Genomic DNA, 72,089 nt, shown 5'->3' with positions numbered 1-72,089 from the left:
TCCTTAGTCTTGCCTCTTCAGTAGACCTAATATGTCATTTTAACATATTGCATTCAAATAAAGAATATTGTTTTACCCTTTTCTACTTAAAAATCATTCAGAAAAACTATTGGAGGTAGATGTCTATGGAGATTCTCAGTCATCCAGGTGACTGGACTTTCTGGTTTTTCTTTGAAGACATTTCGCTTCTCATCCAAGAAGCTTTTTCAGTTCTACTGGAGATAGCAACTTTTCTTGGGTACTTCCAGGTCAATTTGGGAATCTGGATGACTCAGTTATCTTGGGACTGATGCCATGATATTCATTATAATCAAAGATAACACCTTCAGCCCCATACCAATCAAGCAATGTTTTTAGAATAAAAAAACAGCTGAGATTTCACAAAAATTCTGATGAGATTTTGTCATTCTCATGCAGAAACAAAATGCAATTTGGGTTGTGCTTACACACACACACACACACACACACACACACACACACACCCCTCAAGTTCCAGCACTCAGTTATTAATTTTTAAATGATTGAAATTTCATGAAGTTGTCCTATGTTTAAGATACTGTATGGCTTGAAGTGACCAAATTCCACATTCTGATTCCTCCTGTGAGTGAGTATGCTCTCAACAATACCATCAGGCTTCTTTCTTCATTCCTGGGAATCCCTACTGACATCTTATCTGGTAGGTAGAAGAATTTTTGAAAAGCTTTAGTGTGAAAAATCCGAGCTGGATGCAGCTCCCTATTCTCTGAGGAAACCAAACTGCAGTGGGGTGATGATGGCAGTGCCAGGGACCCCGCTGTCGTTTCCTTCCATTGCCATCTCAAAGTACCCCCTGTTCTCCTCTTTCCTCCCTCAGGCTAGGCATATCCTCCTTTAAGTATACAAGGCTGGAGGTTTGCATGTATGCTGTCTCAAGTTGTACAGCTGATGCTATCAAAAATACAAATGGGAAAAAAAAGACCTCAAGACATCTCTGATGTTGAAGAAATCTGTGGCCACCTGTTTTTAAAGAAGCCTAATTGATAGATGTTAAATTTTGTTTTTATTTGATTTTACAGCCACCATTTTTAACAACAGTTAGGTTTACCTGGTTCCTCCTATCCTTGCCTTATATTGACTAATTAAAATAATGTTGGCATTATTGTGATGCACTTGCTCTCTGCTCCAGGCAGCCGCTCACTGATGCACAGTATAATATGCCTCTCCTACTGAAAAACTCTCTTGGCGGGTGTTATTGGGTTTGGCCCAAGACAATTGTGTTGGCTTTGAAAGCTCCTAATAGAGCCAGTCTAATGGAGGTACCAATAGTCCTCTCACTGTGACCTTGTGGTTATGAAGACTTATAAGGGAGGCCCTGTCAGAAGCATTTCTCTCCCTCCAGCCTCAGAGGACTGTTTTCCCCCCACCCAGGAAAGGGGCTTTCTCCTAACTCATCCTTCACTGTGGAAAATTGTTCCCTTAAGGTTACAATTGATAGCAATAGCAAAAGCACTTAGACTTATTTACCACTTCACAGTGCTTTTACAGCCTTTCTAAGCAGTTTACAGAGTCAGCCTATTGCCCCCAACAATCTGGGTCCTCATTTTACCCACCTTGGAAGGATGGAAGAATGAGTTAACTTTGAGACTGGTGAGATTCGATCTGCCAAATTGCAGGCAGTCAGCAATCAGCAGAATTAGTCAGGAGTACTGCATTCTAACCACTGCACCATCATGGCTCTTGATCCCATTGCTTTCCCTTTTCAGAAAAGGGATTAAGACATTTTCAAAGTGCTTTCAGTTATGTCGGGTTTTTTACACATTGGAGATACTTCTTGGCTACCTGTGTTTTGTATGGTTCTTGTTCTTGGTGTGCATCTCACTAATTCTGTTTTCAAGAAAGATGTTCTGCATTATAATTGTTGGGGCTGGGAGACATGACAGTCCCCTAGGTTTGATAGAACATGGCACCTCAGCTTCTTGCATAACAGCACCATTTTATCACAACTGCTGGTATTTTCATGTTGTATAAGAAAATCTCTTGCTGTGCCAAGTAGGAGTCTTCCTGAACTGCTTTAAGTATTAATCTTCTGCCAAGCCCTTGTTTTGGCCAGAATATTATTCAGGCAGCATTCAAACTCCCTTACTGTCCTTTCTGGAATGTTTACAATTGAAGTATAAAATTACCTGTGTAGCACAGCCTAGCCATTGTCATTATTAGCTTACTCAATTATTCAACTTATCCTTCTGGAACATAGCCATTTCTAAATTCTGGTTTTAAACCCTTCCTTAAATAATAATGACAATAATAAGATAATTGATCACAACAACAGGAACAATTTCAATTGATGGCAACCCTCCTTTATAATGTCCACTGAATGAGAAATACAAGAGACTGGCTACCAATTCTCTATTTTAGCGGATGTTTTTCTCCCCGTTTATGGTGATATTCTGGACAGCCTATCTGCTCTATAGATGAAATGAATATGTTCCTAAAAAAAAAAACTTTTCAACATTAATTTTGAATCTTCTTTCAAGCTACGCATCTGTGATCATTAGCAGATTCCTTCTGCTCATAGAAAACATGGGCAACTGGAGAGCACATTGTCCTTCTATTTTTCAGCCCCCAAAGTTGAATGAGGTGTAGCAGGCCAGATCTTCAAGTCTTTTCAAAATGCCAGAAGGTGGGAACTGCTCATGTTTTGAGAGAAACCTCATTTTAGAGGCAAGCGCTGCCTCAGAGAAGGTGTGTCCAGCATCCATACCAGGGTTAGTTCCAGGTTTCAGCAACCTAAGGAGTAACTTAGGTCACCAAATTTTGGGAGGTGTCAAAATTGAAAAGACTTCCAAAATGTACAACACTAGTATAAAATCTGATAATCTTTCCTTGTTGCTTTAGTTTAGAACTTTTTCTTTCTATGCTTTTCAAAAATACCCACAAAGACAGTTGACAGTTGGTAGTAAAAAGAACACTATCCAGATGTTTCAAGTCAAGTTACTATGGACTTCAGGAAACTGATAATATTATCTTGGTAAAACAAAAGTTTGATAGGAAGTGGCTGAGCAAGTCATGTGGATCTTGAGCCTATCTTCTTGGGTGTTAGCTATTCCTGCCAGCTTAGTATCATCTGCAAATTTGGTAAGTTTCCCTTCTATTCCCTCATCTAAGTCATTGATGAAGATATTGAAGAGTACTGGGCCTAAGACCGGAACCTTGTGGCATCCCACTGCTTACTTCCATGTGGACTTAGATCCATTTAGGACTACCTGTTCAGTACGGTTTGCCAGCCAGTTGCAAGTCCATCTAGTGGTGGTGCTATCTATTCCACCTTTTTCTAGCTTACTAAGAAGTAGGTTTTGGTCTACTTTGTCGAATGCCTTGCTGAAATCTAAATATATTATGTCCACAGTATTTTGTTGGTCTACTAATTTAGTCACTATGTTGAAGAATGAAATAAGATTGGTTTGGCATGATCTGTTCTTAACTTAATTGAAGGAACTCAGAGACTATCAATCCTCCCAGACTGAATTGGCCATGAAGATATCATGGAAAATAACACCAATTCCTTCCTTCCTTTCTCCCTTCCTCCCTGCCCACCTCCCTCCCTTCCATATGGCTGCCCATCTAGCAGCAGTAAGTCTATAGGTACACGGTTAAAACACAATTTAACAGTCCTATCCACACATTCAAGGTTAAAACTTCTTGCTGGGAGGTTAAAAAAAAAAGGGTGTAGGATGTATGTACAAATTATTGCATGTGAATAAAGGTGCATGTGTCTGAACCACTAAATGGGTGCATGCACTATCTGTGTTGTTCTCGGGATCAAATGCTGCCCACCCACAAGGTAGAAAGGCCCTATACAATGCCCTCTCAGTGCATTGATTGTCCTTGGGGAGAAATTATTTCTTGCCATTCGTCCTTTTGAGGAACCTAGCCTTCCCAGAAACCCATTGCTCTGTCATATCTGGTACCATTGGGCAGACGGCAACATTTGATGCAAGATATGCAATGGTGAGCAAAGATTTAATCATAAGTGACAGCTGACAGCTTATGGGACTTTGCCTCTTAAGCCTGCCAAAATCAGAACTATCAGGAGATGCCAGTAAGCCTTTAAACATTCTGATTTCTACATACATATTGAATTTCAGCCCTGAATCCTTAACTGCGTACATAAATCCCGTTTACTTTAATGGGGCTTAAACAGACCTAATTATCTCATCATGGTGCCAAATGTGATTCGTTAGAATATTTTCAGTCTATTTTCCATTGGGTTTTGTTGTTGCAAAAAAGGAGAGACTCTTTCAGCTTTAAGAGTTAATGTTTGAACATCTTATTCATTTTTAAAAAATCAATCTATCTATCTTTCTTTCTTTTCTTTCCTTCCTTCCTTCCTTCCTTCCTTCCTTCCTTCCTTCCTTCCTTCCTTCCTTCCTTCCTTCCTTCCTTTCTTTCTTTCTTTCTTTCTTTCTTTCTTTCTTTTCTCTCTCCATTCATATTCTTCCTTCACCCTTGGTGGCCATCTGACTTCTCAGACAAAGAAAGGGCTCCAATGTGCTGACCGGCCTCCTCCTCCTCCTCCTCTCTAATGCAAACCAGCAGCCCAAATTACCTGTGTGACCTTTCCCATGCGCGCAAGGAGAAATCTCTCCTGGAGTGAGATAAAGAAATTAGGGCTTCATTCTTCCGTGGTTTTACTCCTAGGAATGCTTCTTGGCTGGATGCTCAGAATAAACCAGTTATTGAAAAGGGGAGCTGGGAAGCTGACAAGCATGGCTAAGCTCAGTAAGGAAATTTGATGAGGAAATAAGATGCTTTGTAGATCAGTGTATAGTGATTAGTCTTTTGAATGCTGGGATTATTATATAAGCAAAAAAGAGAGGGGGTACTTATTGTAACTGACAGCTTCCACTTATGCAGGTATTCTTCCAACTAATGAGAAGCATAATGGACTATTTGTTTATAAATCTTTCCCTTCACCCCCTCGCCTGCCCTTTCCTCAGGCCAATTAAGTGGGCTGGAAAGCGAGAGACAATAATATTTCTCCCTTCCCACCGCCCTCTGGCTGCCTCTCCCTGCCTGTCACAATTGTGGTAGTTGAAATCTGGACGAGTGAAGCAGCCAAGAAGGACGAGGAAAGAGCTTCTTTATGGTGCGCCTGTGGCTGAAATCACACAACCTGAACAAGACGGATAGGGCTGCCTTTATAGTTCAGAAAGAAGGGGTGCAGACATCTTTGACAAACATCTTCTCTTTTCTTGGGGCTGTTAAGAAAAGCATAAACTCAATCACTTTGGATCTTTCTAAGCAAGGGGTAGTTTAAGGCCAGGTGGTTGGCCTTGACGACTATGCAAAATTAGTTCAGGGTTCTGTGTAATTTTTTATTTTGTCTCTGTATGCATGTGTGTTACTTATCTGGAAAATCTTTCACTCTCTGCCAATTTACCACTTAACGGCTTCTTTGAGAAGCAAATTTATTCCTCTTTTTTTTTTAAAAAAAATCAGCTTAGAGAGGGAATGCTAATGGAAGCAAAAAAAATTTTTTTTCCATATCTCTTTTCTTGGACAATTTAATATTAAGGTTTTTGCCAGTTCTTATTGCACCTGCTATTGCCACCTTCTTCATTTCTTGCTGAAGCACATCAGTCACCCCAATTAATCAAGGCTCATTCCACAAACAGGAATTCAGCAGAGAGAATCTATAGAGAGAAATCACACAAGCATCAGTCTTGGCAATAGACATTTGGTCAGGAATAAAACAGCCTGTAAAGATTTCTTTCCTTCTATTTTTTTTAATTCCACTTTTTAATTTTTATAAATAACTCAAGGTGGCAAACATATCTAATACATCTTCCTCCTCTTATTTTCCTTCCATCATATGAGCTGCATTGAACTGAGAGAGAGACTAACTGGCCCAAAGTCATTCAGCTAGCTTTCATGCCTAAAGCAGGACTAGAACTCACAGTTTCTTGATTTCTAGCCTGGCGTCTTAACCACTAGACCAAACTGTTTCTTTATTTACAGCTAGTATACCTCAGATAAATTAGTTCAAGAGTTTTCATTATAAGATCTATATAACCCTGTTGTTCTTTATAATTAGCTTGGCCTCATTATTTTTGGCAGCTGGAGGATCAGATCTATAGCATGTCTATCATTGGATATAAAAAGAACCCATCTCATCCGCTCATAAAATGAAAATGAACTGAGAGGACATCTTCTGAATGGCTGTCTTTTCCTTTTGAAAAATGTCACTGTGCCATAGTTCTTCCATGAATGAAAAATCAACCCGCACATTTTCAAGATTTTAAAATCTTACGGCAATGGCATGGAATCAGTAACCATTTGGTTTTCTACCCTTGATGGAGAGTTCATACTTTATCCAATATTGTGATTATGGAAGAGAAACAAACTGTCTGTATTTATATAGACAACAAAGATTACTGATAACCTCTTCTAAAAGTCTGACAAACATGAAAAATCCATCTTTTATTCTTTTATAACTAACTGTTCAAAGGCAAGTGGAATCCATCGTAGAAAACTCAAGAAGTTATTCAAGATGTGCTTCCAGAATGGCTTAAAAAGGATAGGATGAAAAGGAGACATATTCAACAACTATTCCCAAATCAATGTATTCACATTTACCTTGTGTGAGGATGTGTACAGCCTCTAGTCCCAACATTGTCTTCTCAAGCCCCTCCCAAAACTTGTTGCTTAATAGTGATTTTTAATGGGGTGAAAGGGAATGATCATTTCAATTGCAATTTAATTTTCTATTAAATAATCTTCAGTTTTGTCCAAGACCAGTTAATTTCTTTCTTTGTCTCTACTCACCTGGAATATAATTCAAAGACCAACAATAGTGTTCCTGGTCTAACATGATACTTGGCCACTGGCCTTTGGTACAGTACAACATTGTTATTGATGCTGTACTCCTTCAAAGAGTCTCTACTTCATTAATTCCCACCAGAGTACTGCAAATACAAAGTACTTCCCACATCATAGTTACTACCAGTCTTACTTACTAGAGCTGGTCATTAAGACTTGTACTAAACAAAGGCTGGATAGAAGCTTTCACTGCTGAGTGGATTTTTCCTGAAATCTAAGATGGAAGTCAGCACACCAACAAACCATTTGCCTTCTTTCAAACTAATATGAAACACAATTTCTTGGAAATATGTCTTACTGAATCAAAATGGAGCTTCTTTTGGTAACTATACCAGCAAAGCCAGGGCAGGTTAAAGTAAATGATTTGTTTTATGGGTTATGAATGCTCAGTGAAATAACATTTCAATAGAATGACCCAAAGCTTAAATCATGCTGTATTGATATTGCTTGCCAAATCATTCAGGAGTGCTTAGGTTAGCTTTAATTAGAATAAACTACTGTATTATAGTTTTTTTTCATCCTAAAGTTTTCATTCTGCTTAATATATTAACATGCAGTTAAATATGATTTCAGTATTACTTTCACTTGGCTTCTGCAATTTTTGTTTTCTTTCAGTCTTACTACATTATCAATAAAATTTAAGCAAGCCACAGGGAGCCTTGTATGGTCAGTAGGATACCTATTTTCTTTTTTTCTTTTTCTTTTTCTCATAAGATATTGTTTCAAAAACTTGAATGCAAGCTTGGGTGTTTCCATAGATAGATTTAAAAATTTGTTTGCACTTAAATCTATATATGATGTAAAATAAGATCTGCATTTGTAGAAATGTACCAATCTTCAATTTCTTTGCTGCATTTAATCCCACAAGAAAACGTTTTGCAAATGACATACACACTGCAAGTGGAAAGTAGTTTCTAATATCACATGTGAAAATGGCCAGGGGTTTTCTTCAGATGCAGTCTTGGAGGAAACAGCATGCAACCCATAGCAATGATATTCAATCCTCTCAACAACTAATTAAAAAAGCATTACCTTTGTCCAGCCCTGACCTCCAGCAGTGAAAAAGATAGAGATGGTTATCTGCCAATCATGTTTCCCAAACAAGCTCTGGCACAATATTGTGATGAACAGACAGATCTAAAAAAGGATGCATAACATTGCTGAGAACTCCAAGGCAGTCTTAATACCACATTTAAAGAAGAAGACCTCAACAGTAACATGAGAACTCAGCTTGTGTGTTAGGGATTCACCAGAGCTAAATTTTGCTCAGTCCTGCAGAGAGTAAACCAACCAAATGCAGCAGAATCCTTGGAAGCGACGAGGTTGCATGTGGCACTGACTGAGAATATAAACCCATAATCATTTGTGGGGTTGTATTTATGCCACCGCTATACAGAGTTTAAAGGAAAGTAAGGGATACATAAATCATTTTACAGTAACTGGAGATGGCACTTAATTGTAATTAATTCTGGTGGTTTTCCACCCTGCATAATGTTTATTGCCTAAGTTCCTACCCTGATTTAATATAGAAACCAAGCAGTAGACTTTTTCAGGTCGTACTCTCTTGAATTAGCAATTACCCATTCTCTAGCATGGCTGCAGTAGCAGCATGGCTTTAAAAAGAAGCTCTCAACCCATGTCCAGTGATCTTCTGGAACACCAGGAAACACAATAGAGCTCTATCTTCCCACTCCTCCAAACCCAGTTTAGGCCCTGAGTACCTATGCTGCAATGGATGAGCAGTTACATTACAAAAGTTTGATTTGCAAAGCCATGTCCATTCCACTTCCTTTTATCTATGGGAAGAAAAATAAAGCTATCCACCTTATGTGAGAAAGTGTGCCTTTTTGATACCTGGACAATTGGCACCAGAAGAGTCATAGTTACCTTCTCTACACTTTGTTTAGTGCCAATTCTCTGTTTCCATGGAGTGATTTATTGCACAAACCCACTTTTTTTGTTATTTCCCCCTGCTTTTTTGTCATGGGTAGCAGGAGAAACAGAGGGACAGAAAGGTGAAAATATGGCAGAGAAGACTCCTTTGCAATATTTCTCCAGTCCCACGGAATGATCATTCCATAGGATCAGAGAAATGATAGCAGAAGACCTGTGAATCTTTGCAACCAGTGTCAGGCACCACAATACGTATTTCCCCACCCTGCATCTCTTCTGTCCTCACTTCTTATGTAAACTGAACTCATGTTCTGTTTCACTGCCAAGGTTGAAAAGGGATTGGAACTGTGGCAAGCACTTCCTTAAACTCCCATACTTTTGTGCTGTACTACAAAGGAGAGAGGCATTGAAGGCCTCATGGAATGGCCGATGGGGAGGGGTGGGAATTTGTTTAGTTGGCAGCCCAAGGAGGAAGAGGATGAAGGATCAAAGGGATTAGCTGGGTGTGGATGGTTTTATGAGATTATTAGCTGTATTCACACCAGATTTAAGATTACTGTGAATTTTCATTGCTCCTCAGATAGAATTCTTGTAGCTATTAAACCTGATAATTGTCAGCAAGAGTTTTAGTGGATTTAAGCATCAACCCCCAAAGTTTGTGCATGCAATAAAAAGAATTTTTTTTGCACAAGTTTTAAACCATGTGCATTTATAGAATGTGGCGGCCAGCATCTGTGTGCGAGCGTGGATTAGATAAAATAAATTTTAGTGTTTTGAAAACCCAATCCTCATTTTTAAAAAAAAAAAATCTTTTATGAGTTCCTAATTTTTTTTATTCCAAAGTAATGTTTTGCCAAGACTATATGTGTAGGTAGCTTATCATTACTTTCTACATATTGAAAAGTATAAAGTCCCTCATTCACATGCATTGTTTTGCTTGCCTACAACTTTATTGTCATTTTATCAGGATCCCAAAGCTCTCCAGATGAAGTTTGAATAGATTGAGTCAATGCGTCACTATCCAAATGGATCACCATGGACAGCTTGGGAAACCTTCCAGTTGAAACTAAAATCTATATGGGAAAATGTCAGTAAGATCAGAAAATGTTCTCCTTCTCCTCCTTTTCCTTCTCCATTTCATTATTCTTCTTTTACTGAAATGTCCAGCAGGCCACTACCACCCTAGTCTGGAAGGCTTTGAAGAACTGATTCTTCCCCCAAGCATTCTGTTAGGGTGAAACCAGAACCCAGTAAATATTGATGTATATAGGAGTTTGAACCCTGGTGGTGCAGTAGTTGGAATGCAATATTGCAGGCTAACTCACAACTTACTCCCAGGAGTTCAATCCCCACTGGGTCCTAGGTTGACTCAGCCTTCCATCCTTCCGAGGTTGCTAAAATGAGGACCCAGGTTGTTGGGAGCAATATGCTGACTCTGTAAACTGCTTAGAGAGGGCTGTAAAGCATTGTGGAGCAGTATATAAGTCTAAGTGCTATTGCTATTGCTAAGAAGAATGTTCCTTGGTTGATTATATCTCATAGTATAGTAGTAGAATAGTAGTAGTAATTAGTAAACATTAGTAATAATTTAATAATTTCTTGTTAAATGTTACTATAGAGTAGTAATTCTTTCAAAAACAGATTGCTGCCCCCCCCGCCCCCCCAAAAAAAACAACAACAAAAACTCCAGACCTTTGGGTCAATATGCATTTGATTTGGAAAAAGTCCCAATGATTCTGATCTTTGCTTAGGTGGAATACTAATAAGAAATGTTCAAATATAGTACAATTTGCTATCACATGTTCTACACAGATGCATTTGGAGTGAGCACAGAAGTGGAAGGCTAATTTCCTTAGCCTGCATTGTTTAAAAGATATGCCATTCTCATGGAGGATAAAGCTAACAAATTGTGGAACAACTGTTAATTTCAAAATAGATTCAAGAGCAGATGCCACCTTTATCTCAGAGGACACCCATAAAATAAGTTGGAATTCTCTTATTCTGAATAAATCAGATGCCATCCAACATAGTTCACAACATAAATAACGCATTGGACAATTTGTCACACATATAAGATTTTAAAAGATATTAAATAATAAAGGCCCTTTTAAAGATTTTAAAAGATACCAAATAATAAAGGTTGAAAACAGCACCCTCAGTCCCTTGGGTGTTGCTAAATTAATACAAATGCAAACAATGGGAAGTAAAAAAAAAGATTAATTGAAGGCAATCGATCTAAAGTGATCTTACACATGGGGAAGATTAGCCAACATTTGCAAAATTACAGTAGAGCTTCGTATTATGGAATAGGGATGGGTGAATAAGGGTGAACCACTCTCTTTAACTGTTTGCTTTTGACATGTATTCTGATCCCACAGAATGTATCTATTCACTATTGGGATACTATTGGGTTATACAAATAGAACAGTAATTTGTCTATACAACAGCATGTCAGAAAATCAGAAAGAAGGTGTATGAGAAACTATTGCTATTTGAAGGGGACAGAATTATGGACCAATATTATTAGCGTTATGGATGAGGGTCCTTGGCGTGCTCTGAGCTTGGTTATTTTCTTGCAGATGTTTAATACCCAAACTAGGTAACATCATCATTGGTAATGATGATTAGCACTGATGATGTTACCTACTTCGAGTAACGAAATGTCTGCCAGAAAACAGCCAGGTTCAAAGAGTACCAGCTATCAATATTCTCCTTTATTGGGATTGTGGCTGAGTTTTGACCTTAAATAGCCTCCACTTTATCGTTTGAACTTTTCTGTTAAGGCAGACAAGCTCTGTGGCTTCCATTCAGTCAAATGATCTTATTCTATGTTCACTCACACAAAGAAAAACATTGAAACAATTTCTTGGGTCCTGGTCATTTTGTTCTTTGACACTTAAATCTAGTTTTATTTCCACATGTATCTCCAAAACCACTGTAGGATTTCTGAAGAACTCCAATGAATTTCAGAGATAAAGGGAAGGGAAGGTATCAATCATCATCTAACTGCTACAATATAAACAAATTAGACCAGGGAGCAGAATTTCCCAGGGGTCCCTTGGGTGATTTAATTCTGCCAGCTGTTCAATTTCATCACTAATGCCTGAGCTAAAGCTAAGAAGGAGCTTTTCAGGAATGTCCCTCTGCCTAAATAACAAGGCATTGTTTTATTTAAAGGAGAATTTATTTAAAGGAGAATTTAGGAAAAGGAGCTAGGAAACCTGTTGAGATAAATCATATGAATGCCCAACTGGATATACACAGACATTAAGACCAAGCTTAGTCAAAAGATTCTTTTGACGTTAACAAACTTCTAGCTAGAACCATCTTTTTAAAAGTCACAGTATCTTATTGACCAGAGTTGACTTATTTGATATCTACTTATATTTGAGTTTTTTCCTTCATCTGTATGTCTAAATCACTGGTCAAATGCATTTGATGTATGCCATTTTCTTTAATTTTGTCTAAATCTTTATTTTCTCCAAGTATTACAGAAAATATAAAAGACCCAGTGGTGGCTAATTATTAGTGACAGGACAGAAAAGATAAATTTGAATAATGAAGGATAAGTTAAGCCTATACCAATATACCATGGCCTGAAAAACAGTCATATAGATATATTGGTAAGGTGTAAATGCTGAAAATAATTTCATGCATTCAGTAGCATCTTAATTATTCAGTTGGGACCATGAATATATTCATTTAGAACATGAAGATACTACAGATTTATTTTAGCCTCCAGACATAGCAAATAAATCGTCTGTCTCCTATTTCTATTGTAAACATTGATAATCCCTGTTAAAAGAGACCAATTCCAACATTCTCTCTCTCTCTGTTTACCATAAAATAATTAAGTGATAAATCTTAACTGCAATTCAAAATATCATTTAACTGAAGATTATCTCTAAAGTTAAGTATCTCATTTCACTTAGTTAATGGTGTTCACAGTAATAGTGAAGTAATTATTAATTAGTAGGTGTTCCCTATTTCAAAAAGTAATTCCATCCTTCACTCAAGATCTATTGAACATAATGGGCACAATCCAGACACATTTGAAAAGCCTTTAAATTGTATTTATCTTAAAGCGTTACATATTAGTGGGAAATGTACAAAAGAGAAAATTGTATGGGGGCAACACTGGAATTTATTTAATGGTTGGTAACCTAGAAAGGATGAATGCACAGGTATAAATTGATTAATGGCTCAACTTTATGGTGGGTCACAGTGATGGAGGGCTGGATAGTGGCTTGAAGGTTGCATTTCTGTGTATGTGTACACATTTGTATCACAAACTCAACCCATCCTCATAGGGGTGCACATGCTATTTGCACCAAATGTACATAATTCTGTCGGTCTTCTATAATTCTTCTCTCTTCCAATAATCAAGGTTCCTTTTTTCCTTGCTATATCCTTTCTGCCTTCTTCCCAATTTTTACAATATTGTCCTCTGTTTTATTTAATTTCTTACTCTTCAATTAAAATTTGGCAGCTATCAGGCCCTGAATATGATAGCAGTCCATGTGGAAACCAGTCAAGTCACTTTCCAAGAAGCCCTTACTATTCAGTTTCCACCACATTCCCCATTTTTCCATAACAGTCTATCTATATTTGCATCTACCAAGTCCATTCAATCTTTACAGGGCCATTGAAGTTTCTCATATTCATTTCCCCTACAGATTCCTTCAGGACTACTGAGGGCCTCCTTCTTATGCACAGATGGTTTGGGCTCCATTAAGTATCCACTTTCGGAGAATATGTTCCCTGTTAGCCTAGAGCATATAATTCTTTTATTCTGTTGAGGGATGCATTCTAATGGCTACAACAACAAAGTGAATGAAGCAATAGCAGATAGATAAATAATCTCCCAAAATAAAGAGCTTCCTGCTGGGTTTTTTTTCCCTTTTAAAAGAAAACCCTAACAACTTTTAATTACTACCCACCCTGAAATAGTAATAAAATACAGTACAAGCAAATTACAATTCTGAAATTCAGTACTGGGTGGAGAAATGAGTATTGTGGGGTGATTGGTTCCCTGCCCATATGAAATATAATATATTTGTTAATACTACTTAGAATAATTGAGAAATTCTATGCAGATTCAGAGCTCTTTCAAATTATATTGAAAAAGGAGAAATATATTTCCCCCTAGATACCATTTTTCCTGGGCTTATTGGATACCCTCAGACAGTGGTGCAATTCAATCAGTGTAACAACCGGTTTGGTGAGCGTGAGCATGCACAGCATTTAGAAAAGACCATTTTTAGCTATAATACTTACCTTCTGCTGAATCCCCAGTGAGGAAAACAGCTGATGCGTGGCAAACCGCTCTGCCACGTGAATCAGTGGGGGTCAAAAACAATGAAATAAAGCACAGGAAAAGGGCAGGGGACGGTGGGTGGGGCCAAATGATCACCGGAGCAGCCAGTTTGCCTGAACCAGTCCGAATTGGTAGAATCCCACTCCTGCCTTCAGAATAATGGGTAGAATCGCAGGTGTCATCTCCTTTGAGTGCTGTACTTTATTCTACAACTGCTACTATTCGTGTGGATGTCTGGGAGCAAAGCTCCATCAGTGAAGCTAAGGAGATTGGCATCCTAGATTGGCAATAGCTTGATCTCATCTAGGCAAAGCAAGCTGGGTGTGAAATTCATCCATTGCACCTATTAAAGCTAGCCTTGAAGGCAAAGTCATGATGCTGGAACAGCCCTACCCAATACTGGAGCCCTAGAAAAATGATTGGGTATTCCAATCCAGACTGACTCAAATTTCTCTGATTCCTCAAAATCTTAGCAAAACACAATAGTATGAAGGAGGTAAAGTGGAGCAAGAGGAGCATAGTATCTAAACTGCACCAGCTAGAGTTCAGGGGTGGTGAAGTTTGTCACGTCCGTGTACCAATTTATTCTGCATCTTGCTTTTGCAAGGCATTTCCTAAATACCTTAACATGACAAGTCAGAGATTTATGGTCAAGCCACCCACCTTTACTGCAGGAAATTGGGAGGTCTTACCTTAAATCTGGGAAATGGCCATCACAAGGTCAATAGTGGAATCTAGCATATGTTAAAATGAGAATACAACTTACATGTTTACTCCAGTCATTTGAATTTGCTGAAAGAAGAGGAAGGCAAATGACAGACTGTGAAGTATTCATTTTATTATGAGAACACACATCTTTATATGAAGAAATATAATGTTTTCATTATGATATTTCTTGGACAGTCGTCCAAACTCATGCCATACACTGTTAATTCCCATAACCATGACATTAAGATAAGGACATGGGGAGATGATTGAAAGAAGACCGCTTCGAGATTTAGGTAATCTTGGTGTTGCTTTTGACGAGAGGGGTTCAAAGATGAGCAGTTACACGATCTTTTGCTCTGTTAGCTTTGGCTCTGAAATGATCAAGATAAATAAACAATGGCACAGAATCAGCCACGGAGACCGAAATGGAGAGGCTAAAGGGAAAAAGCAAAGAAATGGAGAAATCATCTGACGTCCGCTCAGCTCAGTATCTCTAGTCCCAGCAGAATCAGGCTTGATGCAGGAGAGAAGAATGTTTAGCTGCAAAATTTCAAAGAAGTCTTTCCTGAATTCATTCAGAAAGTTCATATGTTCATACATACAGGGGTGGGCTGCTGGGGGTTTGCAGGGGTTCGGGAGACCCCCTAGCTAAGATCCTGCGCAGTTCAGAGAACCCTCAAATCCCACTCATGGCTGGCCCTGCCCACCCCGCTCCTCCCCTCCCAGAAGTCCCCATGCAGCCTGTTTTGGATGCAGATAAGTGCAGAGCACACATGGAGGCTTGGGGAGGGTGAAAAATGGGCCTCCTGAAAGTTTGGGAAGGCCAGAAATGGGTCTGTTTCCTGCTTCCATAGAGCCTCCGGAGCCTGGGGAGGCCATTTTCGCCCTCCCAGAGGCTCAAGGAAAACCTCCGGAGCCTGGGGAGGTCAAAAATGCCCCCTGTGGTGCAGAAGGCCAACTAGGCCACGCCTACCATGGCCACACCCACCCAGCAACAGGGCAGAGAACCCTTTGCTAAAATTTTTGAAGCCCACAAATACATACATACATACATACATACATACATACATACATACATACATATGCCTGAAAAGTACTAATTTGAGCTTTTGACAAAATATGCCTTTAAAAATGGAAATTTATGTTTTATGAACCTGGGAGTCAGCTATACATTCATTTCAATGGGGATAGCAAATATTTGCAATATTGCAGCACAGATGACCATGAAGAAAGTTAAATATGTTAGATATATGTTGGCAATGTAGTTCATTGTTGATGTCATCATTATATTTATGCTTAAGAATGCAACTTTAAATGTTGAATAAATGAACAAAGTAAATTTCTTAGTTGGAAAAGTAAGCATAAAATTATGGCTTGAATACAACAATCTTTCTCTGAAATATATTCCTTTAAATGAACTCACTGTCAGGTATCTCACTTACCTGCATCTCTGTCGGAGCATTAAAAAACAATGTACATTTCCTGCTGTATTAATTAGATATTTAACAAGAAGGCTAGGGGGAAGAAAGGAATAAATTGGCTACGGGGAAGAAAGGAATAAATAAGCTGCCCTTCCCTGCAGCTTTCCATTTCAATTCTCTTAGTACTTATGAAAATGAGCTCATCCTTTGAAGAATATTAAGTCTTGTTTGACACCTTATCTCTTCTACAGTGCTTCAGCTGTATGTGTGTTATCTGATAACTAGTCAGTGGTAGGAAGTTAACATTTCATGATTTCAACAGACTCTCCTGGAAGTGAAATTTGAATTGAACTGTCCACTTGCACAACAGCTGTGAAAAGATCCCAGTTGTAAATGACAGTCTCCAAGGAAAGATGTGCCAAAGGATCTGACACCAATCATGCAACTTCTAGCTGGATTCAGTTGATTTATTCAGCTGTTTATTGATAATAATGTCATGATTTGGCTTAATGAACCAATTTCAAACAATAAACATTGAAGGAATTATTTGGGTGTGTTCCTGGAGATGGAATAAGGAACCTAACAAAGGACTAGTGAAGCAACTCTTTATCTTTAAGATAAATAAATGGTGATTAGAATAATAATAACAGATAATCAGAGTTGGAAGGGACTTTATAGGTTATCTGGTCCAACCCCCCACCCAAGTGGGAGACCCTACACCATTTCTGACAAATGGCAGTCCAATCTCTTCTTGAAGGTCTCAAGTGATGGTGCTCCCACAACTTCTGAGGGCAACCTGTTCCATTGGTTGATTGTTTTCACTGTTAGAAAGTCTCTCCTTATTTCCAGGTTAAATCTCTTCTTGTTCAGGTTCCATCCATTATTCTTTGTCTGGCCTACAGGCGCTTTAGAAAATAGATTGACCCCTTCCTGTCTGTGGCAGCTCTGCAAATAGATCCAACAGAAAACATGGCCAGATGTGCTAATCCTACTTTAATGTACAGTTACATTAACAGGATCTTGCAAATCTGAAAGTACATTTCTGTGATGACCCAGGGCATGGCACAAAGGCAACACAGTCAAATAAGCAATAAGATCCTTTTATTATCTCCAACTTTGCCCCTAATGTCCAGGTTACCTCCAGCTGGAGAAAAACTCCCCCAGGAACAGCCTTTAACTGTGAAAAATTCAGCCCAAAACAAGGTACACACAAACCATAACTTAAAATCCAAACACCAAGCTGAAGTAAGTAACTTGACAGGGCAGGAGACGGAATTTCAAACTTCAAAGCACATCAAAATTCACACAGTTGGGAAGACATCAGGAACAGTTATAAGCCCCAATGATACCAGATAAATTCACATTTGCTCCCAACAACTTGCTGTGCAAGTTCCTCTTTTATACACTGTGTTCCCAGCTGCAGCTAATGAAGGGAATCAGGGCCCTTTCCTCTCCTGTGAGCCACGCAACTCATGTTGCTCCCTTCTCTGTTCTTCTCTGCTTGCTCCAGGATGAAGAGGGGATGGGCCTGGGTCTTCCTCTGAATTCCCTCTGCCTTGCTCCACCTCTCCCCTGCTCTGCCCAGCCAGACTTTGCCCTTCCCCAGTTTCTTCCACGGCCAATGGAGCCACACTCCCACTCCCTGTCATCTGTTCGGCCTCCCCCTCCAAGACAGATTCCGACAGGGGCATGTCAGGCTCCCACCTCAAATGCACAATTCCTGAGAGGTTGCTACCCAAAGCACTTCTGTCTAGCACTCAGCACATTAGCATCTGTTGTTTCATTACAAATGAGTACTGTTTTAATATTTATTTAGAGACTTTTTTTACTTTGGCAAATGGATTGAGCTGTGCAGGAAGAAACAAGGTATAAACAGAATTGTAAAATATGCTAGCTGGTATTCAATTCAAAAAGTGTTTGGGAGATATTCAATCACATGTAACTGTCAAATACTATATCTTCAAATACTGTATAGAATAATATCATTCTTAAAGTGCCAGCAAATATTTGCTAGGAAAAAATTAAAAGTCTTTTGGCTTAGATTTCTCACAAGCATGCAACCTTACTCTCTTTATGAAGGTTATGAAGGAGATTCCCCTTTCTTTTTTATTTTGTAACTGCATGCTTATAATCTAATTCTCATGGTTATGGTAGATTTGCCAAGATATTCAGGGAGAGGAAAAACCAGGAATGCAAGTCAGACATTAAAGTGAATGAGTAAATATTGCATCTTAGACATAAACAGAGTGTATTTTACCTTTCCTGTGTGGTTCTTGTCAGAATTAAGCTGTTGGGAAAATGTTGAAGAAATAGCAACAGCTAGAAGTGCTGAAGGAATCAAAACTGCACCTTTAAACTCAAGATGATCTGGATATTACGTTATCACAAGGTGGAACACCCACTCATAAAAAGAGGAAGGGGGTTTGCTTCCTTGGCAATTTCACACTCAAAATGGAAAACTAATTCCATGGTGCATTCTCTCTTTCAATTGCCTCTAACATATTCTGAAATATCCTATCAAATTTAAGGTATTTCTGAGAGATGTGGGGCTACTGCCAATATGTTTCCAGCTTCCTCTTTCTGATCATATTTGGTAATAACCATATTTGCTAATAACGATAAGGTATCATCAGGTTCCATCTCTTTCCATATCTCCAAAGCTGCAAATAGCAGCCAAGAGCTATGGAAGTGATGTGAAAAATGGACGCAGGACATCTCCTATAACATGTTGTTAGGTTCCAAAAGACTGCTGAAACTTTATTGCAACCATTCAGGGAGAGATTGTATTTCTATCAGGTCAGGGAAATTGGTGGCACAAAATTAGCTTGTCTTAAAATATTTATAACCCTTTAGAATATTAGATATGACCTTGTCCTCCAATTTCCTAACTATGTAATAAATTTGATGGACAAAATAGAGTTTTTGCAGATGTTTTAAAATATTCCTTTTTTAAAATAGCATGGCTCATAAGACTTTGGTGGTTTTGGCTCCTGAGCAGAATGTTGAAGCAGCTTTCAAAGTAACTTGCTGCAATCTTGACTGAAAAACCACAAACACATATGGCAGTGAATTTAGTGTTTATTAAAAAATGTGGAGGGCCTTGAGTTTTAATGGGAAAATTACCTCGCTACTCATTAAACTGTTCAGAAATGTTTATCTTCATAAATATAAAATACTGAATTACATATGCCAACAACAAAAAAATATTACAGTTATTGCACTTGCTGAAAATTAAATCTTCCATGCTGCATAATATTTAGTAATACTGACCACCCAATGACTAAACTGATCCTTATGATGACTAAACCACATTTTGGTGTTTCCTAAAACAAAAGACAGAGAGACTGCTCAGTGACGATGCTTAAATAAATATACAATTCCTGAATTATGCTTCCCAAATCTAAATAGCTTTTAACCCTGACAAGACAAGGCAGTTATATCTATATATACTTCCATTTAAATCAAATGAATAAATTAATTCTAATTAATGTATCACCTACTGTATTTCTTCCAATTTCCATTTCAGTTAGATTCCAGTTTTTATTGCAGTATCAGTGGTGCATTAGTCAAAAAAAAAAACACCTCCAAAAGTGAACCCAGTCTAGAGCACTGTCTTCTTCATGGAATCTCCCATGGCGATTACTAAGAAACTTGGTTAGTCCAGAATGCAATGTCCTAATTAGTGACTGGCATTGCTCTACACAAACACATAAATCCTCTGCTCTAGGCTTCCTATTAGATTCCAGGTACAATTAAAAAAATATGTAAAGGGCACAAAATACTTATTATTACACATATTAACTGCTGCCAGGATTGCTTTGCCCAATGTTGGAAACAGCCATGCATACCCTCAGAGAAACTTTTGTTATACAAAAAGTTATGAACTGTGCAGAAATGGACAATTAACACTGAGTTTTAATGGACAATTAACACTGAGTAAATGGACAATTAACATTGAGTTTAAAAGATAAAGAGGCTTGATATTTTACAAGGGGTGGAAAAAATGGTATAACTGGATAGGACGGAGATAGATTAAAGGTAGGTAGTTATCAAATATAAGTAATAGATAAAATAAGAATGCAATTACGCATAAATTAATACCTGTAAATAACACACAAATTATTGTTATAAGCACTACAAATTGCTGTTATTGAGTGATATATTTTTATGTTTTTAATGTAATAAAAGTTCAATAAAGTTTATTAAAAAAATAGATTCCAGGTACAATAAATGAGCTAGTCAATACATATTGTATCCAATGTACTCTATGGCTTGACATTGAAATATTCTTTCTGCCCAACTCATTCATTCTTAGAGAAGCTGTTGCGAGGCCTGTAGCCAGAACTGCTTGGTGGAAGTCTCAAGATAACCTTCCAGTAAATATCAGGCTGACTTCCACCCGAAACTTCTGAAAACTAGGTGAGTCTGGAGGGGCAATATTAAATGATAGGATAATAAAGATAGTCTGGTTTATTTGATTAGTATGGTTTTAGTCTGTATTTTTATTTTACTATGAATATTTTAATTCTGAATACCTTGTCTTTTGTTCTTAACTGTAGTCAATCAGCCCTATGTATTGTAGTGTAAGCATTATTTTTGTTGGTAACCCAATTAGGCAGATGTTTAGATTGGATTTGGGATTTTTATCCCCATACCCAGATAGTTATAGTGACCTTCTTCATCCAGACTCATTACAGTTTTTTCATTGAGCATCTTGATTCCTTCAGTTTTTACTATTTTTCCCTGTTTGATGGTGAGCGTGGCACATTTGTCTCTGCACACTCCTTTAAGATATCTTGGCTGTATATACCAACAGTATTGAGCAGCAATTCTGTTTTAGAGGGTGTTTTCCCACAGAACTTCAAGTCATCCATGTAAAGCTATGCTGTATATGTTCAATGTTGATATGTTCAAATGGTGCTACAGATGTTTTGGGCTTGTACCCAAGGTGCCTTTTACTATTACTACTTTGTTTTATTTTGCGACAGTCATTCTATTTCTATTTACAGGTATTTGTAGTTTGTGATTTTCTTCTATTTTTTCTCTTTTATTCTGTTGTCTCCTGTCCAAACTTTTTTGAATTAGTTTTTTTTTTAAATCAGCAATTGAGCCTGAGGTGTTCAGGCTCAAACATCAGCCTGGGATGTTGTGTGGCAAATGTTTGTTTGAATTCTAAAATCCCAGAGCACTTTAGCTTCTTTATTTTCTATTTTTTATTTTATGTTTTATGTTCTTACTTGCTGGCAAATTGTACCTCATGCAGATTCTCAAATGTACTATTGTTGCTCTTTTGTCATGCTGTGGTGTGTGCAATCTTGTAGCAGCTAAAAGTGGCCCACTGTTTCTTCAGCTTCTTTTCAAAGGTGGCATTTATGGTGCTCTTAATTCTGGCTTTGTATGTATTTGTTCTTAAGGATTGGTCTTGTGGAGCCAGAATTAGCCCCTCTGTGTTTTTCTTCAATGTTTCTGCTGTTAGCCATTGCCAGATTTTGTTATCTTTGTTGCCTGTTACTTTTTTTTTCTTTTAAAAAGAAGAGCCATGGCAGCACAGTGGTTAGAACATAGTATTGCGGGATAATTCTGTCCACTGCCAGGAATTTGATCCTAACTGGCTCAAGGTGGGCTCAGTCTTCCATCTTTCCAAGGTCAGTAAAACAAGGACACAGATGGGCAATATGCTGACATTGTAAACTGCTTAGAGAAGGCTGTAAAGCACTACAGAGTGGTATATAAGTCTAAGTGCTGTTGCTATTGTTAATGTAGTGGCCATGTAATATGTCCTGCCATGTCTCTTTTCTATTCTTTCCTGTAAGCCAGTTTGGTCTCTTCAGCACTCAGCAAGCCTTCATTGTATACTACCTTCAATGCATCTTCTTCACTGTTCTTCAGATATTATTCCAAAGCTTGCTTTATTGGGCATTTTTATTATATTAATGTACATAACTCTCTGGTGCACTTGTAATACCCACTTATTTTTCTTAGTAAGTAAAGTCCATCAACATCGCTGCATGGATGAAGTCATTATTGTCAAATATATGTCATTATTTTTCTGGTCTTTCTATCCAGGGCTTTTAGTTCTGCTTGAGTCCAATCCATCTGTGCATAGTGGACTGGACTCAAACAGAATTATTACTGTTATTACTTACACTACAACCCTAAACTCTCAATCAATAGTCCAGAAACTCCACAGATTATCAAACTCCAGGAACAAAATCACTGTGAACTTCCAGAAAATGTACATCTGAATTAAGGAAGCATTAATGAGGTGGCAACAGGATGCGATCATAGCTTCTTTAAGAAACAACTGAGAGACCCACCCATATCATAGCACGTTTCCTGCTTTAGATCTGAAGAGTAGCACATTTCCCATAATGTTATATGTAATAGACCCACATTATAAAAAGCATGAACAGAAAATATGATTATGGTATTTTGATATGCCATATGTAATGTTAAGTAGTTTTGTCTCTATCCAAAAATAGTTTAAAAAAAAGCATTCTACCTGATGCTAATCAGATGTGTGAACATGCCCAATATTCTTCTTCAGAGCCGACTCGATGATCCTGCTTTGTGTTGAGAATATAATCAAATAATGTCTGTCTCTATCTAATCTCTATCTCAGGTCTATTTTAAAGGTAAAATAATCTCAAATAACTTTCACTGTTTTCATGAGGACTTGAATACACCTAAGATCTAAGGCATAGAATCACTGTATTAAAAAAAACAAACCCCAAGAAGATCCAGAATAGATATTAACTTCAATATTTAAAAGCTAAGCCATTATTAGAGGGACAGTTTGATCTAGTGGTTAAAGAAACAAACTGGGAGACCATGAGTAATTGTTCCACCTTAGGCACAAACACAGCTGGGTCTGTCAGCCCTGGGAAGAAGGCAAGGAAAACTACTTCTGACATATTGCAAGAGAACTGCATAGACTTGTCTAGGAAGTCATCAGGAGTTAAGACTGACTGGAAGGCACACACACACACACACACAGGGGGAAGGAAGAGGGGAGACAGAGGTCTTTATTTCTGATTTTTTTTTTCCTCCATTTTTGAGACTTATCATCCCTTTTCTAACACGCTTCCTTGGAAATCAATTCAACAAATATGGAATGGAAAGCAGATAAACATGTTTTGAAACAGTTGATTTAGACTACATTACACACAAACATCATTTTTTCTTAGATGAAAACAAAACAAGAGTTGTGGAAAGACGATGTGCCCCAAATATATATAATTTGGCTTTGTCTGGGCATTCTCTACTGCTGGTTTGATGAAATGGGGCGGAGAAACCAACAAAACTCTTGCGCCACAGCAACTGAAGCTGAACTTTCCCAACGCTAAACCACTTCTGTGGATAGAGGCCTGCCAGATTATTGAGGTGTGCTGTCATTTGCCAAGACATCACCACACACACTGTAATAAATCATTCTGTTATACAGCAACTTCTATTAAATTAAAAATCTCATTTGGAAAAGAATATATAGTAAATCTGTCACTGCTCTAAGGGATAATGTGATATGAGGGACTTTGTATGAACTGAAATAAATTACAGGCACAAGTATATGGATAACAGGAGCAGGGCATCCTGATTTACAGAGGGTAGCATGGCTACAGCAGACCCAATCCCAGTCTGCATAACAAAGGAAGCTTTTCAGTGAAGAAGGCTTGGGAGAAATATACTAAGATTCCTTATCTGTCAAGCATGAACACTGCGCTTAGCAGAAGGACATAAATCAAGTATTTTGAACATGAGGTGAGCAAATTATACAGTATGAAAATGGTTACATGTTAGTCAGCAGAGATACCAATAAATGATAATAAGTTTATCACCTTAAGGGAAAAGCCAGAAGGGATCCAGGACAGAAAGGTTGCTCCATCTCTTCCTCGAAAGACGACCAACAGCTGGAAAGAATTCATATGGGACACCCCATCATTCCCCAAATTTCTCAGCGAATGATTTAATGTACCCTGAGAAGAAGCAAAGATTGTCCGCCCAGGCTGCTCATGCTTTTTGGTTATTAACAAGACCAAGAACATTAAAACAAACTCTGAGTGTGGTTTGACAGTTATTGCTCTTCTGTTTTAATTTCTTAGAATTGTTCTCAGGTCCATGACGTTGTTCCTTTGCAGCATAATGCAACACACAGAAAAGGAGAAAGAAATAGCAAGCCAAATAAAATGACACGAGTTAAGAAAAAGAAGAGAAAGAAAAGGGCCTAACTAAAACACATGGAAACCAGAATTAGCCCTCAGCTTGTGGCAAAAAACATCATAAATCATGGACAAAGGGAATGTGGGACACTCCAAAAGTTTGCAAATGTGGGCTGGCTGCCAAGTGCCCCCAAATGTGAACATGGGACCATGGGGAGGGGGGAACAGCCATCGGAACTTTGAAACTGGTAAGTAGCTCTTTGAAACTTTGTAAGTAGCTCTAGGGAGGTCGACCATTAAGTTTGAATGTTACTAAGCAACCAGTTGTAAGTTGAGGACTACCTGTATTTATATTTGCCCTTACCCATCAACAATAACTTCCATGACCAAAGTAGACAGAAGCCATTTTCACATTTTTTGACAACCATTCATTCCTCACAACAACCACTTATTACTCGTCACATGCTTTCTTTTATCATAGAGCAATCGAGCTTCAATTCCATACGAGCCAAAACATTTCATAATTCAAAGATTCATACTTTATCACACACTTTCTCTAAACATGCAACAAACTTCTTTTTTTATATATGTTTTTTCTTTACCCTAAAGCACAAAATACTGGTCAGAACATCCCCTGCCCAGCATAAACCACAGTCACTTTTTGATTATTGTCTCCTCTTGTAGCCTTTGATCAAAAACTTGCCAATCCCAGCCTCCTGGTTCATTTTATATTCCTTTTTGTTATCAATTAGGTTACCAGGGTTACATTCTTCCAATTAGAAAACAATACAATGCAGATTAAACAAGCAATTAACACATCATGTCCCTATTTTAGTATTTATCCAATTACAACATATTTCCTTTCAGCTTGACCACTTTTCAATATTCTCACAGCATTTATTATTTTCTTTCCATTTATTTTCTCTTGGCTCCTGACATTTATAGCATTTATTTCAATTCTACTCTTCAATATGCCACTATTGTTCTTCCCAAATAATTTCATCCCTTTTATTTATTTTTATTTCATTCACTCTGATGAAGGCTCCTTGTTTAGATATCTTTACTCATTTCCAAAATAATTTGGATTATTTTTTGATCAAAATTCCAAAAGTGATCAAAATTACTTTGCTACTTTTCTTCTTAATGTGCTACTTTTAATCTTAACCATTACTAACTCTATCTGACTCTATATTTTGCAACCATCATTTCATATATATTTTTTAATTTGTCCTGGAAGATTGCTGTGCTCTTCATATAGTTTTAGAGTAGAGAAAAGCTGAGCGTGGAGCCTCCTTCCATTTTCTTGCATTTGCTCTTACAACTGTTGCCACTTTAAATAGTAAAAAAGAAGGTACGGCAGAACGAATTGGGGAAGGGGAACATGAAGAAAAAATGATTCCAATTACAATCCAAGACAAACAAAAAGTTGTCTGTAATTCACATCTCTTTGAGCTAGGAGCAATACTCATACCTTCAAATACTTCCTAATTTGCAAAATTTGGAAATATCAGAATCAGCAAAGCATCTGGGAACACGACACTAATGTATTTTGTGAATTACAAAATTAATACTAAGCAATTCATTATTGGGTTGAGTAATGGCAGAATTTCTAGTCACTGAACGGCAATGAAAAACTGCTGTAATTTTTTTGTCACTGAATGACAATGAAACAACTATTTTTTTTTCCTGATAATGGAAAAAAACCTGCAAGAGAGTCCAGTCCCAACAACTATATCAGATAATGATTCACTGTATTTTTTTCAAAGACTCAAAATATAGATATATATTTTATATCTATAATTAGATATACAGTATTTGGATACTTTACTTCTCTCAAGTTGCCAGGACTTTAAGAATCCATGTATAGGTTTCCTGTGAATAAAATGTAATGTAATGGTCTATTATTGTAACCAAGGCTGTAGTGTAAAGATCATAATAATGCCAAAAATTCCAAAGAAGAACATATGAATGAAAGGAAATTAAGTTGGAATAGTCTCCATTCAAGCAGAAAATTATTACTGTTAAATAAAATGTGAGGCATATATTTTCAAAACCATACTACTTCCATCTTCTGTCTCTGGGACTTAGCAACTAAGGGACTGTACAGTTCTAACACGTACAAGTTTAAGCGAGTTAAAATCTTCTCAACAACATCACCATCCTCAATGATGCCCTATTGACAATATTTAATACTGAAATTAGTCTTGAATTGCTTATTTCATTCCATCTATTAGCTGTCCATTAGAAAATATTTTCTGAGAGAAAAAATACAACAGTGTCTTCAGCAAACTACAGGATATCAAAATAGTGGCCACCCCATGCAGTAACATCATATAAATTCACCCTATTATAAACTTGCATTAAATTGTGCAATTTGTGCATCACACACATTTTTATATTCTCTCTCATTTGGACACTCATGATAAATCAGAGGTGAAACAAATTAAAACAATGGAAAGGAGCGTAAAAGTGAGCAAAAGCCCATATAAAATGAATTACTACACTAAATCATTTCAGTGCGTCATCCTAATATGCTTTATTAATGTGAAGCATGTCACTCTAAATATCTCTCTTACAGGGGTGTCAAACTCAATTTCATTGAGCACCACATCAGGGTTGTGTTTGACTTGGGGGGGCGCGGGGGGGGGCATGGCCAGCATGATATCACTCTTGTCGGAGGGCACCTATGGTGGTCTAAATTAAATAGGCAGTGGGAAGAATGAAGGCAACACGAAGTAACATTCAGCAGTAACTTTATTTAAAAATAAAGGGTTGCCGCAGCTGCCACGAGCTAACAGGGCAGCTGGCTGACGGCAACAACTGATGCCATTTGACAGCTCCCTTTTATAGTCAGCTATTAAATGGCAACAGCCAATAGGAGCGGTCTGCGTTCCCACTGGAAACGCAGACCTGAGTGGGAACAAACTCAGCAAAGTCTCAGAACACAATAGTCTGAGTGCTCTGCCAGAAAAAATGGGCTCCTGAGCTCCATTTTTGGCTGCAACAGCTTCCTGTAACCCTTTGCCAGTGAAAATGGAGCTTGAGAGGGCCACACACAGCCCTCGCAAACTCTGTTCTCACTGGCAGAGGCACCACGGCCCAATCCTTCACTGTTTCCTGGGCAGCCCCATGGGCCAGATCTAAGCATCCCACGGGCTGGATCTGGCGCCTGGGCCTTGAGTTTGACACCCCTTATATTAGTAATCTTATGCAAGTTCAACAAATTCATAAAAAATCTAATATGCAATTGCTTCATTGTTTTTCCAAGTGATTCTCTCTCTTCGGTGTGACATCTGAATCAAATCATTGGTTAAGGTGACAATATTATAGAATACTGCTTAGTTAATAATATTGAATAACCCCACTATCACTGTAGTTCATAGCCTTGCCTTGTATGAGTAGAGGAGAGCATTTCTAGCGCTGAGACAAGGAATCTTTTCATTCTCCATTACAAGACCATCAGAGCTGGGCTACAAAAATATGGATGACCTTTAGATGGCAGCAGAGAGTCAACAAATTTCTGTATTTCTTTGTGATCAGCCATTTGCTGTCCAGAGTTTTGCAGGATATATTTAATAGCCCTACCATTAGTAGCTCTGTGTTAACAGACTAACAACTGTGAGTAGGTCATAGCAAGATGGAGATGTATATTGGAATAATTCACTTTGGGGTAATCATCTCCTCTGCTACAACAAAGAACTGAAATGGAATGAAGGAGTTGGCACCTGCTGCAGAGCGTTTAAACTTGACAGGGCAGGTGTGACTAATAGAAACCTTACCTCTTTTTAACATGTACATATAAAAAGGAGTGGAGCTTCACACCTGCCATTTAATTTTTTAAAACTCCTCTGTGGATCAGGTTAGTAAACAGCCAAATGCCTACTGTGGATTTTGAGCGACCACTCCCACATTTCCTTGTCATTGGCTGTGCTTGATATGGCTGATGGGAATTTAAGACCCCAGAATTTAAGAAACTAAATGGACCAACAAATCCAGACCAATTCCCCAATTTAAAGTGTGTAGGCCAGCTTCATGCAACCTGGTGCCCTCCAGATAAATGGCAAACACACAATTTCCAGTCAGCATTAAAGATGCTTGGAGTTATAATCACAACATATATGAAGAGGACTAGATTTAAAAAGGCTGTTATAAGGCCTATTTAGAAACAGGAACTGTGACCAGAATTTAGCAATCTAATTGTTCCTGTAACCCCAAGATATCTTTACATTGTACCTCTGCTGGCTTAGGCAAGTGCCATTGGGTTCCATGAGGAAAAAATATCAGACAAGAAGAAACAAATTAGCCACCCAGCATTTGCTTGTGGTTTTGGAGAAAGCCTGTGTATTTGCTTGCTTATTGTAAAGGCATGCTTCATGTGGGAATAGCAGCTGGAGTTGGTAAGCACTACTGCTTGTGACATGTTAGAAGAGAACAAATTCTTCCACAGGAGGCCTATTTAATTAAATTATGATACGACGATAAAGAGAAGCCAATATAGCTTTAATTCAAAACAGCTATGCGTTTAGTTAGAAAATGGCTTTCAATTCTGGACCTTAATTTGAAAACAATGATTGAAGTCATCTGATGATAGTGAGCTTGGTAAGGCAGAGAAGTCTTTGTTCCTGGGGGAAAACAGAATCTGGCTTTAATAGCAAATACACACACACACACACACACACATATCTCCACTCAATAGGCTTGTCTTTCCCTACATTGTTATGTGAACTTGTTATAATATTATATTCTCCAGTTTATTTGTTCTTGCATATGTACAAATTTCATATGTTTTGGAATCAGGATGTGGTCAGTTTCCATGTCCTTGTGGCGCAGTGTCAAGGACAGAGTACAACAATGCCCTCAGATCAGGAGAATTAAAATGTAGAGATGTACTGATCACAACATCTTCTACAAACTTTTTATTACCTGTGTCTTATGTCAGGTCTCAAGTAAATTTCCTCTCTCTTCACAAAACACCAAATGAGTCTGGAATGAGTTGTTGCCATCAGCCCTAAATTTAGTCATGGATTTAGGTATCAAGTATGTACCATGTGAAGGTGGAAACATCAGGACTCTTGAGATAAGCTCCAGTTTGTTTGTTTCATGTGGCAGAATAGTGCTGCTTAAGAAAACAGGCAGTTTGGTCTACTATTGTGGTTAAAGCACCAATCTAGAAACCAGGAGAGTATGAGTTTTAGTTCCGCCTTAGGCGTGAAAGTCAGCTGGGTGGCTTTGGGCCAGCTACTCTTTCTCAGCCATGGGATCAGGATTAGGCAACAAGCCAATTGGTCAATTCTTGTCACAACCAATGGATCAACACTTGGCTAATCTGAAAAATGGTGGACTCGACACTTGTGGGAAAAACACTACGAAGAAGTACTGTTTAAGAATGTAGGAGGTTGATTCCATGCTGAAAGATCTAGATAAACATAATTTGTATTTTGTTTCCTAAAAAAAATCTTCTTCCCATTTCCTCCCCATTCAACAGCAATAAAAACAAACAGCAAGAAAAAAACCACAGGGAAAATCAACCCCCATCCTCCAAAAGGCCTGCAGGATTTCCTTTAAATTTCCTGTGTTGGAAATTCAGAATATGCTCTGAAACCTAGTTTTCATTCAAGATAACATCTGATTTAACCAGTCTTTACTTAAAATGTTCTGGCTGTGATTATTGTCTTCCTTTATTTTCTCGTGATTGTTATCTTCTGTTATTTCTTCATGCTCCCAATAAGTACCTCTTTATAACTAGTCATTGTCATTGCAGGGAATTTCTTGTTTAAACATTCTACATGTGCAAGATTGTACTTCAAGACTGGCCCAAGATTTGTTAAGCCCTATATCTGTTTCTGGAACTGGGTCAGAACTAACAACTTCCTTTCTTAGATTTCTTAGATTTAAAATGAAGGAAGTGTTGGCAGAAGCATTAGAAACTCCCAAGCTAAATCAACCAAGGTACATCAAGAAGTTCAGCCTGACTTTTAGCAGCCAGTCATAATTATCTTTCATGTGGAATCTTTGAAGAAGGGGGTCTGGCGGGGATGCTTAAATGATTCCGCTTTGCTACAGATTCACTCTGTGATTCTTCTGACTTCATAACTGGAATGGTTAGGCAAGTCATTTGGAGCTGTGTTTAGCATTAGTAGGGTAATTTCCCTTCAACATTCCAATGTCTTATTATTTAAAGAACACGTAAAGTTAATGCTTCAGAACTAATGTGATCAATAGATTAAATGACCGTATTGTCAGGACTTCGAGTAGCTTGCAAACATTTCAGAGTGATTGGGAAGCCAGATTAAGTCCCAATTCAATTATGGAAGTTGCTGTCAAAGACTGAAATTGCTCGTTTCGCAAATGGCAAGATTCAAATATGCTATTGTTTTTGTGCAAAGAGCAAACTTGGAGCAACTAGATCTCATGTACCAGTGCTCGGCTCAGAAAATCTGTTTCTCATGTTATATATGAATATGCAGCTATTTTGTGAGCAAAAAATGTTTGTTTCAACTGACAGTAATCTGTAAAATCCAAAAGCCACCTTAAGAATTTTTAAATGAAAAGGTGGGTTTTAGATCTGAATCAGGAATGATTTTTTGGTTGGTTCCACTCCATATTTATTATGTGATTTTAAATGTTTTAGCCTTTTATCTGCTCTTTATGTTCTTATTTTTGCATAGCAGAGTATTATAACTTGTTCTCTGGAAATCAAAACATACACTGGTTTATTTTAATATGAGATTTTCATTTTTATAATATGAAAAATTATAATAAAAGTATGACTGCTGTTCAGTTATATCAGATAGTTCTGAATATCACTAAAGAAAAGGAAAAATGTGTTAGTTTTTTCAATTTTATATTCAGCTTGGCTTTTTCTTATAAGTTTGAAAACAGTGCATGTATTCTGTGCAATTCTCTAATATAATTAATGTTCACAATTCTGCAAGGAATTCTTAGCACAATATATTTTGGAACTTTGATATGTATATATCAATATATACATTTCTGTGCAGACAATTCCCAAATATTCTATGCAGATTTTTATTAAAAAAAAACCCAATTATTTAATTTCTAACATGTAACACAAATCACCAAAACCTTAGACTCCAGTTTTAAGAGTTTGCAGATAAACATATAATTTTCTTTTAAACAAACAACCCCTCCCTTTGTTTTACTTTAACAATATTATTCAAAGTTGTAGAACGAGTGAAAAATTATATTGCACAAGTGATCAAATTAAAACTTCAATTTGAAATAAATGTTTCTTTTTTTAACCTTCTTTGCCTGCATGCCAGCTCTTTTCTATTTGCCACTTTTGCTGCATTTTTGATTTTATTATTAAAATTCTTTTTTTTTTTTTTCATATAAATTTTATTGAATTTACAATTAAAAAAATAACATAACAACATTACATAAGAAACAGAGAGAGAAAAAGAAGAAAGAAAGAAGAGAAAGAGAGGAAAAAAAAAAAAAAAACGCTCGGTCTTGCGACCGAAAAAGGAGAAGAAGAAGTATAAAGAGAGAAAAACAAAAAACAAAAAAAACAAAGAGACGGAAGAAAAAAGAAAATACGTTAAAACCAGACAAATATTCTTTTTGACAGTCTACAAGATCCAATTCTCCTACCTTACTTTAAATATACACATCTTATCGCTAGGAGACGAATAAAAAAAAGATGGACACTAAATAACCAAATTGTAAACGAAGAAGAGTATATTAATAAACTGAAAGAGGAGCTAAATTATTTTCTAAAAGATAATAATAATGAAACAACTTCAAAACAGAACATTTGGGATACTATGAAAGCAATTATAAGAGGCACAACAATTTCCTATAATGCTATGAGAAACAAGAGAATTTATGCCCAACAAAACGCGTTACAACAACAAATCCAAGACTTAGAAACACAATTACAAAAAACCCCTAAGACCCAAGGACTACAAAATCAGTTAATACTAGCCAAACATAAGCTGAATTTAATTGAACAAGATAAATTAGAAGTTAGCTTGAGAAGGTCCAAACAAAATTATTTTGAACACGCCAATAAACCAGGAAGATGGCTATCTTATAAACTTAAAAAGAAAAAGAAAAGAGATTGATACACCAATTAATAGATGAGAAAGGCATCCCACAACATGAGATTGAGAAGAAAAAGGATATTATATTAAACTATTTCCAAAGATTATATAAAAAGAAGAAATCAATGAGGATAAAATAAGAACTTATCTGGAGAATACGAATGATAAAACAATAGGGGAAGGAGACAAAGAATTACTAAATAAGGATATTACATGGTCTGAGTTAAAATCTGCAATGGAAAATCAATGTAATAATAAATCCCCTGGTCCAGATGGGATTCCAGTAGAATTATATAAAGCCACATTAGATTTAGTAGGGCCTCTGATGCTGGAAGTGTTTAATGAAGTACTTTCGGCTGCCAAAATGCCAGACTCATGGAGGGAGGCGTTGATTGCGTTAATTCCGAAGGAGGATGTGGATGCCAGATATATTAACAATTATAGACCAATCTCACTTTTAAATGCCGATTATAAATTATTTACCTCAATTATTGCGAATAGAGTAAAACAAGTTTTAAATTTATACATTCATGAAGATCAAAATGGTTTCCTTCCATTCCGCCAAATTAAAAACAATTTAAGAACCGTTATTGACGTCTTAGAATATTATGAAGCTCATCCAGAGAAACAATTTACACTCTTGTTTCTAGATGCGGAGAAAGCATTCGATAACTTACATTGGCACTTCTTAATACAAAAATCTATAACATGAATCTGGGCACTAAATTCGAGAATATTATCACAACAATTTACAATACCCAACAAGCCAATATACTAATTAATGGTGAACAAACAGGCCCACTAAGCATTGAAAAGGGCGTTAGACAGGGTTGCCCTCTCTCACCCCTCTTATTTATATTTGCTTTAGAATCATTGTTAACGCGGATAAGACAAAATCCTGAAATTCAAGGGGTTAGGGTCAAGGCAGAGGAATATAAATTACAGGCGTTTGCAGACGATATGGTTTTCTTCCTAGAGGATCCCATGGAGAAAGGACATAATCTAATAAAAGAACTAGAACAATATGGTTCAGTAGCAGGACTAAAGATCAACAGAAATAAGACGAAATTACTGACTAAAAATCTAACAGAGAACCAGAGGAAAGAATTAGAAAAATCATGGGGATACAGGTAACAAAAAAGGTCAAATATTTAGGCATATGGTTAACACCACATAGTAAATCACTCAAAGAGAATAATTATGATAAACTGTTACAGCAAATTAAGAAAGATCTAGAATCCTGGAATAAGTTGCAGCTTTCTTTACTGGGCAGGATTGCCACAATCAAAATGAACATTTTACCAAAACTCCTTTACTTATTCCAGACAATCCCAATAAAATTACCAAAAAATTTTTTGATGATATAAATAAGGTAACTCTTAAATTTATTTGGCAAGGGAAAAAGCTAGAATCAGTATTAAGGCCTTACAAGATGCAAAAGTAGAGGTGGGCTAGCGCTTCCAAACTGGGAATTATATTATTGGGCAGCCAACTTACTATGGTTAAAAGACTGGGTCAATTTACTTGAATAAAAGAACTCTAGCCTTGGAAGGGCACGACCTTCAGAGAGGATGGCACGCATTTCTATGGGATGTGGGGGAAAACTAAACAGGCGTACTTTCATAGACATCTTATTAGAGATTCACTATTAACTAATTGGAAAAAAATATGTAAAAACATTATTTAAAATTCGATTTGGCTTTCAACAATGGAGGCAATGGTTCATCCCAACAATTTGGATATAACAAAAATGACTAAATATAAAGATTTATTAGATTCTTTAGGGAAACTAAGAACTCGACAGGACTTACAGGAACAGGGATTTAAAATTGATCAGTGGTTATATATACAAATCCATAGTAGATACAAACAAGATATCAAAGAGTTTGGAATTTATAGCAAATTACAACACTTAGATAAAATCTTATTAGGATCAAATAAAAGAATATTTCTAAATTTTATAAATATTTATTGGAGGTAGAATTAGAGCAAGAGATAGTGAAAGGGAACATGATAATGTGGAGTAGGAATATTGGAAGAAGCATTACATTAACAGAATGGGAAAAGATCTGGAATAGAATCATTAAGATTACGAAATCTGCGGCGTACAAAGAAAATATGTATAAAATGTTATATAGATGGCACTTACCCCTTCGAGGTTAGCGAAATGAACCCAAACTCTAGTCCAAAATGTTGAAATGTAAAAACATAGAGGGAACCTACTTTCATATGTGGTGGACCTGTAAAGAAGCCCAGAAATACTGGCAAAAAATTAGAAAATGGCTGGAGGAGATAACCAAAGATCAAATTGAATACAAACCAGAGTTCTTCCTACTAGGGATCTCTGATAAACATTTTCCTAAAAAGACGAAATACATAATAATTCATATTCTAACTGCGGCCAGATTAGCATTTGCCCAGTGCTGGAAATCATCCCGTTTACCTACAGATCAACTGGTCATTCAGAAAATATGTGACTGCGCAGAAATGGACAATTTAACCATAGCTCTTAAAAATAAAGAGTCTTCAGCATTTGATAATAATTGGAATGCATGGTATAATTGGTTATATCAGAGATAAACTGTTTAATGAGCATAAATAAGTATTAAAATTCTTTAGTACACAAACTGGGGCAAAGAAAAAGAGGATTTATTTCGCACAGATGAGTCCATTAATCTGGGTAACTTCAGATCCATTCTTTCCCTGATCAAACCTTTCTAAGTCCAACCAAGACCAATTTCAAACATTCACTAAAGTTTTACCTTGTGTGTTGCATTTGTGTATATGTGTGGGTGAAGAGATTATTTAAATGAGGTATATGCATGCTCATCTCATAGCAATGACTCTAAGTTGTGTACAAGGTTAAAAAACAACAACAATCTAAACTCAATATCTGAGATCAAAGCAATTATCCCAATATTTTTTAAAAAAACAGTATTAACAAATAAAGCTTGCCAAATTCCTGTTCCAAAGGCCTGGGTGGCAAATCTTCAATGTCTTATGAAAAACAATGTCAAGATTTTTCTGGACTTCTGGAGAGATGTTGCTCTCCAGGACAGGCATTGTCACAGAGAAGGCAAGAGGACATTTTTAGATGGAAGGCATCCTGACCTGTTGGATCCAGTGGGGAAAGCAGAAACAATAAAACAGGCAGTTCCACAAAACCCCAGACAGTTGATGGATTTTCAATCTTTATATATAAAAATGAGACATCTATCAGCTAAGCCTATCAATTGTAAATGACAATATAAGATTGTTAGCACTGCTGTAGAATACTACCGTTAGGTTAAAGGCATGAGATTCTAGCTTTTCTGTAAAGTGTATTTGAGCCTAAATTTATGAGAGCATCACATAAATCACATTTAGGCAGCATTTTATGTCCACTGCATAAAATTAATATGTTTTCCTCTAAGTGTTACAAAAGTTGAGAATATTGGCTCATATATATTTCAATGCCTTATGATGAAAGAATTTAAATCCCAAATTTTAAAGAATTAAATATACGGTCCCTGTGGTTCATGATACAAACCATCATAGGGGCATAATCTACATATTTCTTAAGGCTACTGGTTAAAAGGCAGAACATTAAGTAAATTGATTTTAAATTGTGAGCCTAACAGAATTATTAGCCATCTAATAATTGTACGTACCTACTTTTTCATTTGTTCTATATTTGTCCTGTAAAAGCATTTTAAAGAAGGGAAAACATCAAAGCAAGAAAATAATATTAAAATATTTCAGTGAAAAAGATAAGGAATTAAAAAAAACTTAACCTAAAATATAGGGATTTAAAATAGAAGATCCTATAGGCCCAGAAAGAGCATCAGTAAACAGATAGATCTTTAACATGTACTTCTGAAATATAATAATGAGTATTTCAGGATTACACACACACATGCACAGACCCTTTTATAATGTCTCTTAATATACAGTCTCTTAATTTTATATACAATGCACCCACCCATCACATTCTTAGATTTTTAAATCAAGAGTAGTTAATGATTGTTTGTTGCAGGAAACAAAAACAGCTGTGTATAGAGCATGCTTCTACCAAGTTCATTAGATGGAATGCAAGTTGAAGAGAGATGAGAATGTCGGAAAGATAAAAAATAAGCCTAGTTCAGCACGAATGGAGTACTTACAAAATTTGGGTTGTAAGACAAGACATTGAATCAAGGATGAATCTGTGGAATGAATGTGGATTGAAATAAAGAATGAGTGGCCACTGCGAATGAAGTGTATTGCAATTCGGTCATGTGGGAAGAATGAATAAGAATCAAGTCACAAAATAAATGTAGGAAGAAAGAATTGGTGGGAGGATAGGCAGGATAGAACTGGATGGAGTTGATGAAGATTTCAGAAAAGAAATCTTGATCAATACCAGCTTAGCTCGTGTGAGTATGGGCCAATGATTATTTCTTGAAGAATACAATGTGTCACATTGTCCTATCAACCCTCACCCACCCCACATGATGGAGAAAAATAAATTTTTAACATATGGTTTTGATGACTTTAAATTTAAAAAGAGGAAACATTTCTCTCTTTTCTTTTTGGGGGGTAGATGGACATTTTATTATAACTTATAGTCTTATAAGAAAAGTCAAAAGTAAGCATTCTTTATACTATTGAAAGAAGTCAGAAGTCATTCTGTGCTTCGGTTATATTTCTATCCTTATTCTCTTTTTACTTTTTATTGTCCCTTTTAATTGCTAGATTATGTTGTTGTTGTTTTGTGCATGTTTTGCAAAATATAATACAATTATTTTTGCTCAGGAGTTTATAATCAATACATTTATCTCTACAAAGCTACCTGTCTGCACAGTTCTGTTAAAAGTATGGCATTTGACAATAAAGATCTGTTGATCCTGACTACCCACAACCAGAATATTTTGAAAGCACATTGAGTGGATCATTCTGTTCTACCAAAAATAGAACCAATATTTTACAGTTTTAACTTAAAAAAACCTATATTCCCTTTTTAAATAACATTTATATTAAAGAAGACACAACTGATATACAATCCCTTCTACAGACCGATGTACGTCAATTTCTGTCTCTGTACTAATTTTATTGGGTTAATATGCCATTTATGATTTTCCAATGGAATCATTTTGTTTGCACTAAAATGTACTGCAGTGATTTGAGAGCTCACATTTGTACCCAACCTTGTTTGTATAACTGTGATTCATGAACTATAGCCCATATAAACATCTTAAATTCATTATTTAATGAATGATATATGTTATAAGTTTTGGAATATGACAGATACAGTATTAAAAATAGTATTGGCTGATAAATGAATGTAAAATGTATAATATTCTTTAATAGCAAACAACTCATTCCATAATATTATTCTTACCTTTATGACATTGTGTGTATGTATGTGTGTTTTGGGGCATATGCAGAAATTAACTTACAATGAAAAAATACTGGATTTTATTATGATGATTTTAAATATAAATATTCACATGTGCGCATAGTTTTTAGCTGATGTTGGCCTTCATATGCATCAAGTTTCTTAGAAGAATCAAGGATGTCATAATGTACTGGAATAATATATGTGATATTATTATTATTATGGCTGCTTGGTTACACTATTGGGCATATGTTTAGACTGGATTTGGCATTTTTATCCACTTATCCAGTCCTTGTCAAGTCATACGTTGTTGTTTTAGGGTGTTAAAGGTATCATTGCAGGATGCAAACTGTTCCAATAATGCTGCCTTTTGAAAGTAACTGATAGAAATTATTTATGGGTAATCTGCAGTTAAATTCACAGTCTAAGACTGGTGGAAACAATTCAAGCCCTAACCAAGGACATGAAAATTATTAAAGTAGTGCCTAAGAATATAGGTATTTCTAAGCAGAGTAGTTATTTGTAAAAATAGAGCACTCAAGTCTGATAAATTCAGTGTTGCCAGATATTGATGAAATCCTTTAGCTATCATTCCAAGGGCCCAATCACAATTGGTGTAACAGCAGATTTATTTTTCTAAAAGCGTTCAACTTCAATCTGCAAATCCCAATATTTTGTTATTTCTCTCTCTCTCTCTCTCTCTCTCTCTCTCTGTGTGTGTGTGTAATTGGTGGTACTTAATGATTGTTGTTGTTCTTGTTGTTGTTGTTATTATTATTATTAATAATAATAATACTTGTTGTTATTCACTGTGAACATTTTAAATGTATTTACCAAAGATGGTGTAGATTGAATTGTATTGTGTTCTGCCACTAGTCTTTTGATTGTGGCAATTTAAAAACTGAAGAAATCAGCAAGTAAACAAATAATACAGCATGAGAAGTGTAGACAACTTTCTAACCAATAATAGGAAAACTGGTGAAGGAATAGCAAATACTGGATATGTAAATTTAGGAGCCAAATTACTCTTTCCATTAACATGGATGGGGGAATATACAGATTTAATCTGAAATTATTGGTGAACCCTGTCACTTAAAAATGCTTAGATATCAACTAAGCCTAAGTACCCCTTTAGGGTAAGTGTCTTCAGATGTTTCATTCTTTCAGTTCAGATAAGCATCCTGCAATGTATTCTGGTCTGGGAACCTTATGTACAAAATGCTTACAGGCATCTCTACATAAATACCTTTCTATTTACACAACAATGTCTGCAATTGCACTAATGGATCTACCAAACAAATAAAAAATCTTTAAAAAGAGCAGTGAATAATTATGTATGTGCTGTGGAAATAACATCTACAGTAGATGAGAAGGCCCAAAACAACTGAACTTACCTAAAAATGGTTAATGATACAAGTAACTGCGGCAAGAAAACATGAACAGTACCTCAGCCTTCTGTGTCTGATTTCCAAATCATGAATTGAGTACCATGTCCCTACTTTGCTTCCTTCTGTTTTTATGCCCATTGGCCTCCTTTTTAGGGTTTGCTATACCCATAGCACAGCACTGTGCTCAGGATTGAGTATACTTGACGTAATATTAAAAAGGATTGCCTGAACTTATGGCTTCAAAAGCTATCTTATGCTACTTTTACCCGATACACACATGAAGGGGCACAATCCTTCTTCCAGCATGGAGCATCCATCTGGTCATGTTTTGAGATATCCAAAAGTTGTAATAATCATTTCTGATAAAGCAAAACGTTTATAAACATCTGATCAACTGAAAAATGCCCTGCAATTAGTATCAGTACAATCATGTATATAGTTAATTGAAAGATGGTGTTTACTTGTGTCAGAGGCTGTTAAGCACTTGATTGTGCATGTTTCCAGCCCAGCTTGTTGTGAGAATCCTGACAATTCCAGCAATTCCTTTATTCCCTCTTTACAGGAGGATAACTAAGGAAGGCCCTAACCCTAGCTATGGTTGGTGTACTTCGTTAAGCAGTTTTAGAAGGAATATACACAGAGAGATCAGTTAAATCCAGATTCTGCCCAGGTGGTAAAGGAGCCATAGAAACTACCAAACATGTCTTACTGTATTGTTCATTTTATATTGACACTCTCTGTGAGCTGAAAATTCCACACAATTAAATATGCCGGTCCCTTTCATCAGTTCCAATTAAACCTTTTGCTTTCAGATTCAAATGACTATTTCCTTAAGTGTAGCCAAATTCCGCTATGTAATATATAAGGTGCACAGCAGTTTGGGTGACAAATCTGTTTACCTTGCTAGTTATTATCAATTTTATGTATATCCAAGTGTTTTTACAGATTCTCAAATGTTTAGTTCCAGATTATGGTGACTGATACCTTTCCCATGCTGATGTCTTTTGATCAAATTTTGATCAAAGGAGACAAATTCATTGTGTATACTTGGCCTGGCCTGGCCTGGCCTGCTAATACTTTTCTTCAGCAATAGGCTGAAGAGCTGCAACATTAGATCCAGCAGGCAATTCAGAACAATTTTTTAAAGCCACCAGTGAACCATCCTGTACAACCAAGTCAGCGAGTGCCAGCTGCAGTATAGCACCCTACAACTAAACTGAGATTCCTTCATTCCTTGCCTGATTTGTATGATGAAGACCGATGGATTTAAATCCTTCAACACTCAGTATGAATAGATATCAGGGAATTCCCCAAAGATCATTTCTGGGGAGATTGGAGAAGCTAAAATGGACAGTCTCTCTTTTGGAAAACAAGTGTCCTTTCATAGACAATTGTACTAATTTCATGGGCAAATTGAAAGCTTACCAAGTTTGCATTATTATTCAGTTCATTCTTCTGCTCACATTTCAGCATTTCAGGCCTCATATGGCTACCATCTCCACCTGTTGCCAGACTCTCCATCCTCCTCGAGGTTTTGCATTTTCAACAGTAACTTTAGGCACCATACCAGCTTTTCGAACAACAGCTGGATCTTGTCAAGGCTTCCTACAAGCAAGCTACTGACTGTCATTGGCAAGATGACTTTCCCATTTCTGCTGGGATCTGGCTTTCTGCTAAGTTCCATGCTTCAAGGAAATTGATGCTCAGTTAACTTTCCTCTTCAACACCCACCTATGATGAAAATATAGTTGGTTTTATCCCATTCCCTTCTGGACCTTGATTGCTTTCCATGCAACTTATATTCCTACATCCAACTCCCCTCCAGTCTGACAAGAACAATTTAAGGTAGAATCTAGTTTGGATTCCCACTGCAAGAATAACTGGGATATCTAATTCAATGGAAGGGGCATAAAAAATCATGAGAAATAGCAGAAAACACATTCATGTGCTAGGCCCACACAAACTCAAGACTCTTAACCCGACTTGCAATCCATCCACAATACAATGACTATTTTTGCCTCTGAGGGGAAAGGAACTCACATTTAGACAACCAGGAGGCAGTGGTAGGTATTACATCATTCAGGAAAATGGATCCATCAGAGTTTTGGACAAAGGGGTCAGGGGACAAACCTCTGGGAAATAACCATTCCTCTCTTCCCAAATCTAAATTCGATAGTCTTCTACCTCATATTTTTCCCCTTTGATCATGCTTGGAAAGAGTTGTTTTGATCAAGGAAAAACTGTCTGGCCAGCAGAATCATGCTGTATTCTCCACGGTAGCCTCTTCTCTAATAAGTGGAAATACTTTTTGTCTAGGTTTCTGTACCATACAGTTTCCCCTAAGAAGGAGAGGAAGGGTTCATCTACAGACATCCAGAGAGAAGTGTATTAAGTAAACACACCCATATTTGTCACGTAGAAGGGTAGGAGAAGAATAATCAGGTTTCTTTGGAAATACAGGAGAATGAAGGAAAAAGGAACATGGAAGCTAGTTTTCAGTTCAGAAGCAAATAGTTTAAAACAAGGTGTCAACCCTGAAGCTGACCTGACTGAAGCCATTTTGAAGCGTTAGTGTTTCCATACTGGAGCTGAGGGATAGGGAGGGGGGAATAGAGATAGCTGGGGTTTTGTAGCCAAAATAAAATACTTTCTCCTGGGAACCAAGGACATTCTCATACCTGAATAGAGAGAGGAGTGACCCTACCAGGCAAATGGATGGCAACCTGATTGAATCATGTGGCTGATAGTTTGGGGAAAGAGAAAAACTTTTACTTTTAATTAGGTGTAAACTGCAGAAACCTTCAGAGTCGGTTTTCACCAGAACTGTGCCAATATGATATACCCAATTAAACCATTTTTTGAGGAATCCACCTGCTTTGGAGTTTTGTTTGCTATGGTTGTATTACTTGGAACCCTGACACAAGGGAGCAACCCACACAACAGACAGTCTGTAAAGCAGTTATATTGTACAGGTGGAAGAAAGTAGCCTAAGAATGTAAACCTTAAAAGTCTGTAAATGGAATTTCCATTGGAGATGTAGCAGATGCTGATTTCTTAATGGCTTTAATTTTCCTATAATAAATTACTAATCAAAAGTTCTTAATTTTCTTTTGTGGGTTGTTTCAAATCTGGTTTGCAGGGAGAGTCCTGAGGATAGAAATGTAAATAACATCAATATTTAGCACCAAGCCTGAAAAACTGAAAACCAAGATACTGTTAGGGTGTGGGAAAGGAGGAAAGAAGAAACAAAGGTTTTAAACTAGAACAAATACTACAACTCACATCATCACAGCGGCATCATGTGACATATCAGGACTTTTCCCCCCTTCACTAAACTGGGCATGGGCGTGACCAGCATGTGATGCATCTGGGCCAGGAGTTTAAGAGCCCTGTACTACAAAGATCTGGTCTCTTGTTTTGCAGACGGAAATGAGCTGTTTGATTATTATGATTTTATTTTGATTGTAGGAAATTGAAGGAAGTGGGAATGCCTAACCTTGAGAAGAGAAAACTTGAGGTACAATTTGATAGTAATGTTCAAAAAGCTGGAAGTTAAATAGGTGTTACATGGGAGTATATGAAGATATGCTTTCTTTTAGTCCTGGGTACAGTACAGGACACTAGATAATGGATTTAAGTTACATAAAGGTTGATAGTAAAAACAACTACCCCAAGAGTTGCTAGATTCTCCTTCCAAGCAAGAGTTGAAATGGAAATTAAGCAATCAGCTGTCTGGGTTGCTTTAATTTAGATCCTGGCACTAAGCAAGCAGTTGAATATGGCTTTAATGAACCTTTCCAATTCTATGCTTTTAAACTCAGTACTTAAGGAAACAAAGTCTTTTCTTTCTCCAGAACAATCAAGGAAAAAAAAAACCCCAACAATCAGTTTTTGGATGAAGAGGAAAATGCTGATCAACTATTCCTTTATTTGTTTGCGTGTAATCCTAGGAAATACAAAGTTCTTCACTTCCTCAAAGTATGAAGAGGGAGAAAAAGTTAAACACTGAACAGTCTCTCTCCATCTTCATAAACTGATGGAAACATTGGCCCAAGGCAGGCATAAAGCATTTGATTATACCACAAATTGGTTTGTCCTGCATCTTGAAAAGGATGTATAATGGTTGTAGATCCTTTGTGGCGGGGGAGGTTGCAACCTCTTCCCTGTTGTTGCAAAGCAAAGGAGATTTCACTGGATGCCTAATTCAGATTAGCAAAGCCTACTAACTTTCTTGGGTTGCCATTCAGTTTTTCTCCATTCTGACTGATACAGGCAATCAACGGTGAATTACATATAGGCATATCTTTCAGGCTAGGTCATCCACCCAAGAGGTTTAGAATGCATGGAATGTATTTTAAAATAGTGGAAACATTGAAAAATATGATAAAAGGAAATAAATCTTTATCTAGCTACCCAAATTGCTTGCCAGAACAGGAAGATCTTTCCTTGCCCTAAGCAGTTTCTTAGAATAAAAGGGCTGAAAAATATCTGTAATGTAGACATACACTAGATGAAACCACTACTAAAGCAGGGGTGGGATTCTACCAGTTCGCACCTATTTGCTAGAACCGGTTGTTAACATTCTAAGCAGTTCGGAGAACCAGTTGTCAGAAGAAATTACTGGCCTAATCCTGTAAGGAAGGCAGGAAGGAAACATTCTGGTGTTGCTTACAGAAACTGCCTCTCCGTTAACCCTTATTACATTCTTGGCAGGACTGGTCTTCCTGTCTCTGGAACTTTTCTGGAGTTTTTTCCCCCTCCTTTGTTGGTAGTTTGCTTGTGTGGAGTGACCATTCAAAGTTACAATGGCACTGAAAAAAGTGACTTATGACCCTTTTTCACACTTACGACTGTTGCAGCATCCCCACAGTCATGAGAGGCCAGGCAAGGAGATGCATGCTTCAACATGAGTGATATTGAGTTGGCCACGCCCAGCCAATAACATGACCATCAAGACATGCCCACCCAGTCACATGACCACCAATCCACATCCACCACTTAAGCTACACCCACAGAACTGGTTGTTAAAAATTTGAATCTCGCCCCTGTACTAAAGTACTAGCCTTCTATTTGACCTCACATTTGCATTTCTTATATTCCAAACCATTTGCAAATCAGCCCTTCATTCTTAAAACTTGGCCTTGCAAAGCTGATTTTGTAATTGTATGTGCTTTGTACTTTATAGCATTCTTATTTATCAGCAAACATTAAAACATTTTAAAATGTTGCCAATTGCTTTCAATAAGAAATCAGTTGGAGAGGAACAAAAACCTGGCTGTCCTGTTATCCAAGGCTCTTTGGCAGGAGGATGGATTTCACTCATTTTCCAGCTGAGTTTTGGCAAGTGATCTTTTCTTTTCCCCTACTGTCAGTCAATGAAGCAATTCCCTCCATAGACCTGTACTTGCAATTAAACGTTTTCCTTTAAGTATACACAAAAACATAAATAATGCATTCCCTGAAGCCTCTCTGGAATAACTTTATTTGATAATCTCTTCTCCATCACTCCACTGTACCCAGGGAGAATATCAAAACCCATAGCCAACCGTTTGCATTTCATAATGCAAACAGTGCATTTGCACAAGCGTTAGGAAGACCAGCTAGTCCAATTCCTTGCCTATTATCTGGTCACCATTTTCTCCAGTCTTATCAGTCTTACATCCTGTCAAGTGAGCTGGCAGGCTCCAAACTTGGATGCTCAAGTTGCAAAAGTGTTCAGCTTCTCTGATATTGTGATACCACAGGCAAATACACTTTTGTAAAACCAGGTATTGTGGTCTTTAACAAGCAAGCAAACCTGAGCTCCATGCTTGTTGTTGTTCTTTTACAGGCAAAGGACCTCCAGCTGCAAGGCTGCTTTATGGTGGGATTTCCCTTATACTCTCCAGTATTATACCTATTTTCCATCTGGGGCTTTGAGTTACTTGCTGATTTGTCATTATTGGAAGTCTTTGCAGGTCTCAGTAGAAATGATGCAGCAACACTTTGGAATTTTAAAAGATTAAGTAGGAGGGGGGAATAGGGTTGAATCTTTTCATGCACTAGCTGTAACCAATCAACTTCTGCCTGATGCCAAAAAATTAAACACAGTTAAAGCCAGACTCCTTTCAGCAGTGAGTTGATTGCTTTAAATAAGGGAGATTTCCTGAATGTTTAAATTGAAACTTCTACTATGATTAAAGCAACAAGAAGGACCAGAATGGCTTCCTAACTATTTAGTTCCTAAAATTCCTGTGAGGTCTGGAGATGACAAATTCAATTCTGATGTGCTGTGTTTTACACTCTGCAGGCTGCACTAAAAAGGGAAAACTAATCAGGCTTCGGTTTCCCAGGGGCTCTTTTCATATTTAAACTCATGGAAATATGTTAAAACCCTCATCGATTGAGTGAGGATTATACTATATGAAATCTATGCTGGTGGGTGTTTTTTTGTTGTTTGTTTTATTTTGACGGAGTGCATATTTAGAATTCATTTAAGCTGCTTGGAAAATATATGTCTATATTCTCCAGTCTTATTATAGTTGGGAATGGTTAGAATAAAACTCTGTCAGACAATGCATAAGAAACCTGAATTCCAAATACATTTATTTTGTAAGACATTAAAACAATTGGATACAGTGGGATGTTTCTGTTAGAAAACGTAACAGTATGTATCTTTTGTGTTGTGATTTAAGATTTAATTTGTATTTGTTCCTGGTAGGGATATGTCCAAATTATGTACCCAACATAAAGATGTTGAGCTTTAGTTTATCATTACATGCATGAGATCCAGACATAGCTAATAGGAAGATAATGCAAGCCAACACTTGGAGAAGTTATTTTAGGTTGACCAAACCAGGAGAAATTCTTAATGTGAGTTACAATATTTTCAAAGAAGCCTGTTTAAATTATGTTTTTGATCTGATTTGTTTGGATTAAGTAAAAGTAAAATTAACACATGATATGTGCTTCACACAAAATTGAAAGCTACAATAGCTTCCAGCGGACCTGAGAGCTTGTGATGATTTCCTCATAGGAGAGGTGGAAGAAAGGGCATTAAGGTCCTCTCATGGTCAACTACTTAGACATCCCCCAGATTTGAGCAACCCAGTTCTTGTAGCCCTAGGGTCTAGGGTATATGGAATAGCTCTTAGCTTTAATAAAGACTTTGTCAAGCTTAATTGGGTCATAATCAATTTCTTAATTCAGGATACAGGCCTCCTCCTACTCCTCTTTGGGTGTTGAGGAGATACAAAGTTTTGACTCTTGCTTTTCTGGCAGCCTCAACCATTATGATGTTGTCTCTCCATCTTCTTCTAGGTCTGCCAGATGTTCTTTGACCTTCTCCTCTTTTTGTATATGCCTTGTACAGTATGGAATCCCACAATATCCTCTCTAGATAAGCAAACCACTTTATTTGCTGTTTTTGGAATACAGGCCTGATACAGGCAATAAGATTTCTGACAAGGGAAGCTTATTTAGGTGTAAAATAATGTCATTTTTATAATGTAGAACATTGTAAATAACTGTAAATGGATGCTGCATTTATTTGTGCTGGCATTGGCAGTGTTAAATCTTATTGATGCTTTCTCTCTGTGTCTCTGTCTCTGTCTCTGTCTCTCTCTCTCTCTTTATCTATATATATGTAGAGAGAGAGAGAGTTATATATGCATGTGTATAGATATAAAATCTTGAGACTACTATTATTGCTTTATAAGTTTATATTCTTTGTGGAACATTAAGAGTAGCAGAAATAAGGGGGGGGAGCCAAAACTTTTCATTTAAAAAAAGTTTTTGGTTATAAAGAATACACATTTCATCCTAAGTGGTGTGCCTACACACATCATCTAGGATACATATATTTCAGTGTTTAAATTTTTAGATAGGGTATTTCTGCAAACCTGCAGATGTTTGGCTAGGTTTGAACCCATTGCCTGATAAACCAACCTCAGCTGCTGAAATAAAGGAGCTACTTTCCATTACTGCTCTAACACAAATGTTGGTTTTAAATTTCTTGTTCCATAAACACCATCATTTTGATGGATGCACCATGAATGACATCTGTTGATAAGTGTGGCATGGGTTCCTTTCGAAATAAACTTGAACCAGTCCGTTTGTTGTTCAGGAGCATTGTGCTATTGTAAGCAATGAAACTGCCGCTGCAGATTGGTAATTGTAATTACAGTCAATTGTGATTTGCTCACTTTTTGCTGGTTTCAGCAAGTACTTTTTGCAGTGATCAAGAGAGTTCAGGCACACGAGCAAGCCTCCTATGGTGCTGCGGGATGCAAGCGATAGATTTGTAATGTGTTATGTTTCTTTCTTTCTTTTTAATGAGAAATGTTGTGGAAATGAATTGAAATCTCCAAGTTGGAAAAGGTAATTTCTATCTTTTATTGGCAGTGAGATTGACTATAGTATAAAGATCTATAATTCTGTAATGGATTAATTTCATAATCAAAACCAAAACATTAGCATTAATTAGGATCAGACTTGAACTGGCCTCTGTACAAACAAGAGAATTAAAGGATAAAGCTTCTTTTTATCACTCCAGGCTACAGATCTGGTTGCTTTCTTTGAAAAGCATGAGCCATATGTTCCCTATATAAAAAGACCATTCTTCCTCCCCTCCCCTCCTTCCCCTTGAAAATAGAGTATATGTATGCCTGGCTGAATTTTTCATTTCGACTTACTACTTTTTGTGTACGGGGATGTTAATTTGCATGGAAGGCTAAAAACTATAACTGCACCTTCAAAAGATGCTAGTTCAGGACATTTTCTTGCCATTGATTCAGTTGCTATAAGGAATTCATCTCTAAATGGGGGCTTCTTAAAGCCTATAACAATTTAGCAGAATTGGCTGCTTTGTAATCCTAATTATTTACAAACTTCAAGGCCTTAATGTTCAATACATTCGTTCAGAAAATAGGACACCCCATTCAAAAGTCCACTCATAGCCCTATATTCTCTAGCACAAAACTTCAGTAAAGAGTGAATTGTACCCATCACCCTTTCTGAGCTGAATATCTAGACCAAGGCTGTCAAACTTGCGGCCCGCAGGCCAGAAGTGTCATGCACTGGCCACGCGCATGCCCAGTTTAGAGAAGGGACCAAAAGTTGTGATATGTCACATGACACTGCTGTTTGACACTCCTGATCTAGACCTACAATGTGTTTATCCAACAAGCCATGCCAAACTTGTCAGTTGCTTACACGATCATAGGTATAAGTAAAAACATCATTATGAATACATGGATACATATAAGAAAAATAAAAGATAAAAGAAACAATAGGACAGGGATGGTAGGCACGTTGGTGCGTTTATGCATGCCCCCTACAGACCTCTAAGGAAAGGGGTGAGGTCAATAGTAGACAGTCTAAGGTTAAAGTTTTTGGGGTTTGGGGAAGAAACCACAGAGTCAGGTAGAGTATTCCAGACATTGACCACTCTGTTGCTGAAGTTGTATTTCCTGCAATCAAATTTGGTGTGCTTAACCTTGAGTTTGTATCTATTGTGTGCTCTTGTATTGTTATGGTTGAAGCTGAAGTATTCATTAACAGGTAGGACATTGCAATGTATGATTTTTTTATATTACACTTAAATCGGACCGAAGGCAATGTAGTTCTAGGTTTTCTAGGTCTAGAATTTCAAGTCTGGTGGCATAAGGTATTCTGCAACAAGTAGAGGAGTGGAGAACTCTTCTTGTGAAATATTTCTGGACTTTCTCAACTGTGTTAATATCAGATACATAATGTGGGTTCCAGACTGATGAGCTGTATTCGAGTATTGGTCTAGCAAATGTTTTGTATGGTCTAGTTAGTAATGTAATATTACCAGAGAAAAAGCTGCATAAGATTAGGTTAACAACTCTTAACGCCTTTTTGGCTATGTAGTTACAGTGGGCTCTAGCACTTAGATCATTAGAGATGAGTACTCCAAGATCCTTGACAGAGTTTGGATCATCAACAAGGTCTTACCTCTTTATTCAGAGACTGGACAAAAAAATTATGCATAAATGATGTATACACCTTTCCCCATCTCCTTAGGTTGAATAATATGATTGGTTTAGACAAATAAAATTAACATAACTATGATGCCAGATTACGATGAGGCTTTTGTACATACCTACAACTTAACCAATGGTCTTCATCCAGGCAGTTTGCTAGGACTAATGATGTGAGCGTGAACGAACTTTTGAAAAGCTCATGTATAGTTATGCAACAGGTCTATTCCTGTTATTGCAATGATTTATATTTCAGCTGTGCACCAACTGTAGCAATAAGTCTATTCCACATCTCCTATAAGGTTGTTGATTCACTAACAACATGGTTGTAACCGAATCCAACATACTTGGTCAATTAGTCTTGCATTGAATTTTAAATTTAGTTATAAAGGATATTGAGTCAGTAGGATCAAAATAAAATGCTTCAGGTTTTAATGTAGGGCCGAATATGGCTGCCTACACCTGCAGGATTGAGTGCATATTCTATGCTAGAAGAACAAAATCCTGAAACATCCAGTATATCTATAATAATCTGGCAAATTTGCTTATTTCAATTATTTCTCATGGAGAGGAGCAAAGATCTCAGCTGATCTTTAATGACACCCCCATGATCATTTTTCTGAACACAAGTAAGCTTTTTTTAAAAATAATAATAATAATAATTCTAGTTTGTACTTGCTCTTTTTCAGCCTAAATGGTTTCTAGAGTAACTGGCTCACTGTCATATTGGAAGAATGGAGGCACTTCCAGGGAAAGATTATCTGCCCAGGGGATGCCCAATTGGGGGGTCCTTTCATGTCCCCATTAAAATGCCCACCAAAGTGGTACTCACCTATTCAGGGGTGGGATTCAAATTTTTAACAACCAGTTCTGTGGGCGTGGTTTAGGTGGTGGGTGTGGCTTGGTGGTCATGTAACTGGGTGGACATGGCTTGGTGGTCATGTAATTGGCTGGGTAGGGCCAACTCAATATCACTCACATTGAGGCATGCATCTCCTCGCCTGGCCTCTCATGACTGTGGGGATGCTGCAACAGTCGTAAGTGTGAAAAAGGGTCATAAGTCACTTTTTTCAGTGCCATTGTAACTTTGAATGGTCACTCCACACAAGCAAAGTACCAACAAAGGAGGGGGAAAAAACTCCAGAGAAGTTCCAGAGATAGGAAGTCTAGTCCTGCCAAGAATGTAATAAGGGTTAATGGAGAGGCAGTTTCTGTAAGCAACACCAGAATCTTTCCTTCCTACCTTCCTTACAGGATTAGGCCAGTAATTTCTTCTAACAACCAGTTCTCCGAACTGCTTAGAATGTTAACAACCAGTTCTAGCAAATAGGTATGAACTGGTAGAATCCCACCCCTATCTACTCAGAGTTGCTTGCTTTTGAAGTGCTAGTTGAGCCCGCTGGAGTAAATGACAGGAGCTCACCTCATCATGCAGCAGCACTCGGGTCTCGAACGTGGGCTTGCTGATTGTCAAGCCAGAATCCTAACCACGTGAGCTTCTGCACTCCAATTTTAGAGTGACTTAGAATAATCAAGCAGATCCTCTCTGCTTTTTAGTAACAAGCAGATCCACTCTGCTTTTTAGCTTAACTCAAAAGATATAACACAAAAAGAAGAGAAGAAAATAAGGAAGTTGTTGCACAGTTTTTATTGTCATAGAAATTGGAGGTTCATACTGTTATCTCCCACAGGGAGTCAAAAAAAGTCAAGATGGCAGTCACACCCATGTAATCAATGTCTTTTAAATAGGGGTGGTGGCAATAAGATTTGCATACCTTCTTGCATTTGGGGCCACCCTACAGACCCTTTCTGGACACTCTGTCACAAGGACTCTGAGAAAAGATGTCATATCCTTGCTGCTGTTTCTTCATCTTTACAAGGCAGTCACTTCTATAAAGATGGAAAAGTTTGGAAATCCACAAGTCTTAGAAGTTGCCAAGTTTGGACATGCCTACCTTGAGGAAAGACACAACTTCCTTGTGATGTTTTTTCTTCCACACCAGGTAGCCAGGCAGGGGTGGGCTTCAAAAATTTTAGCAATGGGTTCTCTGCCCAGTTGCTGGATGGGTGTGGCCATAGTGGACATGGCCTAGTTGGCCTCTGGCACCATTGGGGGGGGGGGTGTTTTACCCTCCCTGGAGGCTTTCCTCAAGCCTCTGGGAGGGCGAAAACAGCCTCCCTGGGCTCCGGAGGCTCTCTGGAAGCTGGAAATGGGCCCATTTCTGGCCTTCCTGAACTTCTGGGAAGAACATTTTTTGTCTTCCCTGAGCCTCCGTGTGCACTCTGCACTTACCTGCATCCAAAATGGGCTGTGTGGGGACTCCTGAGAGGAACGGGGTGGGCTGGGTAGGGCCAGCCAGGAGTGGGATTCTTGGAACTGCACAGAATCTTAGCTAGGGACTCTCCCAAACCGCCTGTGGACCCCCAGCAGCCCACCCCTGTAGCCAGGCTATAATGTGAAGAGGGGTCCTCAGTGCCAATTTAACTGTACTGAATGCTCAGGAATCCAAAGGGATAATAACCCTTCACTTTAAACAAAAATAGTGAGGATGCTGAATTCTGCACTCCTGCTCTCATTTTTTTTTTCTTTCTCTCCCTCCCTTCTCTCCTGGAATCTTTGAGCAAGTCCCACAGCAGCAGTCAGCGTAGGAAACAAGTGAAAAGCACTGCAACTAATGTGCAAGGCTCTGCCACCCTTAATCGACTAAGGTTTTTGAAGACTTGAGCAGTGTTTACTCTGTCTTTAAGAAGGAAATCCCCAGTGGGTTTCAGAATCCCTGTAGCTGGGGCATTACCTTAAAAGTGAAGCAAAGCCAAGCAGAAGCCCCAGCTGCACATAATTACCATATCCACACAGACTAAACAAAGGGCTACTGCTCCACCCTCCTTCCTGATTTCCAAAGATAGGGAATCTTGGCCAGTGGCGGGAGTGTGTGAATTAGATTTATACCCATTCAGCTGCAGGATCATTCAATCAGACTGTTATTTCACATAATTGAACCTGCTAAGCACCCCATCAGAAGTCTGAGAGAGCTGCAAAGTGATTGCAAGTGACAAGCAAATACAGTCAGGAAGCGGGGAAGAGGAATTATTTCAGCTTGCTGAACGCCAGCATGGCCCCCAACCCCATCCGCAAAAGGCACGGTTTTCTGGCTCAACTTGACTGCAGTCTCTCTCTCTCTCTCTCTCTCTCTCTCTCTCTTTTTCTTTACCCTTCAGGGCTTTTCACTTGGGATGAAGAAAAGGATTTCTGTGTGCTTTGAAGCTTGTACAGGCTGCTTCAACAGGAAGCCAGAACCTCTGTCAGTCAACAGCACATGCAAAATTTATCAAGTATATGTCTTGACACAGAGGTTGCTCTGTCATTTCTAACTAAAGGGGGCCTGCCAAAGACTCTTTTTTATGGAAACATGTGCTGCCAAAGGCAAAGTGTCCATTGATTGATGGCCACAGCTGACCTCAATGTACAGAAAGTACTGTGCAACACTTTAAAAAAAAATCATCTATAAGCCAGCAAAAGTTAAGTTAGAATATAACTGGAATATACTTATGCCTGGGGAAGTAAGAGACGCTAGTTTCGTATGAGCATTCGGCTCTTGAGATTACCCTTTCTTTTAGAGTCTAGTTTAATGTTCTGTTCTTATTTACTGCTGCATCCTCTCCTCAGATCAACTTCAGTTATCTGCCATGAAATTTCAGCTTTTTTCATGATATATTTAAACATAAAAAGTTTTCCTTTTTCTTCTCCAAGTATATAGATAAGATGTTTTAAAATGTGGCCTCTTCTGGTTTGAGCTTCTTTGGCAACAGACCAAAGCCTCATCTCTGTGAGGTTTCGATCCGTGCTTGCCGCTGGAGCACCCGAGCCAGCTGGTTTCAGGGCTAAGCCACCCCATAGAGGTGGTGAAGAAGGGGGAGACTACCTGCAGGGTTGAGGAGAGCTGCATCTCTCCTCCCCAGCTGGCCATTACTCCCTTTCCCAAAGGCGGTTGCAGCGGTGGTCAGAAATGGCCACCACAAAGAAGAACTCGACCGTAAAAGAATGTGCAGGAGGAAGATAAGAAGAGAAAGTTTTGGTTGACCGGGTCAAACAGCAAAAGCAACAAATAAGGTACCCTGGAATTGAAACTGTTAAAAAACAATAACATTGTTCCCTAAGAAGATTTTTAAGCTGCGAAGGAGAGAGAAAAGGGAAAAGATCCGGTTTTCTCCTTTTCCTATACTGACAGCTAAGAGACTTAAGCAAGAAATTGGAAAAAAATCCACTTTAACATCAATAGGCATTTAATGCTGAAAATAAAAAGTCAAAGGGATAATAAAGATTTCTGGATAATTAAAAGCTTTTGAAAACAGGAAAGGAGAGAGGAAGAATAAAAGGGTAGGACCTGGAAGGGAGGAGACTGCCTGGATTTAAAAAAGAACTTATAGCAAAATCTCAATAAGACTTCCAAAAGATACATTCTAACTGAAATATCGCAACAAAAACCCCAGGAAGAGAAAGTTGAAAAAGAAATAAGAAGATATAACTCAGGATTACCTGGATTACTTGATGATTTCTGGATTCTTGGTTATTGTTTTGAATGACTAAAATCAATCGGGTCATTGTTTAAAACTTTTTAAAATGGCTCCACTTTTAGAAGAACTGAAAATGGAACTTAAAAAGTACAAAGAAGATGCACAAGAAGGGAGGGGTTCTTTTGGCTTCATATTTCAGTTTTTAGAAATGGAGATTTGGAATTATGAGAAACAACAAGAAATGCCTGCAGAACAAGAAGATTGCGACAAAGAAGAAGCCATCTTTAATGATCAAGTAATCTTAGATGGGGGAAAGAAAGGAAAGGGGGGAAAGAGAATGGAAAGTTTAAGATTGGGAAAAACAACTCCCCCCCCCCCAAAAAAAAATAGAGTGAAAAATAAGTATAAAATCAGAAAGCAACAGAAGAGGGAAATGCAGAAGAGAGAATTAGAACTAGAGAGACAAGGGGGTAAAAAGGGGAGGGAGAAGATGAGAGGGAAGAAAGAAAGGAAAAGAAGTTATAAAGGACAGAAGCAAAATATAGAGAAACAGGGCCTATTTAGAGATAATGGGTGAAAACTTAATGGAAAAGGGGATTCTGCAAAGGTACATAAGATAATATGGTTATATTAGAAGCAGAAATTATTTTAGAAAATATGAAACAATGTATGATTAAAATGTCTGATAAAATAGCTATCATAATTCAGTGGAATGCTTGTCAATAAATAAATATAACAAAAGGTATATTTAATGATTTATAAAACATATGTGAAGAGAAATAAGGGAAAAACTAATTATGGAGATTATATGTGTTTTAAGGAAGTATGATATTTAATTGAAAAGAAGTGTTAAAGATGTTATGGTTTTAATGATTATTAATGATAGAACTGAACTGGAATGGAATGAGGGTTTATAATTACATATATCTACAATCTTTCTTTTTTTTAAAAAAAGAATATAGTGTGTATTATAAGAATGTGCCAAGCATAATTCGACTGGAAGTTATGTATTATGTATTATATTGAAGGACATAAACTTAAGGTATATATTGAAGTTTAAATAAGAGTTGAATGGATGTAATGAAAAGATATAAAGGTGTCATACTCCAATTAGTAACTACAGGAGAAAATTTGTTTAATGAGAAAAGATAATATGAAATTGAAACAGAACAGACAAAAGTATAAATATAATGATTTGAATTGAGATGAGATAATCAAAATAAAATTGAGAAAATCAAAAGAGGGGAAAAACTATATAGAAAATGTAAAATAGTATAAGATATGGAATAGAATACAAAAAGTAGCATGAAATTGAGTTTTGTGTCTGTATAAAGAAGTTCAACCCGGGACCATGCTATTTTCAAAAAAGATGTTTTACTTGTATTTTGTGTGTGAAAACCCAAATAAAACTTTATTTTTTTTTTAAAAAAAAGAAAAGATCTCTGACAGATTTACTATTCCCTTTAAAATCCTTTTTACATACCTGAGCATGATCACAAATTGACATTTTGATTTTTTTTCTAGTTAAACTTACATGAAATGTAATTTTGGAGAGCTTGAGCATTGATGTGAAAGCAAGTGATCCTTGGGAATTTCAGGTGTGACTTATATTACATTTTTTTTTGTTCATTTAACCCTGAGACTGAATGTGAAATTCAGAAGGTAAAAATTCACTTGGAGTAAAACCAAAGTAAATAAAGTTGAACTGAAAAGGCTTTTCAAACTCATAAATAAACTTCTGAGTATTTGTATTCTTTAACAAACACTCAAATTCACATTTACCTCTCCAGAATGTTATTCTTTGCTTTTGATTAGTTTTACTTTCAACTCAATTAATTTAGGTTGGATGGCCATCAGTTGTCTTTTGACTTATTTGCATATAGTGCAATCCACAAGACAACCCTTGCAAAAAAAAGTTGATTGCATGAGGAGCTGTAGTTTACAAGTGGAAGTATATCTGAGGAAATAAGGTTTATAGGCTGTAGCTTTGGTTGATTAAAATGTATTACTAAAAATCAAATTTAAAACAATATAAAAATGAAGTCAAAGCAAACATGTTATGCATGAACCACTTACAGTACAGAGATTAATACCTATTGGAATTAGAACATTCCATCTTGAAGAGATGCTTAATTGCAAAATCTCAATAAGTCCTATGATTTTGCACTGACAAGGCATCAAGGTAGGACTGACCTACAGTACTTTGATTGGTATCCTTGCTATACCAAAAGAGACAACTACACAAGTAGTGGTCATGTGCAAAAGTTCCTTTTATTAATCATTCAAACAGCTCAGCTATTTGGCCCAGTGCCTTGCAGCTCAGAACTGGTATTTCAACAACATCTTTTAAGGGGCTATTTGGATTGAAAATTAATTCAAATAAAGTGACCCCCTTGAAATTTGATACCACACTGCTGGATATTATAACAGTGAAAATTCCGAGACAACAAAGAAAAAGGAATAGCTGATTGTTACATCTTATCTCTCTATTAAATTTCCACAATGCATCAAGCAAATCAGACCCTTGACGGTTTACATATAATGGCAGGGTGAATAACAGTAACTAAATCATCCATGGTACAGACTAAGTTAAAATAAAAACAATAAGATATAATTAAAGAAGAAACCAGAAAAGCATAATATCAATAAGCTTCAATAATGTCATGTCAGACTCTACAGGTGTTCTGGATAATTTCCATTTTTAGTAACTTCTGTAAACAGCTTGAGGGTAAATCCGATCTCCAATAAGAGGCAGTCCTATAAGGTATGTGTTCTCTACCGATAAATGGCACCTGCAGAGTTTGACTCCTTTTCTCAGTTTCTCTGACCATACATGGATTAGACAGGTTGGCTCCAGCTGGGAAAGGCCGTCCTGAAGATACCAAATACTTAGGGGTGTATGGTTAAGACCAGCATTTTGAATTGTACCCAGAAGTCAACAGGAAGCCAATGCAGAACCTGTGTCTTAGGCTATGACGTGTTCATGATGACAGGTGCCAATTAAGAAATGGGCTGCAGCATTCTGGACCAACTGTAGAATTCAAGTGGTTTTCAGAGACAATAGTTTACTCTCAATGTATAATACATCACAAAATGAATAGTGATGAAGGCATAAAATACGATCACAAGTATTTGGCATTTCTTGACATTTCCTCCAAGTAGGGCCATAATTCACATATCAAGTGAAGATGGGCCGCAGACTCTGCATGCCCATCCAGGAGCATGAAAAATATGAGACTTGGAACTCCTCCAAGACTCCTTAAGTCATGGTCTTGCTCCTTCAGAAGCAGAGCCACCCTTTGGGGTGTCAAAACACCTCAATGTGCAAAAGACAATTCTCTCTTGACTCAGTTCAGCTTTAGATTGCTATCCTTTCCCTGGCCTTCGCATTGAATACAGGGAAAGACCTGAAATCCAGAAAGACAGATAGCAATATTCCAGGCTAGAAGTTGGATCAACACCAAATTACCTATCTCCCTTCAGCTAAAATAATGCATCTGATGTCATCTTCCTGTTATAGTGTCTGGTGACTCCTCCAATGATAATAATGCCTGCTATTATATGTACATGTACCATGTATCAAAGTATCTCTAATCAGGAATCACTAACCTCCCTTTGAGCATTAAAGTATACAGAAAGGAATTGTCCTGGATGACTGTATCATGTATTAATGCAATCCTGTGTCCATCTCCTCCGAAATGAATTTAGAAGACAACATACTAACTCATATTGTAGTTTATTTTTATTTTAGGCAGTAGGTATAAATAAAACCATTATTTCCTGTTTAGCATTATGCATAATCAAGGCCATTATATTTTGTGATCTTTACCTCTTTATACATGAACCAACAACTTAAGGTTGCAATCCTGTATGTGTACAGGTAATCCTTGTAGGAGAAAAGCAGACTGAGCTGGAAGGCAGAGTTAAACATGTCATCAGTTTAGAGTCATTGTGTTGCCACAAAAGAACAATTCATCTGCCACATGAATTCCATTGACCTTTAGCACCAACATTGATCATTAGTTGACTAGATTCTTCTGTACAGGTAACAATAAATAAACTCTTCTGTGCTTTGAGCTAAATGAAGTAGTGCCCATGTACAGTAGATATGCCTGGAAGTTTTAGAACTGTATATATCAAGGAGCTACTTGGCTTACCTGCAGGTGCATTAATCAATTGACACCTTCCTTTAAAAGGATTTTTTTCAGGGTTCTATTTAGAAAAAAGGATTTTTTTTCAGGGTTCTATTCAGGGTTCTATTTTATCATTTTCACAGCTTGTCAAACCTAGCATTTCAGCTAGCCCAGCAGTTAGCTACAAATGATGTTTTCTCAGAAGCAATTTTACTTCGCCATTGGAAATTAAGAACAGTTAGCATGTCTTTTCACTAAATCCATCATACTATTAGCTCCCCATTTTGATAAAAATGTTATTCCCACCAATTTTTTCTTTAATAAAACATTATTTTTGGAACAGGATTGTTGCTTATTATTCAGAGGTGGGATTCAAATTTCTTAACAACCAGTTCTGTGGGCGTACCCTAATTTGTGAGTGTGGCTTGGTGGCCACGTGACTGGCTGGGCATGGCTTGTATGTAAATATTGTAAATGTTTATGTAAATATTGAATTTTTTTTATTAAAAAAGATCAACTTTTACCCAAAACAAGGCCGGCCAAATCCCTTTTAAATCTCTGGCTTACTGTGCAATCAGCCCTAATTACTAAATTTGCAGTATATGCTATCCAACTCCCTGCAATTTTGTGTGGTTTTCTTTCTTACCAAAGAAGCTCAGATCAGTGTACAAAATAACAACAAAAATACCAAGTGAAACAAACAAATAGTTAAAATAAACGTACTGACCACAAAAGTCTACCCAATACAAAAATTATGCCAATATTTGTGTTATAAAAAAGATCTGCTCTTGAACAACGTTTTATTTTACAGAGGCCCAACTGAATTTAAAGAAATTTCAATAGGCCTTCACAAGTTCTGTGAATGTTGTTATGGCTCTTCTTCTTTTTAATAATTTAAATAAATAGAATATTATGATTCCCCCTCCTTTTTAAAGCAATATTTGTTGTCTATCCCTTCCATTTACTTTCATTTTTATTGAATGTCTGGTCTATGGGGAATAGATAATAGAAGAGGAAATATTTTCAAGTACGTATATGGACTGACCTCAAATTTATTGCCTCAAGTGCTTTGTAAGGCAACTGAAAGAAAGCTGTTAATGTGGGTTTATGAGTACAGCTGGCACATTTACTATTGGATTTACAAGCACACCTCATGAACAATTGCATGACTTTGAGAGATTTGGTATCAACATACACCATAGAACATATGTGCTGTTGGTTTGAAGGGCCTATAAAAGCTACCAATAACCACTGCAGCTGGATTCATAAAGCTCTTCTAAAAGCTGAAATTCTGTGGCAAAAAAAATATAATTGCAGATCTGAAATAAACAATTGGGAAGGTTTAGGGGTCATCATGCATGCAAACATCCACTTAGCCTTTCTGGAAAGGCTATTAGAACAGCCTATAATGCATGGTGAATCTGCCATTCCCTTCTTAAAATATGATCAAGAATTTAAGACGCCTAATCTGTGGGATTTAGTTATTCCCCCCAAGAGATGCAACAAAGTTCATATTCTTGAGAAAAGGGAAGAATTCATTTCTCATTACTTGTTATTTGTTATATTGTTGTTTTAAGAAAAGCATTAAAGTTATTACTATTCCAAAAGGGGTGTATGTATGGAAACAGACATAAAGGCAAAGATGTAGATTTTTCCTACAAAACTATTGCATAAACGAGGATTAAATGTTGACCCTTACATTTCTTAACTGAAACATTGAATATTCCTCCCAAAACATATTCAATGCTTCCATGCCCAATTGCCTTGCTATTAGAATTCCAGGTTCTTGATATAGCTTATTCTGACTCTTAACTAAGAAAGCCAAGAGTGAAAAAAAATGCACAAAACCTGATTGGAAGAATTTTTCTTCTTCTAATGTATACAGAGTTAAGCTAAAAGTTGGAGTTTACTTCCCTTTGCTATCCCCCCACCCCCCGGAACAATCCCACTCTTGCTTCTGACTATTCCAGCTACTAATATGGGGGAGCCAGATTTTGGTAAGTAAGCATATTGAACATCAAAAAAAGATTATTTGCTCCATCATAAACCAAAAGAGCTACATATATGCAGGGGTGGGATTCAAATTTCTTAACCAGTTCTGTGGGTGTGGCCTAATTTGTGGGTGTGGCTTGGTGGTCATGTGACTGGGTGGTCATGGCTTGCATGTAAATATTATAAATATTTATGTAAATATTATTTTTTTATTAAAAAAGGAGCAACTTTTACCCAAAAGCAGGCAAAGCAGGCAGGCAGATTGAGTTCTTCACAGAATCACAGATTCACTTAGATCCAATCTCTAGTTGGCAACCTGAGTCTGTCACATAAAATTTGCTAGCAAGCAAACTCACAAAATTAACTCACAACACAACATATATGTAAATATTGATTTTTTTTACATAAAAAAGCAACTTTTACCCCAAAGCAGGCAAAGCAGGCAGGCAGATTGAGTTGCTCACAGAATCACAGATTCACTTAGAGATCTGTCTATCTCCAATCGGCTACCTGAGTCTGCATTGCAAAGTAGAAGCTTCAGTCCTAAGGAAGGTTGGGCTCTGCTTTTAGATTAGCTAGAAAGCAAGAAATCCAAAGATTTCCTGCTTTCTAGCTAATCTAAATCTCCCACAGAGCAGAACAGCTGATGCAGCAGCGTTTAAAAGAAATCAGCTGTGCCCCCTGGACAGCTGACAAGCGCTGTGCGTGGGTGCACAGCGTTTGAAAATCCTCTTGTTTCCTGCTTTTTCAACCTCAGCTGTGCCGCGCAAAGCAGCTGAGGAGGGAAAAGCAGGGAATAAAGGACAGCCTAGAGCGGGGGCAGTTGGATGGGCAAAACACCGAACTGGTTCGGTGTCAGCTGCTCTTCACAGCTACAGGTTCTATAGAACCGGGCCCAACCAGTAATATCCCACCCCTGCATATATGCATACAGCCCAAATTCACTGCTTAAAATGTTAGGCTTTTTTATTTAACACACTAATAATAATAATAATGATGATTTTAAGGTTAAAACAAACAAACACCCCAAAAAGAGTGCAATATATCTGTTCAGAAGTAATATCCCTAACCTCCAAAAACAGTTTTTAGAATTTCCTGAAAAATTAACTACATGTTCTGAGTGCTCATGTTCCTCTCTAGCTATTGTAGTCATTCCTATTAGCAGTTAAAGTGGGGAGGGGTTTACAGAGATAGGAAATTGGTGGCTCTTCGGATGTTGGTAGAAGATAATGGTTAACAGCCATAGCTAGTATGACCAATGGCCATAGATGTCGGGAGCTATAATTCAGCAACACCGAGAAATTGCTCATTCTTGGCTTACAATTTGTTTTTCTGGTGCTGCTAACTGAACGATTCCTCTGACTTTACTTGCTGCTGTCCAATATCTTAAATTACATTCATATTAGCCAAAGAGAGAAAAAAAATAGAATGCAAAGTTCTACACACATGGTTGTAAGTAAAAACGGGAAGAGATGCAATATTAATAGCACAGGCTGACTTCATGCATGCACACTTGGTCACCAAGACCAGTGACATAACCTATACTAACAAGCCAGTGGGCCCTTACGTAATTTTTGTAATGTAGAGCATTTAAATTTTGTACTTTTTGAGTATTTTTTTAAAAACGTTTTGGAGGTAAGGATGCTACATGGAATTTACGTGTATGTCAGCAGCGGCCCTACCCCCACATACACTATTACATTTTTGGAAAACAGTAGTCATGGCAGCAGCACCACAACTTCTGGAACTGGCTTTAACTATTAAGCCTGATGGTTATCTCTGAATTCCATATTTAAAGCTTATTATTCTAAAGTATGAAGCGAGTCAGCGTTGTTGAGACAAGCGAAATCTGGATCTTCCAACTTACATACATTTTCCTGGCAGGCAGCCCCACTGGTTTCAGGAGGTCAGTTCCAAGAAATACAGGCAAAGGTGATCTGCCCCTCATAATGATGAAGGGAAGCTGGAAAAGCGTGCTTCTCTCTTGCATCCTTTGCAGTGCACAGAATGAAAACCATACGCTGTGCCAAGAGAGGTGAAGCTGAAAACAATTAAGAGATTTGGTTGGAACAAATCCCTGACATCCATCATCAGCATGCAATTCTCTATGAAACCAATAGGTATAACAGCTATGCAGCTGACAAGAGAACTTTGTCTACAGCTACTGCTCTCATAAATTCTGTTAAAATGTTTTACACTCATACGAGGCATGAGGTGTTCCCCCTCGCTGGCAGTCAAGAAAACCATATCCGCCCCAAAGCACCCTCATCTCCGCCCCAGTTTTCACTCTGTGTTGGACATTTGGAAGCAGTTTAGGGAAAGGAGAGAGATGACTTTCAGATTTTATGTATCACTGCTGATAAGGGTTCTTTTCAGCTATTCTCTCGCATCCTACAACTGGGAATTACAAGCAGGTTGAAGATTCAGAGAAGGAAAATGACATGTGGGCAGTTCTTCTCTTTCTCTTCTCAGTTCATTATACAAGGATTGGATTGTAGCATATGATGATTTATTGGAGAGGGTGTTTTTCTGAGTGCTGTAGGGGGCATTTTCTGGGTTGGAGCGCATCACAATTAGCAAAAATAGTGGATGGAGTCTTGCAGGGGAAGCTCTACTCCAGGAACATGTATAGGTTGTTAATGTAGTTACAGAAGGGGTAGAGCTAGTATCACAATGCTCTCTCTACTACTTAGCATGTTGTAAGAACCAAAGTATCATAGTTTGTAACCATGGCTTATTGAACAACCATTTTGAAGTCATTGTTGTGGCTTATTAATAAACTGTTGACAATGGACTGGTACAATGCCTAATCCAAACCAAAATTCACAGATGTACATCCATCATTTGATCATTAAAAAAACAAGGGATGATTTAATTGCATGAAGCAGGTATGTCATACTGAATATTGCACCATTACACATATTTACACTTGATTTACTAATGAAGGCAGCTAAGATATTTAACATAAGTCATCAATTGCCATCCCACCAGGGGACATGGTATTGAATAGTGCATGGCACTAAATAAATCTATAAAATACCATAAATTCATTAGGGTTGAAGAAAACTGCCATTTCTATTTAATATGATCTCCTGTTAAGAATTTCTTAAATAGTACACAAATTAATACACAAATATTAGAACATATTTCAATTCATTAATACTTTTTATGAAAAAGTTTGACTTGAATATTGCTGTAATGTCATATAAGTATTTATTAATTTATAGCTATAATCCCTTGTCTGACCTGTGGCATCACAAATCCTGAAGAAATGACTTCAGTCATTTCTTCTTCTATTGAGGAGAATAGTTTGCTTGGCTTTTGAAGAGGAAATAAAAATAAAATAGTACTTTATGTAAAGTGTAGAACATAATGTCTATGGAGATTCTCTGTTTCTGTTTTTCAAAATGAACATTGTTTTATTTTTTGCATTTAGTATTTTTAAAGTTGGCTAGTTTTTTTTTATTGTGCTGGCTTTATGTAATACTTTTCTTTGAATTAATTAAGTAATCTGCTTTCTATACTGCTGGAATCTTTAAACTTGTCGTTAACATCAGAAAGACAAACCAACAATCAAATGGGCTCCTCTGGGAAAAAGTGCAAAAAACTATTTCTATACAGAAATATTTATCATCATTATCATCATTGGTGCAAAGCCAAACACAAGCAGACACATATCTCTTCTTTTAGCATATAGATCTAAGTAGCGACACAGTGCCAATCAATACCGATCAATATGCTGCCCCTTCCTAAGCACAGGATAGAATTTTATTGTTGTTTTTTTCAGCTTTTCAGCTGATGGTCTGGCAGCCAAATTCAATTCAAATCCCTGTTTAAATTAGAAGCCACATTATTCCTTTGCCATACTATTTTCTGAGCAACATATTTAACTTTTTCCCCTGTATTTATTACCAATGTAGCTGGATTGATGGACCGACAGACACCGAAAGGCAAGTTTTGACATCAGATTAGTCTAAAATCATTTCCCCCATGATAGCATTTTCCTCCTGAGTTGGATCCCAATTCCTAGATTTCCTGTCTATCTTAGCTAACTTCTGGGAACTGCACTTCATCCAGAAAAAGTCAAGGAACTATATCTGCTAATTTGTTAAGATAAGAGAAGTTGCTCTTTTGATTGGTACCTGGAAGGAAGAATCCCCATAACCATCATCTCAATATTGATTTCAGTGCAATATATGATGGGCTGATTGTGATCTAGATTGACTGTGTCAATTGATCACTATCTTACCAGGCATGCAGATGTTATGTTTAGGAAAATCAATATGGTAGCAATCGTCTGTAAATCTATTATGTGCTAGAACAAACAAGAGCTTTGTGAATTTTTCTTACTTTGTCCTTTACTTTGTCTGTCAAAGAAAAAAAGAATAACATCACACAAAAATTGCAGAATCGATACAGCCTGTGTAGCTATTCTTGGCACTCTGGCACTTCTTTAATGTATTTTTCTTGTAAATCTCACACAAATTGATTTCATTAAAGTTTGAGACAAGTATTGCAGCCAGTTGCAGTAATGTGGAAATCTAGAGCAGGCTCTTTTCCAAACAAAAAGAGAAATTAGTTTACATTTTGAACACGAGCCCTTGCAAGATCGTTATTTACTTCTGGCATGGCTTCTGAAGTTGCTCATTTATCACTAACCAGGTATGGGCAGAATATTTCCCTCCCTCCACGTTTACAATGATATATATTCATACATAAATAATTTGCAATGCCAAAAATACGTCAAAGAAATTATGACTTGCAGGGCTAGGGCTGAAATGCTGCCAGATCCAATGTTTTGTAAATTAGGGACTATGTGTGAAATCCATCCAGCTGTTAGAAGTATCCCATGTCTAATTATATTCACAGTTTCCCCCACCCCTAAAAAATTCTGCCTAGAGCTTAGCAGAAAAATGAGTATAGTTACAACCCAGATCTAATGGATTCTCCTGAGATCGTCAAAACAGAAAGACAGTGAAGAAACAAAATTGATAATCTGCCTATTTCTAAAAGGTTCAATACATAATTTTAAGCAGCTTTCATTGTTTATGTAGTGTTTTTATATATTAATGATTTACACAGGCTTGTGCCATCCCTATCTTTTCAGATGTTGTGAATGACTGATATAGAACATTTTGTTATTTTAGGGATCTGTCACTATGAAAGAAACAACAGCTGCACTATTGTAGTGGGCTCCATGAAGCAGGAAAGTTTGTCTACTTGTATTTTCCTTTCTGATCCATTTAAGAAGCTTTTCATTGTTTCCTAAGATTCTGTATTATTAGGATTTAAGTTCAACTTCAAGTAGGCTTCAATATTTATTTCACAATTCTGTATCAACAACCTGGAAAGATGCTCATTTTAACTTGGTGAAATTCACGTCTGAGTTGCCATGTGTAGGATTGCATCATAACTCTGCAATCCCACACTCATGTAAGCCTCATTGAGTCCCTCTGTCCAATTTTGTTCATCTGAATCAGAAATATTACTCTATAATATGTGGAAAGTCAGGATGCACCGAGCTAGTTGAAATAGTATGGCAGCCAAGGGAATAAGATGTCCAAGAGCTTAAATGATTTTTCAGTCCTTTCCACACTAGTGACTTATTGCTTCCTCATAGCATCACCTGGCCATTGCTGAAGTACTATAAAGCCTGTCCTCATTACTCCTATAGGCCACAATGATAGTTGGATGAATAGAAGCTATAAATCACTAGTGTAGTATGGATATATGTTTTGTCCAAGCAGGCTCTTAATTGTGTTTTAGAAATAATTAAATCCCCTGCTCCTCCCCAAAAGAACTAGGAAAAGAAGCAATGATACTGGGCAGAGTGCCTCCTTTTACTGGAAGAGCAATGTTACAGTTAACCCAGCAGAGAGGACATGTTGTGGGTTCCTGTTGACTAGGGAGCTACATTTGGCAGGTCCTAAGCAATGAGGAATAGTCTCCAACCCTACCCCAAAAGCAAAGCTGGCTTGATTCCTGTTGACTTTCTGGGAATCCCTCAAATCTGATTGTGCCATCAGGTCTGTGATGCCCAATGGACTGGTGAAATACTGAGGTAGCTCTATTGTCATTAATTTATTTTATTTGTTTATTTATCGAGCATGTATTAGATAACAGATATAAGGATGAACATGATTGTTAATACATGAAATGGATACAAATAAAAGGACAGGATGGTTGGTGTGGTTACGCATGCCCCTTACAGACCTCTTAGGAATGGGGTGAAGTCAACAGTAGACAGTCTAAGGTTAAAAATTTTTGGCTTTGGGAAAGAAACCACAGAGTCAGGTAGTGTATTCCAGGCATTAACCACTCTGTTGCTGAAGTCATATTCCCTGCAATCGAGTTTGGTGTGGTTAACACTTGTTCCTTGTATCTCTTCTCTTTTAGCTTTGTGCTTTTTAATAGTTTTAATAGAGTTTTTTAATAATACATATGGAACTTGATAATCTAAATTAGAAGACTAAGAGAACTAATGACAATGCTTTGTACCCCAAAAGTGATATTGATTCGCTACATTTGCAAAGAACTGAAGGGGGTAGAGAACTTCTACAGGTGAAGAAAAGCATGACCTGAATGACTCTATTAAGAAAAGCCAAGAAACTTGCTGAAAGAAGTCAGTCAAGGAAAATTCTTGAAGACAACAAAAATAAAGGCTGCAAAAATGAAGGGACTACTGAAAACCAATTTGTTAATTAGAAGAATAAGCTAATGCATGATCAGTAGATGAAGAATATAGAAGGAATAGCTGATTTAAAAAACCCTCATGAAGGTTTTATTTGAATATCCCAAGGACAATCTTTGCTGATTAGTTGCATGAAGGCAAACATGCAACATGTAACAAATAACAGAAAATGTTGTCTTTACAGTAAAAAGAACTGAATAATTGGCCATTGGATCAATAACTTCAGCAAAATTTCACAAACTCACTATAAGCAGCATCATGACTGAGTTGCCAGAATTATTCATTGGAAACTCTGCCAGAGGTTTGAATTTGAATGTAGTAAACGCTATTGGGACCATCACGTTGAGGTGGTTTTGAAAAATGAATGGATTAAGTACTTATGGGATTTTAAGATCCAGACAGACAGGGTCATAACATGTCTGATATAACAGTTACTGCAAAGAAGAAAGTCTGGTTCATTGATGTTGCTATTCCAGATGATGCAAGAAGTGAGGAAAAAACCAATTGGAAAAAAATAACGAAGTATGAGGACCTGCAGACCAGAACTGAACACTTATGGAAAAGTAAATGTTATACCAATTGTGATTGGAACCTTTGGAGCAATATCTCAAGGCCTTCCTCAATATCTGGAAATATAGAATTTTACCAGAACTGTGCGCTGGAATAGGTGAAAGAAATGCCACTTGCCTGCAAGCAAGAACCAACAAGATCACAAAATAGATAAAGTAATGGAAAATGAAGAAACTAAAATACTGTAGAATTCAGACAGATGAGCATCTGCCACATAACACCCGAGACTTAATTAATAATAGGGGGCCCCAATACCTTTCCTGCCCTGGGCTGCCAAGCCACAAAGATTGGGGACCACCAGTTAATAAGAAAGGCAAAAAAATCTAGATAGTAGACATGACAGTAGCTGGGGATAGCAGAATAGAAGATAAAGAACTGAAGAAAATTATGGTTTGTTGCACAGTCAGCCAGGTGTTTAAACTGGACTTGGCATTTTTACCCTTGTATTGAGTTCTTCCCATTGACCTGGGATAGGCTGATGTGGTTGTTTAATGATGCTAAAGGTATCATTGCGGGATGTAAGCTATTCCAAATAAAGCTGTTGTTTGCAATTGACTGATAATGATATGTCAATGCCAATGGCATTAAAATAGTGTTCCTGATGTTTTGGGATTGCACTAAAGGCATCAGTCATTATTTATATGGTTTTTGCTCTCTTTTGCTGCAGTTGTTCCACTTTTATTTGCAGGTCTTTGTATTTTATGATTTTCTCCAGTTCTTTATCTTCTATTCTGCTGTCTCCAGCTACTGTCTCCCTAACACAAAGCAGATCTGGCTGTTAATTCTGTTGGCTACTTTGACCTAATTTCCCTCTCTCAAGCCAGTAAAATGGTTTGGCCTTGTCAGGTTTTTAGCCTGAGAAAGCTGTATGCACACCTGCAGAATGGAAGTTTTGTTCTCTCATAGCATTCCAGCTTTACAGTGAAAAAGCCAATGTACCACCAGTTGGAGTTTTGAATAAGGAAGGCAAGCATATTTTCAATTCCTAAGAAAATTATATTAATCTTATCTCTACAAGACTGCAATTTATTAGAGATCCTGTTTATAGTGAGGTGTTTAAAAGCCTGAACAGTTAGCAGATTCTGAATGAATAGCATGCATAGGACAGAAGAAAACTGTTTTTAAAGAGACAACAGTTAAAGCATAGTACTACTTAGAAAGTACGAGGCTGCTGTAGGTATCATCTTACCTGAGAATAAGGTAATTATTCTAGACTATTGCTAAGTCTGGATTGAATAGACCATGCTGTCAGCAAGACTGCAAATTCAAAGAGCCAATGCAGCTGAAACAAAGGTCACAATGCTTAGAAGTAAATCATGCCAAGTTTGGTTAGATGTACTCTCAGATAAGTGTAGCACTGTAACCTTCAGTGAAATCATAAGCAAACTTGCCCATTAACTGTTCTCAAAAAGCCGCTTACCATGGAATGGGATTTAGCAAGTAGAATTCATCCTCCATATAAGGCAAATAACCTGGAAATGATTAAAATTGAGGGCAGAAATCAGAAATGTATAGTAAACATCCAAAAAAAGGTAGAATCTCAACAGGAAAAAAAAACATTCATGTATTGCACAAAGAACTCACATAAATTGGCTTTTAAACGAACTCACCCACTCCTCTTCTCCCACTATCCCAGGATAAATGCGGAAGCAGAAGCTACATATAGAAAATCAGAGGTATTTTCTGGGGTCTTATTTGCAACAATAATGAGGCAGCATGAAACACCGGGCTAAATATTGAGGGTAAGACCTTAATACTTATACCAGTTAAGTGATCTCACAAAGCTTCTTCTTGACCCACCACATATTGAGAACCAGATGTTGTTTTATCCCCTAGACTGCTGAGATAAAAGATCCCATTTCAATCTGTGTATAATCAGGTTCAAAGATAATAAGAGCAGCAGCCGGGGCTTGGAATGCCAAGATTGGGCATGGAAGAAAAATAGGAAAACCGTGGACTCCTAAGAAGTAAAAATAGATAATATATTGAAGAATAGCACTGCATCATACAAGAGACACTATCTGAAGGTATTCCGTTATTCCGCAAAGGAGAAGCTAAATTAAACAAAATATAAGGAAAAAGCTACAGTAACAAATTCAAGGCCTTTCTCCCTCTCATACAAATATATATATCAAGGCAGGGTTCTTTTGAGTTTCTTTCTCACATTTTCCTCTTTCCCAGGACTAAGTTGTCACTTATTTAGCATTAACTGTCCCTTGCATACCTTCTTCGAGGCTGGGGGTCTTCAAACTTGACAGCTTTAAGACTTGTGGACTTCAACTCCCAGAATTTCTCCTCCAGTCACGTTAGCTCAGGAATTCTGGGAGTTGAAGTCCACAAGTCTTAAACTTGCCAAATTTGATGACCCTTGTTCAAGGCTATCTAGCCATTTCTCTATGGTGATAGAAAAGGGGTGCAATTGCATTCACCGGCTGACAGGGCCTTAAGAGATCCTGGTTGTTCATTTTTTGGGTAGTTTGGCAGCTTTTCATACCTGTCATCTAGAAAGTAAAATTTATCCATCATTAGAATCATAGGAGTCTGCGGGATCTTGCTACTTGTATCAAAATGACAAAAGCAGCATTGAAGAATTATGTTACTCCTTTTATTTTATTTTTATTTATTTATTTGATTTGTCAATCGCTTACAAGATAATAGGTATAAGTATCAACATAGTAATGAATACATGAAATCGATACATATAAGAAAAATAAAAAACCAATAGGACAGGGACGGTAGGCATGTTGGTGCGCTTATGCACGCCCCCTACAGACCTCTTAGGAAAGGGGTGAGGTCAATAGTAGACAGTCTAAGGTTAAAGTTTTTGGGGGTTTTTATATGTGTGTAAATAAAAGTTTTTTATATGTGTGTGAGAGAGTTATTGCAATACATATACAAAAGGGGTTATAGATTAAACTATAACCAGCTTTTGTTATCCTGTCCACTTGATCCAGGCACCACTGATTGGCTGGATAACCACTTCTGCCCATTTCTAAACAGCAAACTGATGGCTTAGAAGAAAGCTTCCCCCATTGTCTTTGCTTGTTGAATTTGGCTGGGAAGGTCACAAATGACAATTGAATGACCCCAGAGCATTGCAGCCATTGTAAACACGTGCCAGTTGCCAAGCACCCAAACTTTGATCATGTAAGGGATACTGAGATGGCCGTAAATATGAGGATTGGTTGTAAGGCACTTTTTTTCAATGCCATTGTAACATTGAATGATCACTAAACAAATGATTGTAAGCCAAGAGCTGTTTTATGCAGTAAATAAAAGGTGGACATGCTTTGCCATTTTTACTGCCATTGTGTGGACTTCGGCTAGTGCTTGATGACATTTTGGCTTTATCTCATCTCTACCTTAGTTATCTTTTCACTTGCTTCATTTTCCATAGTTGTTCCTTTGTTTCCCCATTGAATAACAGTGGTTATACTGGTCCTGGGAGTCACAAAGAATGGCTAGCAGACCTCACATAGACATAGGATTCCCCTTCAGTTGTGTAATGAACAGGCCGTATAGCAACATGAGCTATTTTATTTTTGAACTGAAAATGCCCTTTCAAATACAATACATATGTTCCTAACCTATTCCACCACACACACCCCATCCTTCCTAGATCAATGCTATCATTGGCAAATTTTACTAGTGTCTTTCAAAAAAAAAATTGAAACACCTTCAAATGATTAAATTTACCTTTTTGAGGTAACACTTTCATCTGTACCAAAATCACACCCTTCATTTTGTTTTCCTTGGACTTAGTTCTTTAAAACATACATCTGGAAAGAAAAACCACAAAATTCCAACCATCATAAAAGAATGCACAGCACAGGAGCTGGATGATTTAAAAAAAAAAACATTTTCTTCCTTTTTCTAAGAGGAATGTGAAGTGTTTGCATTCATGATATCCAAAATGTTCAGCATATCAAAGGCTATGTAAATGAGGTAAGGTATAATTGTTGATAAGCAGTTAATTCTGATAGATGTTTTCATAATGTAGTCATTGAGTTTTTCAATACATTGTAAAGTGGTAAGGAAAGGAGAGCAATTACTTTAAGGTCTAGGTAGCTCCCTCTTTCCTGCTCCTGTGTAGTTAATCAATGTCAGATCCCAAAGACTGATTCAGTTGGTTTATACATACTCCATTTCACTTTTTCTTCTCTAAAAGACTGTTTGCCACAAAGTATAAACACCAATTACAATGCTGATAAGTAAAAAAACATATAATGCATTACCTCAGTGACAATGAAATAAGTGTGTGAGTTGCTGAATAAATTGAAATCACACCTGTTTCTTTTCCTTTCTTTTTAAAAGTGGCCAAATGTGCAGTTCTGTTATATTTAAAGTATAACTGGTTTTATCCTGAAAGTGCTACATTCAAATCCAAGCTATACACATGGATTTATCTCAAGCTAATCAGGCTCCACAATTTTAGATTTGCTAGTTTTGAACTGAACTAAGGGACTTTATTTTATAACCATAAAGGCATGCCTGTGAAATAGCCATAGAGAACTCAGCTGCCAGCTGAAATCATGCAATGTAAACAAATGAGATTCACATTCATGTGAATATCCAAAAGGCACATCAGAATGAATTTTGATGCTTTAATGCAATATGCAACAGAATGAAAAAGATGTAAAATGCAAAAAGGAAGTTAATATTTCAAAGGAATCACAGTGCCTCAGTGGGATATATATTGGGAGGTATGCGTAAAATGATGGAACACTGATTGAGTTCTCTTGGACACAAAGATTGATGTGTGTGTGGGCTTTTCTGCAGGTCACATTAGAAAATCCCATTTAAAATACAAAGTTATAACTGATCGTCATTGATTTGGAAAATGGACAGGCATCTTATTTAATAGAACTTTTGAAGATTAAGCTTGTTGTGTCTACTTTTATATAATTGCTGTTATGGGATAAACCACAGCTGATGATACACTGCATATGAGCCAGTCCTTAATTTTACATAGAACATAGTTAAAAATAGATAAAGAGACTTCTGGTAATAGAGACAATTATTCCACTGTTGTGAGCATTGCA

At 37.2% G+C, this 72,089-nt stretch overlaps 1 long non-coding RNA gene across 3 annotated transcripts; it reads right to left on the bottom strand.

Moving 5' to 3' along the window:
* Positions 1 to 14,991: 14,991 nt before the first annotated feature.
* Positions 14,992 to 70,830, bottom strand: LOC148127720 (uncharacterized). 3 transcript variants are annotated; one of them, XR_015745002.1, is made up of 5 exons: positions 70,744 to 70,830; positions 68,468 to 68,519; positions 63,033 to 63,104; positions 61,654 to 61,827; positions 14,992 to 15,147 (listed from the first exon to the last, which is right to left on the bottom strand). It is a non-coding gene; the product is annotated as an uncharacterized LOC148127720 (long non-coding RNA). The 3 variants fall into 3 exon arrangements; XR_015745001.1 differs by lacking the exon at positions 63,033 to 63,104; XR_015745003.1 differs by lacking the exon at positions 63,033 to 63,104 and having other exon boundaries at positions 61,658 to 61,827.
* Between the last annotated feature and the right edge of the window lie 1,259 nt (positions 70,831 to 72,089).

This window comes from Pseudonaja textilis, chromosome 1 (assembly GCF_049901715.1).
Source record: "Pseudonaja textilis isolate UNSWEBS1 chromosome 1, rPseTex1.2, whole genome shotgun sequence".
NCBI classification, from domain to species: domain Eukaryota; kingdom Metazoa; phylum Chordata; class Lepidosauria; order Squamata; family Elapidae; genus Pseudonaja; species Pseudonaja textilis.
The sequence above is the reverse complement of the archived record's forward strand: the minus strand, read 5'-3'. Positions and strand labels throughout refer to the sequence as shown.